The 67,233-nt window shown below is 35.7% G+C and overlaps 2 protein-coding genes and 2 pseudogenes across 3 annotated transcripts; 1 reads left to right on the top strand and 3 right to left on the bottom strand.

Moving 5' to 3' along the window:
• Positions 1–5,472: 5,472 nt before the first annotated feature.
• LOC122293992 (formin-like protein 1) lies at positions 5,473–11,838 on the top strand. The gene is made up of 4 exons (XM_043102462.1): positions 5,473–9,102; positions 9,284–9,483; positions 10,129–10,376; positions 10,745–11,838. Exons 1-4 carry the CDS (start codon positions 5,711–5,713, stop codon positions 11,537–11,539), a joined length of 4,635 nt encoding a protein of 1,544 aa, XP_042958396.1. The 5' UTR covers positions 5,473–5,710; the 3' UTR covers positions 11,540–11,838.
• A 23,740-nt stretch (positions 11,839–35,578) lies between these two features.
• LOC122293504 lies at positions 35,579–47,622 on the bottom strand (annotated as a pseudogene).
• Positions 47,623–48,702: 1,080 nt separating this feature from the next.
• Positions 48,703–51,900, bottom strand: LOC122294346 (probably inactive leucine-rich repeat receptor-like protein kinase At5g48380). 2 transcript variants are annotated; one of them, XM_043102991.1, is made up of 3 exons: positions 51,445–51,900; positions 50,303–51,277; positions 48,703–49,980 (listed from the first exon to the last, which is right to left on the bottom strand). In XM_043102991.1, the coding sequence occupies exons 2-3, from the start codon at positions 51,146–51,148 to the stop codon at positions 48,964–48,966; spliced, it is 1,863 nt and encodes a 620-aa protein (XP_042958925.1). In that variant the 5' UTR covers positions 51,149–51,277; positions 51,445–51,900; the 3' UTR covers positions 48,703–48,963. The 2 variants fall into 2 exon arrangements, with proteins under 2 accessions (XP_042958925.1, XP_042958924.1); XM_043102990.1 differs by having other exon boundaries at positions 51,553–51,900.
• Positions 51,901–65,539: 13,639 nt separating this feature from the next.
• LOC122293503 lies at positions 65,540–66,503 on the bottom strand (annotated as a pseudogene).
• Positions 66,504–67,233: the final 730 nt, after the last annotated feature.

Genomic DNA, 67,233 nt, shown 5'->3' with positions numbered 1-67,233 from the left:
GTCGTCGTCGTCTTCTTCTTCTTTTCTGATATCTGTCTTCTACTGTCCTCACATTGCCATATCTTTTGCTCAATTAAGCTTTTCATGTTTATGCTGTTCATTATCTTGACGTGATGTGATTTGATATGAAATATTATATTATAAAACTATTTTCTTTTATTATTTTCTTATTATAAAAGAACGGTTGTTTATAGATATATTTTTATATAAATTCTTTGTGTCGATAACCATGGGCAATTTTGATTTGGTGCTGAAAAAGTAGAAGACACCTACATAAAATGGTAATCACCATAATATGAAAATCATTTGAAGACAATGTACGTGAGGTCTCCAGTCGGATATAAATCAGTTTTAACATTATAAGTGAACTGTTCTTTTGATACAAGACAGACTAACTTTGGAAAAATCATTTCGTTAATTATTTCTAAAATGATTTGTGCAATTAGAGAATGCAAGTCCAGTATAAGTTCTTAGACAAAAAATATTTGATAATAAGGGTTTCTCTATTTTTTTAAAGAATTTGCACGAAACTTATATATCCAAAACCCACATTCGGCGTTACTGTAATTATTATAGTTTTAGAACTTGAAATTATAGTTGGGAACATTGAAAATGTTGGTGATAAATTATGTAAATGTTTTTTTCCCGGATGATGCTCTTTTTTTCTGTCTGTTTTTTCCCGTCACTTTGAGAAGAAAATCCATTTTCAGGTACTGGAATCAATCACAGAGTTTTTAAGGCCAAAAAGCTCTTTTTCTTTTCGATATTTATGAATAATTTTATTTAAAAAATTTTACTTTACATTTTATTTATACGATATAATAAATTATTTTATATATAATTATTTTTACTTATTTTTTATATATTTAATTAATATAATCGGTTAAAATAATTATTTTATATTAAAAAAGTGATATAATTAATCATATAAATAAAATATATAAAAAAAATTGTATATAAAATTTTGATAGTGATACCTTCCAATGATACTGTTCGTTCATATATCTTAAAGATTGGTTACTTTAAGGAGGAAGACGTACAAGAACAAAGATGCTATTACTGTAACAAGGCACGCCTTATCTTTTTAATTCATTTTCAAGTGTTTTACACTTTAAACCTAACCCAATCTTCAGAAAAGAAACTTCTCGAATGGTTACAAAAACAACGGCAGCTTGAAATCAAACTACCAGTCAATAGATTCATCATTGAAAGGCAAAGTAGAAAAGGGAAAAAGCTTAGTGATTCCAAAAATAATAATAAAAGGGCATAAAGAAAGGGGCATTGAGGTTTCATTTCTTGCTGGTATTATTCCTTGGTTTCCTTGTGCTGAATTTAAGAATTAATGCATGGGAAGGGAATGTTTTGGGTTAATTACCGACAACATTAATGTTTACATGTGGAGTCCAAAGCTGTCCATTTGTCCAGTTGTAAATAGATTACTTTAGTTAAAAGAAAGAAAAATACTTCAATCACAAATTGATGTATTTGGATGTATATGTCAGATTATAAAATTATTTTTATTATAAAATAGATATAATAAATCATATAAAATCACGTCAGTTTGTTGATTTATGTTTGTATAATCTTCTTGTGTATATAGCACTTACCGAGAAAATAAATACCACATATTATTCTCTTATCTCATTTTATTCACTTTATATAGAATGTGACACTTTTATTATTTTTAAATTATACTTTATTTAAAAAAAGAAATTAAAAAAGTTATAGACAATAGCAGTCCTTAGAATAGAATGTAAAACATTGGCAGGTGAGCTTTAACCAAGTTAGGCTTGCCATGAAGCATCCTTGCACCCGAGTAGTTGTCATCTTAACAAATGAGTCAGCGAAGGATATCATCCATCTTAATACAACATTTTTGTATCAGTCAAAGAGAACTGAGTCCAAATATATATATTTATATATATAAATGATATTTACAGTTTCAAAATATATAAATTTAATATACTCATTTTTTTAAAAATAAGTAGATTTAAGACTCACATAAAAAAATTAATTTTTAATAATAAACCTTTTTTTTTTTCAAAAAGATTACAAAAAGCTTGAAGCCATGGAACTGTATCTAGTATTAGTTATTGAAAAAGAATAATCTTCATAGTTATAATTCGAGCTTTTTAAAATCATTATAAAGGGTAAAAAAACTTCCCTCCTAAGTAATGACTTTGACGGTATTATGATGAATTTGTTCTAATGTCATTTGTAATAACCTAAGACATGCACAAGTCACACATGGGTATTATTTTTTTCTTCAAAATAAAGGGATGTGAGAGAGATTAGCGTAGCAACCCTTTCTTTGTGTGACCATAAGAGCTTCTCTCTACTATGGAACTTCTGATTTGAGCCATAGTTATTGTCTTAAAGGCAAGTCTATCATGACAACTTTCAAAGTATCTAGCTGATCCAAAGCACATCTTATAGCCCAAAGATCAGGTTTTATTATTAAAAGTAGTTTTAACTTATGTTCTAACTTAAACTTTTGATCTCAAAATCATGAAATACCAGTTTGTACCATCTAAGCTACCACTTTGGTAGTAGCTCGCATATGGGTATTTACTTCAAAACAACTAGTCAAACTTATAATTAGAGCTCTTCATAGTCATTATGTCAAAAAAAAAACTCTTCATTTTAAATAATATCTAATGGTATTCACCACTTTCTTATACTCATTGGAAACATCATGAATCAATTCAATCTGGTTGGAGTAAAAAATGGTCAATTTCTTGGGCTTAGCTCATTTTTCTAGTTGACAGTCCAATGAGTCAAGATTGAGTGCATAAACTAAGGTTAGAAGCAACATGTTCTGAAATTTTTAAATGATGTCGTTTCAAAATGCAGCCATTGCATGCCATCCTCCTCCGGGTGAAACTACCTTCCTACTCATTGAATTGTCTTACACAGGAATCATTGTCCTCCTCCTTCACTTCAGAATAATTTTATTTTCTTTGTATTGAAAAAAGGGTCATAGATCTACACGAGTAAAATAATACAAGAAACCAGGACCATCAATCTCTTATGCAGATCCATACATGAATAATAAATTACAGAAACAATCATTTTTTAGGTTATTGACCAATGTTTTTGCATGCCCATTATTAAAACCCAAGTGCATGTGCTGGTGCACTCCATCAAATCAACCATGCACTCCTGAGTTTGAATTCATATATATATATATATATATATATTTTGAGAAACATTTTGGCACAATTTTATAAAAATAAATTTATTAACTCACGATTATGTATTAAAATTATAAAATTATTTTTATTATAAAATAGATTTAATACTTTATATAAAATTTATTAATTTATAAATTTATTTTTATTAAATCTTTTTATAAATACAGCACTTATAATTCTTTATTATGCTAAATATTCTAATGTCATGTCATCTTAATGCATTTAGTCTATTGGTATATCTCTTTTGCTTTTTCAGTCACAAAGCAGTCACTAGCTGCTTTGGTTATATAAAATCAAATTATCTTATCTAATATAATCATTATAATTTTTTTAAATTTTTACATAAAATATAATAAATAGTTTAACTTTTTTAAATCTCAAAACATAGTTAATATTAAAAAATTATATTATAACGATATTTCATTCAACTTTTAACAAAAAATCTCATCTCATATTAACTGTATAATTATACGATGTGGAGATTATCATTTCTCATTTTCTAAATTTACATCTTCTTTCTTTTACAAGATAAATGAGACTCGATTTTATAATTCTTTTGCAACAATAAGTGAGTCGGCAACTATATTGTTTAATCAATTAGCCTATTAGAGAACTGTCCCAAGACGAAAAAAATATTGTTTAGAAATCCATACAAACCACCCCACTTCCAACTTCTTAACATAAATAAAGATTTTATTCCATCTCCCATTAAAATGCACTAAAAATTGGGATGTATGAGGATTATTTTAAAAGAATAGAGAAGGATTTTAAACAGTGGGTTAAATGATGTTTTTGAAAAATCTATTAAAAGAAAAAAAATAAGAAAAAGTTAGACTTTTCGTTAAGGAGATGTTTATATAATGAGATGAGATGAGATAATTTTATATGAAAATTGAATGAAATATTATTAAAATATTATTTTAATATTAAAAATAAATAAATTATTTATTATATTTTATATAAAAATTTAAAAAATTATAATAATAAAATGAAATAAAATGATTTTTCAATACAAATGACTTCCAAAACTTTACTATATGTATTAAACAGGATAAATTAAATTATAAATACTGTATAATTGACAAAATTTCAAAAAAATTAATGAGATATAAGTTTTAAATGTCTATAATTTTTTATGAGAAATGATATTTGTAATCGTGTGCAAGCGGTGTGCAGTTATTTTAAAAAAAATGAATTAATATGGGATCCACATAAAAAACTAACTTTTTAATAATAGATCTCACTCTTTTTTAAAGTAATTACATAGCATTTATAATTTTACGATTATATATAATATTATTTATTTTTTATTTATAAAAAATAAATTTTACAGTAAAAAGGTACGAAAAGATTCCATTTTTATTGATAAAATGTACTATTATACAGAAAACTTGCAGAAAATTTATGCATGGGAATCGCATTTAGGGCCTTTTCACTGCCATTACTCTTCAAACAGATACATCCAAAGTCCGATGAAGAGCCAGGAGGTATAACACGATGGCAGAACAGGGCCGTTTTCATTGACCCACATAAAGACAGTGACAGTGAGAAGGTGAATGTCTCTGAGTCTCTGGCGCAATCAACTGAATTCCCACTCCTATGACAGTATGACTACCATTTCTCTCAACTTCTTCAATCTGTTGTCACTTTCTCATAAAGTATTTAAATTAAAAATAAAATCAATTTAATTATATGATAACAAAAAAGGAATGGTGTTTTACTTTGGGGGGGAAAAATCAAAAAACTCTTCTGCTAAAAGTTGACGGCTGCCTCAAAAGTCTATCCCTTTTCTTTAACCAAAATGCTTCACACGGGGAACTAAATTGCTTGATGCATGGGATTGATAACTAAAAAATAAATAAATGAAATTAAAATATAAGAATTATATAAAAATATATTTATAAATTAATATATTACATCGTATTAAAATATTATTTTTATTATAAAATAAATTTATGAAATCACATAAAATTATATTAATTTATATATTTATTTTTAGATGCTCTCTTTATTAACGTGGCACTTCAGTCTTAACGTAAATTTAAATTTACAAATTAATATAATTTATAATAATAAAATTATTTTTATTATAAAATATATTTAATATTTCATATAAAATTATATAAAGTTGTAAATTTATTCAAATCTATGTTAAAATCTATCGCTTCTCATTTAATTTATTTTTCATGCACATGAATAATGCAAAAAACATAGATATTACCAGCAAAATCTGAGCTGGATCCACACTACCCATGATTTTACCCTTTACCTTTTCTCCTCTTTTCTTTAGATTCAACCTTTTCCCGGTTGCTTTCCTCATCTGCTTCCCACTCTCACACACACACACACACAAAATCACAGAGCACTGATCACACAAACACAATCACAGAGCACTGATGTGTCTTCTCTCTCTCTCTCTGTTTCTGCATTCTCTGTGTCAGTCTCTTCCTCTTTTCCTCCTCGGCTGAGCTGAGAGAGATTGAGAGAGAGATTGGGTGTAAAAAGCTTTGCCCACAATGCCCACCTTCTTTTTCTTCTTCCTTCTGCTCTTATTCTGGGCACCTCTGCAGTTATCCTGCACCAACTCCATTGTTGGCCGCAGAATTCTCCACGAGCCGTATTTGCCTCTCGGCTCTGTCCCGCCTTCTCAACCTCCTTCTCCATCTCCCCCATCTTCTCCCACTACCCCCAAGTACCCTTTTTCCACTTCCACCCCAAACCAGTCTCAGTTTTTCCCGTCCTATCCCCCGCCCCCTCCTCCTCCCTCCCCTGCCACCTTCGCTTCCTTCCCTGCCAACATCTCATCCCTCATTCTCCCTCAATCCCCCTCTTCCAAGCATACTTCTTCCAAGCTCGTTGCAGTCTCTGCCGCTGCTGCCGTTTCAGCGGTCGTATTCGTCGGGGCTGCGGTTTTCTTCCATTTCCGGCGCCGTGGTTTCGCCGAAGACAAGACTTTGAGGTCCGATAACAGTAGCAGGTTGTTCCCGGAGAATGCCGAAGAAGGTAATGGGACTATCACCGTCGCCGCCAGCAGTTCCGAGTTTCTGTACCTAGGCACGCTTGTCAACTCTCGGGGAATCGATGATAGCTGCGTTAACGCTAACGTCGGAAATGGTGATGGCGGCGACGGCGGCGATTTGGATACTCGGAATCTGAGTTCTCCGGAGCTCCACCCGCTTCCGCCACTTACTCGGCAGAATTCTATGGTTGTTGGCGGCAACGAGGAGACAGAGGAGGAAGAAGAGTTTTACTCGCCTAGAGTGTCGTTGAGTGTCACTGGATCAGGTTCCCGGTGCTTGTTTCTGGCCGAGGAGAAAAAATGCAGCGATTCCAGTTCCTGTTCGTATCCATCTTCGACTTCCGGTTCGCCTGCTCGGTCTCACTCGATTAGTCTCTCTCCGCCTGTCAGTTTGAGCCCCCGAAGATTGCAACCCAACTCTGCACAGCCACAAGCACCAGATGCATCTCCAAGACCATCGAACGACGCTAATTCTAGTAAAAATGTGGTATATTCATCTTCGGCATTCTCGACTCCAGAGAGAGCTGTTGACAGAAACCCAGATGCGTCTTTGGGAGCATGGAATCAACAGGTTAGGTCAACTACTTTTCCGTTGGACAATCACCAGGATGCGTCTCCAAGAAAATCAAATGTTTCGGATCAAATATCTCCGACTTCGAGGATACTTGATTTAGCTTTATCACCCAATGCTTCAGATCGGAATCTCCGGCAGTCTCCCACACCTTCACTTCCTTCTTCATCACAATCTCCGCCATCTTCGCCGAAGCGTAAGTTGGAGGGAAATTCACCGACAAGATCCTGTCTTGAGGAGTCCCCTGAGAGAACTCTCAGTGCTACATCTCAGCTGCATTGTATTCCGTCTCCTCTACCTTCGAGGATCCTTGATTTACCTTCATCACCCAATGATTCAGATCGAAGTAATATGCAGTCTCCAACAACTTCACTACCTTCTTTATCGCCATCTCCGCCATCTTCGCCGGAGCGTAATTTGGAGGGAAATAAACCAGCAAGATCCTGGCTTGAGAAGTCTCCAGAGAGAACTCATAGTGCTTCGTTGCAGCCGAATTGTATTCCGTCTCCTCCGCCTTCGAGGATCCTTGATTCAGCTTTATCAGCCAATGCTTTGGATCGAGATGACCAGCAGTCTTCCACACTTTTACTACCTTCTCCATCACCATCTCCGCCATCTTCGCCGGAGCCTAATTTGGAGGAAAATACAACAAAAAGGTCCTGGCTTGAGGAGTCTCCGGAGAGAACTCTCAGTGACTCATTGCAGCCGCATCTTATTCCGTCTCCTCCGCCTTCCAGTATCCTTGATTTAGCCTTATCACTCAATGCTTCAGATCGACATCACTGGCAGTCTCCCACAACTTCACTACCTTCTTCATCACCATCTCTGCCATCTTCGCCGGAGCGTAACTTGGAGGAAAATACACCGGCAAGATCCTGGCTTGAGAAGTCTCCAGAGCGAACTCTCAGCGATTCATTGCAGCAGAACCGTATTCCGTCTCCTCCGCCATCGAGGATCCTTGATTTAGCTTCATCACCCAATGCTTTGGATCGAGATCACCGGCAGTCTCCCACACCTTCACTACTTTCTTCATCACCATCTCCGCCATCTTCGCCGGAGCGTAACTTGGAGGAAGATAAGCCAACAAGATCCTGGCTTCAGAAGTCTCCAGAGCGGACTGTCAGTGACTCATTGCAGCAGAATCGTTTTCCGTCTCCTCCGCCTTCGAGGGTCCTTGATTTAGCTTCATCACCCATTGCTTTGGATCGAGATCACAGGCAGTCTCCCACACCTCCACTACTTTCTTCATCACCATCTCCGCCATCTTCGCCGGAGCGTAACTTGGAGGAAGATACGCCAACAAGATCCTGGCTCGAGAAGTCTCCAGAGCGGACTCTCAGTGACTCATTGCAGCAGAATCCTACTCCGTCTCCTCCGCCACCGAGGATCCTTGATTTAGCTTCATCACCCAATGCTTCGGACGAAGGTCACCGGCGGTCTCCCACACCTTCACTACCTTCTTCTTCACCATCTCCGCCATCTTCGCCCGAGCGTAATTTGGAGGAAAATACACCAAGAAGATCCTGTCTTGAGAAGCCTCCAGAGAGGACTCTCAGTGCTTCATCACAACCGCGTCGTATTTCGTCTCCTCCGCCTTCGAGGACCCTTGATTTAGCTTCATCACCCAATGCTTCGGATGGAGATCATCGGCAGTCTCCCACACCTGCACTACTTTCTTTATCACCATCTCCGCCATCTTCGCCGGAGCGTGACTTGGAGGATACGCCAAGAAGATCCTGTCTTGAGAAGTCTCCAGAGCGAACTCTCTGTGCTTCATCACAGCGGCACCGTAGTCCATCTCCTCTGCCTTTGAGGATCCTTGACTTATCTTCATCGCCCAGTGCTTCGGATCAAAATCACCGGCAGTCTCCCGCACCTTCACTACCTTCTTCATCACCATCTCCGCCATCTTCGCCGGAACGTAATTTGGAGGAAAATACACCGACAAGATCTTGTCTTGAGAAGTCTCCAGAGAGAACTAACAGTGCTTCATCACAGCCGCATTGTATTCCACCTCCTCCACCGCCACCGCCACCTCCGCTACCCATGCACGGACACTGGGAAACTCCAGATCCTTCAACACCCATTGCTCACTCCAAACCCATCTCTCAGCCGCCCGCACTCATACCGCCTTCGAGGCCTTTTGTATTGCAAAACCCAACACAGGTTTCTCCAATTGAGTTGCCACCCAGTTCTACATCCACAGAGAAGAGTGAGGAAACTCCCAAGCCCAAGTTGAAGCCGTTACATTGGGATAAAGTAAGAGCCAGCTCTGATCGTGAAATGGTGTGGGATCACCTCAGATCTAGCTCTTTTAAGTAAGATACTCATTTCTCACTCATTCACTCACTCTTTCTTATCTCGTACTAGCTCTTTTTTTTTATCAATTGCTTTCCTTTTACTCCTTTTTCATGTTATAATTGGCCTATAATTGTCCGGTTCTCTACTTGTTCAAATCGTATGCCTGGACTTAAGTATGTAGAATTGGGGTGGTTGCAGATTGAATGAGGAAATGATCGAGACATTGTTTGTCGTGAGCACACCGAACCCAAAGCCTAAAGAAACAACTCCACGCTCGGTTCTTCCTTCACCAAATCACGATAATAGAGTGCTTGATCCCAAAAAGTCGCAGAATATTGCAATTTCGTTAAGGGCCCTTAATGTTACCACAGAGGAAGTCTGTGATGCCCTTTTAGAAGGTATACGTTTTCCCCGTTAATTTTGATGTTGATTTCTTGTTTTCTCGGTTTTGAGAATGTTGTTGGTTTTGTTGGCATGACTTCACTTATGCAAACTTTATGATGCGGACATGTTAACTGTTTCGTACTAAACAGTGTAAACTTGTTTCTTTGTTGTCAAGAAGCCATCATTAAGTAAGGTGGATCTGTAACTTTTTAGACATTGATTTACTTCTGCTGGGGAAGTAACTTTGCTCGCATTATTCTATCGTGGAATTTCCAATTATGGGTACAATTTGCGATGTTTCAGTTGTTATTCTGAGTGGTGGTAGTTGATACTGGTAGGTGCTGGAAGTGATGTTGAAGTGGAATTTTTTTTTACCCTGAAGGTTGATACAGTTCAGAAGCTTAATTTCTATCGATTCTGAGTATAAAGAAACCCCATTAATCTTCCAAACTCAGACAATTGTCTTTGTTCCTCGAGTAGATAACTGAATACTGGTGGGGTGCTGCATCAATAATCTTCCTATGTCCAATTTGTCTTTCAATGTAGCAAATGGAGCGGTAGAGGTTCTTGTGTGTAAAGTTATGGATGAGAAGAGTTTTTGCTATTACTGAGACGCTGAACAAGCTGCTAAAATGATATATGTTTCTTTTCAAATGCAGGAAATGCAGAAACACTTGGTTCTGAAATACTGGAAAGTTTGCTGAAGATGGCTCCTACCAAAGAAGAAGAATGGAAACTGAAGGAGTACAAAGATGATGATTCAGCAATTAAGTTTGGCCCAGCTGAGAAATTTTTGAAGGCACTGCTTGATGTACCTTTTGCATTTAAAAGGGTGGTTGCAATGCTTTACATAGCTAATTTTGAGTCTGAGATTGAGTACCTCAAAAAATCTTTTGGAACTCTAGAGGTAAGTCATCTCTCTCTCTCTCTCTCTCTCTAAACATCACTCACGCACACAAGCCACGTGATCACTTTTTTTTGTTCTTGATTTTTTTTTGAGTACATGTTGTGTGCTACCTTCATGTGCTAAGAAGAAAAGAGACATCACGTGGTATCCTTTGGCCGGTCATGCTATTTGGCAGCCACATTGCATGGTGTTATGGATTCCCTCCCCCCTTCTCTCTCTTCCTCCTCCCAAATGAGTTACTCACCAATTGGATCACCTGGTGACCTAACTATACATAAAGAGATTCAGTCATCAAGAACTCTCTTGCTAACGTAGGAGGAAAATGCATTTTTCAATCCATCTAATTGGTTTGCCATTTTCATTTACAGGCTGCTTGTGAAGAACTGAGAAACTGCAGGATGTTTTTGAAGCTTCTAGATGCTGTGTTAAAGACTGGGAACCGCATGAACATTGGGACAAACCGTGGGGATGCCCATGCCTTCAAGCTCGACACACTTCTCAAGCTTGTTGATGTCAAGGGTTCAGATGGAAAAACCACTCTTTTGCATTTTGTTGTACAAGAGGTTATCAGAACAGAAGGTGCTCGACTCTCAGGTACCAACCAAACTCCAAACTCTACTTTGAGTGAAGATGCCAAGTGTAGGAAGCTTGGCCTACAAGTTGTCTCTGGTCTGAGTTCGGAGCTTACCAATGTGAAGAAAGCTGCTGCAATGGACTCTGATGTGCTTAGCAGTGAAGTCTCCAAGCTTTCTAGGGGGATTGGGAACATTGGCGAGGTTGTGCGATTAAACGAGACAACAGGATTGAATGAAAGCAGCCAGAAATTCTCAGAGTCGATGAACAAATTCATGCAAATGGCTGAGGAGGAGATTATAAGAATTCAAGCCCAAGAAAGTGTTGCTCTGTCTCTAGTGAAGGAGATTACAGAATACTTCCATGGGAACTCAGCCAAGGAAGAAGCTCATCCCTTCAGAATCTTCCTAGTCGTTAGAGACTTTCTTACCATTCTTGATCGGGTCTGCAAGGAAGTTGGCATGATAAACGAGCGAACAATAGTTAGTTCTGCCCATAAATTTCCAGTTCCAGTGAACCCAATGCTGCCACAAGTTATTCCTCCAAGGCGGCAGTACAACTCCTCGGATGATGAGACTGCATGTCCTTAGTTTTATGGCTCATATCAGGGCGACCTTAAAACTGCATCTAGCTACTCTTGAAAACAGGTTGTGCATAGGAAAGGTTGGAGCTCGTATGGTTCTAACTACTTGTAATTTAATTTATATATTTTTCTTTGAATCTGTATAAATCCATGTAAAAGAGCTTGATTTCGTCCTATAGATAATATACAGAGAATAGGTTTTTTTCTTCCCCTACGTAGAACAAGTGAATACGATAAATTTTTGGGATATGTATTGTAAGCGTTTGAACAATTATCAGTGGCAATACAAAATGCAGTTCAATATAAGGTCATTGACTCCAGCTTTAATTTTTGGTAGGGTGTACATCCGGTCCGGTTTGGAACTGGGAAATTCCGTAGTTATTCACCCGGATTGGATCCAGGTGGGTAATATTATTCTACCCATCCAAAACCAGTTATAGATTCGATTATTTAACCGATTATCTGTAACAGGGTGTTTTTAAAAAAAAAAAAAAAATTCATTTCAAACTATCTTTTTTGTACATGCAAAACCGCATCTAAAAAAATAGTTTTAAAAAAAAAAAATAGAGTTAAAACCGGATATCGGTTACAATCCGAGTATCAAATTCTAATTTTACTTGAGTGGATATCTATCCGGTTTTTTAAATTCGGATATTCAGATCCGTATTGGATGCAAAGTCCTAATTTTTGGAAGATATTTCTTTGAGTTCAGAATTAATTCTTCTTAATAAGGTTTAAGATGCTTGTGTTTTCCCAATCAACTGATATATATACATGATGTCTGGATTAAGATTCTTTTCATGGTAGAAAACTTGGATATGTAGGATCTTCGTATATGCCCATTACTTCACAAGTCCAGTTGAGAATTGAATCAGATAGCAGTCACCAGCTGAGAACAGCTGCTGCACCCGTTGTTCATAACACAAGTAATACCAAAAGAGAGATGCTTTTAACCGCAAAAGATTTCAAAGTAAACTGAGACATATCTTAATGTAATATGTTAGATTATAAAACTATATTTATTGTATAGTAAATATATAACGTATCATATAAAACTATATTATCCTATGAGTTTATTTTATAGAATCTGTTTCTAAGTGCAACGCTTCTCATAGTAGTCATCATTAAGAAAGACATAAAAGATATGATAAATATTAAATATTGTCACGTCGATATAGTGGGATATGATAAGATATTAATGTAGTTTTTAAAATTACTCAACTTAGGTATGTTTGGGTATTGAGATAATCTTAAATAATATGTAAATAGTAATAAAAATAATAATAAAATATTAAATAATAATAAATAGTAGTAATGAGTATTAGTCGAGGTGATAACTCGAGGTGTGCACAAGTTGATTTGGACACCTACGGATATATTAAAAAAAAAAAAGTCCTTAATGAGTAGGAACTTTGATGAAATATTTGCAGTTCTTCCGATAAGCACCTAGATCAATTAAATCGTACAAATATCTATATTCAGAGTTCTTTCGTTTTTTTTTTCTTTTTTCATTGTTAGCTGCACCAAAACACTACTGAAGTGTTGGACTTTAGTGGATCCTAGTTTGGTTTTGCAATGATTGAGACTCAAGAAAGTGTAATTGATTTTGTTTAACTTGGTCACTCTATCTGAAGTGTTAGATTTTGTTACATGTGGATGAGTTTTTAACTGTTATATTATGTTCACATATGCAACTTGAGGTGGATGGAGTCAGCTAGGTATCTTGTTCAGGACACAACCGTGGCTATAAATCAATGTACTTGGGGAAAATCTGATTGATGACTAAAACTACTAGCTACCGTATAAATTTGATGGGAAAGTTTGTAAAATATGTGGACTAATTTACAAGTATTGGCAACGCGTATGGCTGTTAGAAAGTACAGCGGAAAGTACCTCAAACTTAGATAGGTCTCAAGAACCAAATGAGGGGGGCTATACATAGCCCACCCTACACGGTTATCCTTGAAGGCCAGCCTTAAACTGCCAAATAAATGGCAGTAACGCATGGCCTTTAAGCCATGCGCTATGAGCAAGTAACACATGGCTTAAAGCCATGCGTTTACAAGCTGTGTAACGTTACTTGTGTTTGTAATGCACAAGATTGGGGGGGTTTGCCCACGTGGGTGCCCCCTCCATTCAACATCTCTCATTCGTACATAGTGGGCATGACCCTAGGTTTGCATTTCTCTAATGTTCTCAATCTTGTTTATACAAGCAGATAGACCGTGTGACCACCAAGCACATTTGTAGAAAGGTGGGAGTACATACACTAAATCTCTCCCAGAGAAGACTAGCAAAGTAACATCCTTAAAGTGTTTGGTCATATCCTAGACTCATTCGATCGCATCAGATCAAGCATTTTCAAAATCCTCTTGAGTTTAGAAAACTCAGAACAATGCTTGACTACCTCCAAATCATTTCAATATGTTCATAACCTTAGTCGCTACAGTATGTAGCGTCATAGTTTCATGTCAGCAAACAATATCGAAGATGCGATATCGAAGAATCTTTCCTTTGCACTCATATTATTCAACTTTAGTCGAATCGCTTTCCCAGCAATGCCTCTTTAGACTGTATTAATCATGGCCATAGACAACATGCCAAAGTAGCAAATATCACAACCTCCATCTCATGACATAGTCAAAAGTAAAGGACACTTAAAAAAAATGAGACTCACACAGTGAGAAAGAGGGGAACCATTTACTTACTTACTCATTTGGTCGAATAAGCATATGTAGTATGAAACATATGCTACAATGGATTTCTCTTTCTCAAAGAGCATATGTCTATATCAATACTGTATAGATCTTAGTCTAGTCGCTCCTTAAGCGTCTAATCCGAGTTCCTTCATTTTCTCGCCTCCAAGGCGTCAAAGAGGATATCACATCTAGCTAACCACAGGCTATATAGGTTGGCGGGTTGCCCATGCATAGTCCTCTCATTGGACCTCATCTTAGCTCCCACTAAAACGACATATATTTGTGTCAACTAACTTATCTATTTGGACAAGTATCTAAGAACACAATGTCTCGTCTTTACTTGCTTCTCAAGCGCTAGAGGCAATCGATCGTGTGAGTGAGCCGATCTAAGCCTGTTGACATATCTTATGTGTATATTAGAAAAACAATACGATAAAGACAATAACTAAATCATATTATATTAATATCCCAAAGGAAATGTTACATCTCAATGTCATTTGAAACACAAAATACATTTACAGTCTACGTAGTCCTAGATTCCTAACATGAGCCTCAAAGACATCTCTTGCTATGGGCTTCATTAAGGGATCAGCAACCATGCGACTTGTAGAGAGGTGTTTTAGAACCACTTCCTTTTGCGCTACCATATATCTGATATAGTGTATTTGATATCTATGTGTTTGGTTCTTCCATGATACTTAGAGTCCTTAGCATATGCGAGAGCAGTCATGCTATTGCAAAATATTGTCATTGGATTTGAAGTATTCGTGCCAATGTCTAAATACTTGAGGAAGCTCTGTAACCAAACAACTTCTTGAACTGCTACAAAACAAACTATGTATTTTGCCTCCATGGTGGATAAAGCTATACAGGGTTGTTTCTTGCTGCTTCATGTAATGGCGCCATTGTTGAGTAGAAAGGCATACCCAGTGGTTGATTTACGCTCATCTAGGTCACTGCCCCAATCGGCATTACTGTAACCTCTTACCTACAAATATGAACCTTGATAGCACATCACATAGTCTGCAGTTCCCTTGGGATATCGCATAATCCTCTTGACTACTTTCCAGTGAGCCAGTCTGGGGTTAGATTGGAATCTACTCACTAAGCCAACTGCATAGCATATATCAGGCCGAGTACACATCATTGCATACATTTGACTACCCACAATATTAGCATAAGGAACACGGTGCCATCTTTTCTTTTTCTCTTTGAGTCTTAGGACACAACTCTTTAGATAAGTTTTCGCTTTTTGCAACAGGGGTGTCAATGGGTTTACATCCATTCATTAGGAAACACTCGAGGACTTTCTTTATGTAAGTCTGTTGGGACAAACACAAAAGTCTTTTTGAGCGATCTCTGTAGATCTTAACTCCTAGAATGTATTCTACCTCACCCATATCTTTTATATCAAAATTGAAAGATAACCACTCTTTTGTGGCGACTATTAACCATTTATCATTTTCAGCTAGCAGTATGTCGTCAATATATAATGACAACATAATGAAACTCTTCTTGGAACTTTTGACATAGACACAATGGTCCTCTGTGATCATCGTAAATCCATTCGAAAGAATGGCTTGATGGAATTTGAGGTACCATTGCCTAGATGATTGTTTTAGGCCATATATAGATCGTTTGAGCTTGCACACTTTGATCTCTTGACCTTTAACCAAAAAGCCCATTGGTTGATCCATATAGATCTCTTCATCTAGTTTTCCATTGAAAAATGCTGTCTTAACATCCATTTGGTAGAGTTCCAAATCCATATTTGCTATTATAGCTAGAATCAGGCGAATTGAAGCAAATCTCACCACTGGTGAAAAAGTTTCCTCATAGTCTATACCCTCCTGTTGGGTATATCCTTTTACTACTAAGCGAGCTTTGTACTTATTTATCGATCCATCCGACTTGCGTTTGACTTTAATAACCCATTTGTTCCCAATAGTCTTACGCCCTGTCGGTAGATCAACTAGATTCCAGACCTGGTTAGTCTTCATAGACTCAATCTCATCATTAAGGGCTTTCATCTACTCATCTTTAGTAGAAGATGAGAGAGCCTCATGAACTGTCCTAGGCTCATCATCATCATGCGGAGCTACCATAAAAGCTTCTACACGGCTGAGGTTGTTGTGATTGATTGACAAGTGGTGTACTCCCACTCGGATTTAAGTCCTTTTTATTATTTGTAGGAGTTTAAAGAATTTCTTCTTCATTCTCAACTAAATTCCTTGGAGCACTTTCCTCTTATTCCACAATCTCATGAAGTTCTAAATTCCTATTAACCTCACCTCTACTTGAAAATTCATTTTCAATAAAGTCCATATCTCGTGATTCAATCTCAGTTACACTTCTATCAGTTTGTTCACCTATTAATACATACCCTTTAGAGTGTTCTGGGTACCTTATAAAGATACACATATTCCCTCTAGGGTCTAAGTTCCCATACTTATGAGAAAGATCATGAACAAAACTGTTGAACCCCATGGTTGCAAGTTACTAAAATTGGATTTCTCGCCGGTCCATAGTTCATATGGGGTGGAAGTTACTGATTTGGAGGGCACTCGGCTAAGAATATAGGCAGCAGTCAAAAGTGCATCCCCCTAAAAAGAAATTGGTAGGTTTGCTTGCGCCATCATTGATCTAACCATCTTAAGTAGTGTTCAATTTCTCCTTTCTGCCACACTATTTTGTTGCGTCGTACTCAGCATCGTTAACTGTCTTTTGATTCATTTTTCATCACAGAGCCTTTTAAATTGCTTAGAGAGATATTCTCGTCCTCGGTCAGTTCTTAGAATTTTTAAACTCTTGTCTAACTGATTCTCAATCATTCTTAGATATCGCCTAAAACATTCAAATGCTTCAAGCTTATGAGAGATTCAGTAGACATGACCGTAACGTGAAAAATCATCTATAAAAATGATGAAGTAGACACCTCCGTGTCTTGCCCTCATACTCATTGGACTACAGATGTCTGAGTAGACTAATTGTAGTGGAAAAGATGTCCTAGTGGCTTTTCCAAACGGTTTTCTTTTAGCTTTTCCCATTAGACAATATTCATATGTGGGTAAGATGACCCTAGCGAGATTGCCTATCAGGCCTTCTCTAACTAACAGAGTCATTCTATCTTGCCCTATATGGCCAAGCCTAACATGCCATATATATGAATCCAAATTATCAGCAGATGAAGAAAGAAAGGCAATAGATTCATTTATATTAGAATAAACCAAATCCAATATCATAAAACCTTCTTACAGAAAAGTATTGCCATAAAACACATGACCCAAATAAAAGGAAACATAATTGTTTTAAAAAACAATCCAAAAATCAAGTTCTAATAAAATAACAACTGAAAATAAGTTTCGTTGGATCCCGGGAGCGTATAGCACATTGTGGAGGAAAAGAGTGCAGCCACCCCGCAAGTCTAGCTTGTAGGTACCAAGTCCAAGTACCTCCACGCTAGTTCTATTCCCCACCTTGATATTACGGTTCCTAGTTGGAATCCGACGATAGTCCACAAATCCGACTCTATCTCGCGCTATGTACTTGGTAACTCCTGACTTAACAGTCCACAAAGGATAAGAGTGAGTAGCCATCACATGGCTAGTTACAAAAACAATGCGAGAAAAGTCAGAGTATACCTTCTTCGGCTCAGTGCATTCACGAGCGAAGTGACCAATCTTTTCGCAGTTGAAGTACTCTAATTTTGATTTGTTCTTCCCGCTCTTGCCCCTCTTGGTGAGTTGAGAAGTTTCTGACACCTTTTTAATTTGTCCAGCAGCTATCCCATTCTTGGACTTCTTGCGTTTAGGCTTTGATGCCTTGCGCGAACCAGCATTATCCACATAGGTCGTATGATTGGGCTTAACAGCTTCTAAGCGCTCAGTCTCCAATTCCAAGTGACGCGAGACATCATCAAAGTCTTTAATATTCTCGTTATGTGTTAGGTTCTGACTCATATTCTACCAAGAATTTGGTAGTGATCTTATCATTGCCTAGACTTGTTGTTCATCTGTCAGATTGTTTCCTGCCGACCTAAGTTCGTGGATCATAGTTGACATAGTCCTAAGATGCTGCTTCATCGTGTGGTTAAAGTGCATCTTATAGGAGTCGAAACTCATGGTTAATCCACGCAACCTAGTGGCTGAAGTTCCATCAAATTTCAATTTCAAAGCCTCCCACATGCTTTGGGCAGTATCATAGACCTCGAACTCACACATTAGATGATTGTGTATGCTGCTTAACATTATTATGTGTGCACACCGATTTTTCATAGCCCATCGAGTATAGGCTTGTTGATCTATTTTGTGTTGTTTTGAGTTTCCTTCCCCGGGCACAGTAAGCGTGTGAGATAAGGCTTCCAAGATCTCTTGCTTGTCTAAGACATATTGGATCTTGCAATGCCATATGTCATAGTTTTCCCCATCTAATTTCTCCCCTTTATTTAAGTCGGCAATAATACTCTTGGATGTTATTTCACTACAATACGCAAAGAAGAGATATTGCACACACACCTAAGAAATCTGCTGCATCCTTTCAAGCTAGAAAAAGAATAATTTAGACATTTCGTAAGATCGAAAAATCGCTAGGCTTCAGAATCATCTCTTACGCCACAATATCCAATTATTAAATTTCTAACCTAATTTCCATGCAAATTAAAAAACCAAATATGAGAGAATTTATCATCATAAATTTCAACCATACTCCCACTATCTTAAGTAGTCATCTAGCCCTAGTCACATGTAAAGACATAACCTACTAAAACCATAGTAACATTTTGGGCCAGTCTACAAGGACAGCTACCCAGACCATAGCAACATGTTGGGCCAGTCTACAAAGACAGCCAGACTACAGCAATCTGTTGGGTTAGTCTACAAAGATGGTTCATATAAGACCATTACAATCTATTTTTCTTGTTCCATCAGTGCATTTACAGTTCTTACTAGGGCCATTGTAGTCTTTTTGGTTATACAGTACATTTACAATTCTTACTAGGGTCACCATGGTCTTTTGGCTATACAGTGCATTTACAGTTGTTATTGAGATCACTACAATTCTTTCAGCCTATCATTCACACTGACAATTCTAACTAAGACTACTTAGTGAGATTTTCTATTTTTATCACTAAAAGAAATAAAGACTAATGTCTAAACATTCAAGTCTAACATTCATAGATGATAAAATAATCACATTTTCACATGTTCAATACACACATATATGTTATCACATTTAATCTAAAAATTAAATAAAAGATCACATGTAATATAACATTATGGAAAAAAAATATATATAACATGAATATAACCAAATATTCACATGTAATCACATTTAATCTAAAACATTAAATAAAAGATCACATGTAATACAACAATATATAAGCATATATTAAATCATGCCAAAAACATATATTAAACCGTGTGTGGGTGGTGAGAGCAGCACCGCTGCACAGCGGCTCAACTTAGACAGAAATGTTTTTTTAAAAAAAAAAAAAAAAAAAAAAAAAACCCTTATAGCACCACTTGTGCACGAACAACATAAAAAATAAAATGGCACATTTACAGTTTACGTGCATATGCAAATAAAAAATAAACTAGAAGCAACTATAAAAGCTCTGATACCAATGTTAGAAAGCACAATAGAAAATACTTCAAACTCAGATGGGTCTCAAGAACCAATGAGGGGGGCTATATATAGCCCACCCTACACGGCTGACCTTAAAGGCTAGCCTTAAACTACCAAATAAATGGCAGTAACGCATGGCTTAAAGCCATGCATTTACAAGTCGTGTAACACATTACTTGTGCTTGTAACGCACAAGATGGGGGGGTTTGCCCACGTGGGCACCCCTTCCATTTAACAGGTGAACTAATTCGTATTGAGTGTATGAGCAAAGAGTAGTGTTATTTTCATCAATGTATTGAGTGGGTGAGTCAATTATCATGTACTCGAAATTACCTACTGAATGGTATATGAAATGGTGCTATAGGTCGTATTTTGCTACTATGTGTCTCAGGATTGTGCTCATTGCCCATTATTCATGCACTCTGCTTGTTCTATTCGGATTACTCTGCATGTTCATGCACTCTGCTTGGTTCTTTTTGTAAATAAATAATTAGGATGTACAACTCAAGTGTAACCTCAATACCTTCTTTCATCGACTGGATTAACTTACAACTTCCACGTACACATTTAATAGTTCACAATACATTGCTTATATGTGAACTTCTACATACACAATTTTTAGCTACATTCATAATTCTATTACAACATCAAATGACTAACAAAACTAGAGAGACAAAACCTCACAGGGTTACAGCATACTAAAGGCATTATGTTAACTACATACACACGGACCTAGTCTAGACATTCTTGGAGCTTTTGCTCAACTACATCAACCATATATCAAGCTGCCTTGATCAGTGGGTATTCACTGTGCGTTGATACGAAGAATTGTGTGTTCATGCCGGATGTCTACTTGTTGCTTTTGAATATCAAGTTGGTCGTTGTGGACTCTCAACTCCCTATTTACAATCTCTTCCTCTCTTCCTTGAAGCTCTTCCACATTCCTTAACGATTGAATTTCTATCTTCACAAGTTCTCTTTCTGTTTCCTTACTGTTATCTGTCCATTTGAAATAGCTGCAGTGTGATAATTGATTGAGCTAAAATATTGTATATTTTAGTTATTTAAAACTAATGTATTTTAAATTCATCATGACATTATTATTGGTTTTAAATGGAAAAATGGTTAATAAGAATAAATACGAGTTGTGATTTAAATTGATTAATAGCATGAGTTTATGCTTAATTTTATAACTTGAGATTTAATTGGATAATGTTTATTCATATGCATATTTTATTTTATTTAGAAAGCTTGGTATGAGATAAATTTTGTGTGTGATCCATATGTTAAACTTTTTGAATAGATTGGAAGTCATTAACGCATGCATGACTCAAAACAATGAATTTTGGCTTGTAGGTCCTATACACATGGCATGGAAAGATATATTGAATTGTTGACCACCTCTAGATTGAAAAGTGTCGTATGTACTTCATCCCACCAACTCAACCCAAGTCACTCTCATCAATCATCCACCACCTCTTCCGTTCACACTCAAATAAATCCACCAACTCCTTTCCAACCCACATATAAAATACCTCTTTTGTCTTCCAAGTGGTTGCATATCACATGAATTTAATCCACTCACAAGGCAACAACCTCACATGGCAACAACTTGGCAAGCTAGAAGAAGGAGCTGAAACGTGATCCCATGGAAGAAATGAAAAGGAGCCGGTGCATGATTGAATAAAAAATTTGAAAAGAAGTGAAAGCAAGAAGAGAAGAGGCTGATTTTGAGCTAGCTGAAAACGTGGATGAGTTGGAGAGAAGAGGGAGATTGTGTTGTGCATGTGATTGAATAAAAAAGGGAATCAATGAGCTGAAAAATTGAAGGCTGCTGTCCACCGAATTGTCTCCACCGAATTTGACATTGAAGAGGTCATTGAAGGCTGTTGTCCACTGAATTTGACATTGAAGAAGTCATCAAAGGCTGCTGCCTTTCCACCGAATTGGACAAGGGCTGTTGGAGAAAGAAGACAACTGGAATGAAGTTGATTCATTCGGTTTTTCTTGCTTCTACACATGGAGGGACACTACGGAATTGTGGCTACACATTCTGCTTTGAATTTTAAAATACTATAGCAGCACATGGAGAGAGTTACAAGACACAAGAGCTGTTGGAGAAAGAAGACAGCTGGAAAATAAGTTGATTAGTTCGGTTTCAGCACATGGAGGGACATGGTGGAAGCATGGCATCATGGCTGTACATATTGCTTTGAATTTTAAAAGAACAAAGCATCACATGGAAAGCTCACAAGACAGCTGGATGGTTGAGACACACGGCTATAAAAAGACCTTAGAGAACAAAGGAAAAAAAGGAGGAGAAGAGGGCTGAAATGCTTTGGTGCATGTTCAGCAGTTTTGGGGGGCTGAAATGCTTTGGTGTTTTGGAGTTTTTTTTATTAAGTGTGCTAAGAATTGTTTTAGAATTTTATTTCATTAAGAGTAATACTTTAATTTCTTGCAAGTGTGCTAGTTGGTTTTATGCAACAAAAGAATTAATTTAGAAGTTTTAATTAAGTGTGCTAGTTGGTTTCATGCAACAAAAGAATTGTTTTAGAAGTTTTAATTAAGTGTGCTAGTTGGTTTCATGCAACAAAAGAATTGTTTTAGAAGTTTTAATTAAGTATGCTAGTTGGTTCCATGCAACAAAAGAATTGTTTTAGAAGTTCTCATTAAGTGTGTTACCTTAATTTATTGCAAGAAAGGTTTGGTTGTAAACTTTTATTTTTTATTTTTCTGAAACATCATACGTGGGAGTAGAGGAGTTGTTCTAGAGTTTTCATTAAAGGTTTGGAGATTAATTTTCAAGAGTGATACGTGAGAAATTGGTTCTTTTTGTTTTGGATTTCAATTGAATGGTGAAGGGGAGTTTTCGTCCAAACTTTTCGTTCTTTATTTTTATTTAACTTCAGTTTAAAGTTTATGGAATACTTTTAAGATTTTTTTTGGCTTAGAAGTTTGGGTAATTTATTTACTGTTTACTTATTTCGTGTTATTTATTTTTCTCACTTCTTTAAGTTTTTATTTAATAGTAATTGCAATTGCAATTGTTATGTATTAGTTTTGAGAATTTGTGATTTGAATACAAAGATGAATTCTAGAATCTTGGTTTTGGGCATTTTCAATTTTCAGTTTGTGCTTTATCAATTACTTTCTAATCTAGTTTAATCTTAGCTTAGTTTTATTAATTTCTTAGTTCAATTGCATATTAGATTGATTAAAGTTTAAATAGGATTTAAATAATTTCAGTTTCATTGTTTAATTGTTAGATTAATTAAGATTGTTCAATTTAGTTGACTCTTTGATTAATAATTTCAATTTGTTAGTCTTTTACATTTCATTTCGACACTCAAAAATCTAAAAATATGAATCTAGTCCATGACTAGTACCCTTTTTCATTCTTATTGCACTCTTCCATCCATTGCACATACCATCATTTTTATTTTTATCTTTGTGAATATTTCCACCATTTTAAACGAGTTTGATTTTTAAGTAACTTTCCCTAAGGAGACGATCTAGGAATTTATTCCTAATTATTACACGACATCCTCCTGCACTTGGGATAGCCTTTGTGCTACTCATTTTTTAGTGAGTAAAGTTTTTGGCGCCGTTGCCGGGGAAAGTATTTTAGTTTAAATTTAAACTCGTTATTTTTGTTATGCTTTTTAAATTGATGTTTCATGTCATGGGTGAAAGACACTTCAAATAAGTTGCTTAGAGTCACATCGAGTGTTGAGAGTAGTATACACAGTTTGGAGATAGATAACTCTTCTGTCTTTCCTATTAGTGAATCAGGTGAGGAAATTAAAATTGAACAAGAAAACATGGCTGCACCTGCACCACGCACTCTTAAGGATTATTTGCAACCCACTCGCACCACTACACCTTCATGCATAGTTTTACCTGAAAATGCACCTAATTTCTCTATTAAGCATGGCATGATGTCAGTGATACCTCAGTTCCATGGGATGGATTTTGAGAGTCCTTATCAGCACTTGACAGATTTTGAGTTGGCTTGTGCTACTTTTATCACTAGGGCTGTTACTGATGAATTCATTAGACTTCGTTTATTTCCTTTCTCTTTAAAGGATAAAGTGAAGATTTGGTTTAACTCTTTGAGACCTAATTCTATTTTTAGTTGGTTTGATATGCAGCATGAATTTTTACAAAAAAATTTTCCTTTCCAAAGAACTCAGTTTTTACAAGAGCAAATCAGCCAGTTCAATCAGAGACCTGATGAACCTTTCAGGCCAATTGGAAAAAATTTAAGGATTTGATGAACATCTGTCCACATCATGGTTTTGAATCTTGGAGGTTGGTGAGCTATTTTTACACTGGTCTCACTTCAGAATGCAAGCAGTTTGTTCAGACAATGTGCAATGGGGGGTTCTTTAGCAAGGAACCTGATGAAGCACTATCATTTTTTGATTACCTTGCTGAGAGTGCACAATAGTGGAACACTCGTACTGATCGAGTTCCATTAGCAGCACAGCCACTGAGGGCTATTTCTGGAGGGGGTAGATATGAGCTTAAGAGAGACACTGATGTTCAAGCCCGAATAACTGCATTGACTAGAAGACTGGAGGTCATGGAAATGGAAAAAGTGAAGGCTGTGAAAGTAGTAGAGGCATGTTCTATATGTGCTAATTCAATCCATAAGACCCAAGACTGCCCGATAATGCCAATATTTCAAGAAAGTGAGTCTGAGCAGATGCAATCAGCTACCTGGGTTAATAGAGCACAGAATTAGCTTTTCTCCAACACATATAATCCAGGGTGGAGGAATCACCCAAATTTCTCATGAAGAATGATCAGCCTGGTCGGTCCCCACCACCTCAGCAGCAACCATTTAATCAGGGTGCTCCTCAGCACCAGTATCAGCCATATCAGAGTTCTCAGAGCTATCCTTTTGTGGCTCCTCCTGGATTTCAGACTCATGTATCTGCTCAAAGTTCTCAGCATCAATCATCTGCAAAGAAGTCTCTAGATGATAGTATGGCACATATGGCCAATACACTTCAACAATTCATGCAAATTCAAGCTACCACAAACAATCAGAATACTCAGGCCATAAATGAGTTGCGTGGCACTGTTAATAAGATGAACACAACCTTGAGCACCCTAGAGAAAGGAAAATTTCCAGCACAGCCTCAGCCTAATCCTCAAGTATACAGACAACAACAACATCAAGTGCATAATGTCTCAGGAGACATTATTGAGACAACGAAAGCTGTTCTTACTTTGAGAAGTGGGAAGGAAGTTCCCCGACCTGAGATGACCATAGACACAGAGGTAGTTGCTCCTACACCTAAAGATGCAGCAGAGACGGATGAAGTTGAAAAAGAACCAGAAGTAGTGAGACCAGAACTGAAGAAGCCTGTGAGTGCAGATGTTGAGACTAGTAAGGGATACCAACATGTGGTTCCCTATCCTCAGAGATTGGCAGCTGGCCAAAAGAACAAGTATCACACGGAGATTCAAGAGATTTTCAAGCAAGTGAAGATCAATATTCCACTCTTGGATGCCATACAACAAGTGCCTTCATACGTAAAATTTTTGAAGGACTTGTGCACAGTGAAGAGGAAGCTGAATGTAAAGAAGAAAGCTTTCCTAACGGAGCAAGTTAGTGCATTGATATTGAGCGAGACTCCTCAGAAGTTTGGAGATCCCGGCTCTCCCAACATTTCTATTATGATTGGTGAATCACGCATTGGGAGAGCTTTACTTGATTTGGGGAGTAGTGTGAACTTACTACCGTTCTTGGCATATGAGCAGTTGGGATTGGGTGAGCTGAAAAAGACCTCCATCATGCTACAGTTGGCTGACAGATCAGTTAAGGTACTGAGGGGTATTGTAGAGGACGTGTTGGTCTAGGTGGACAAATTCTACTACCCAGTGGATTTTGTGGTTCTTGACATGCAGCAGCCGGTCTCCACTATTTACCAAGCTCCTATCATCCTAGGAAGACCATTTCTAGCTACATCAAATGCTTTGATCAATTGCAGAAGTGGAGTTTTGAAGCTTACCTTTGGGAACATGGCACTTGAGTTGAACGTTTTTAACACTTGCAAGATGCCAGCACATTTTGATGACACAAGTGATTTGAATGCTGTGGAGAGTTTGACACCAACAGATTTTATTTGCTCAACTTCTCCCTTCTCTGATGATGATTATATTTTTCAGAGACCTGAATTTTTATTTGATGAGAAGAAAATTGATCATATCAATGAAGATGACTTTGATTTTTTTGATTGTTTTGCAGATTCTTCTTTACCACTTGAAGTACAATTTGCGGGAGCAAAATGAAAACTCCAGTTTGAAACTCTACCACCACCAAACATGCTTAAATCTTCAGAGGAAGAAGTTCCTCAGTTGGAGCTGAAACCACTTCCTCAAGATTTAAAGTATGTGTTTCTTGGTCCTGAAGAAGGCACTTTTCCGGTGGTGATTTCCTCAAAGCTAAATTAGAAGGATGAAGCCCAATTGATTAAAGTATTAAGGAAGCATGGAGGCGCAATTGGTTGGACAATAGCTGACATCAAAGGCATTGATGCCGTTGTATGTACCCACAGAATCCATCTTGAAGACGATACTAGACCGATTCGTGATGCTCAACGTAGGCTCAATCCTACCATGAAGGAAGTTGTGAAAGAGGAAATGCTTAAGCTACTCGCAGTAGGTATCATTTACCCTATCTCAGACAGTAAGTGGGTAAGTCCAACTCAAGTGGTACCAAAAAAATCTGGTTTGACTGTCATAAAAAATGATAAAAATGAATTGATTCCAACTAGAATGGTTACTGGCTAGAGAATGTGCATTGATTATAGAAAACTTAATTCAGCTAGTAGGAAGGATCATTTTCCTTTACCATTCTTGGATCAAATTTTGGAAAGAGTAGCTGGTAATGCATATTATTGTTTCTTGGATGGCTACTCTGGTTATTATCAAATTGCTGTAGCGCCTGAGGATCAGGAGAAAACCACTTTCACCTGTCCTTTTGGCACTCTTGCTTTTATTAGAATGCCTTTTGGTTTGTGTAATGCTCCAGCTATTTTTCAGAGATGCATGATGAGTATTTTTTCTGACATGATTGATGATATTTATGAAATATTCATGGATGATTTCTCTATTTTTGAAAAATCTTTTGAGAGTTGTTTGCATAATTTGGCACGTATTCTCCAGAGATGTGAGGAAAAAAATCTTTTACTTAATTAGGAGAAATGCCAATTTATGGTTACTCAGGGCATTGTATTGGGGCATATTGTTTCTTCTGAGGGTATAAAGGTTGACAAGGCAAAGATTGAATTAATATCTAAACTTCCTATCCCTAGGACAGTTAGGGATATTTGTTCTTTTCTTGGTCATGCTGGCTTTTATAGGCGGTTTATTCAAGGGTTTAGTTCTATTGCAAAACCTTTGTGCACTCTTTTACAAAATGATATTGAATTTGTTTGGACTAATGAGTGCCAAAAAGCTTTTGATACCTTGAAAAAGTCGCTTACCACTACCCCTATTGTGCAACCCCCGCAGTGAGACATTCCCTTTGAGATTATGACAGATGCTAGTGATTATGCCTTAAGAGCTGTTTTGGGGCAGCGGGTGGATAACAGACCTTTTGTGATTTATTATGCCAGTAGAACCTTGAATGATGACCAGAAAATTATACCACTACTGAAAAATAATTACTTGCAGTAGTTTTTACACTTGATAAATTTCAGACTTACATTCTTGGTTCTCCTGTTACTATTTTCACTGACCACTCTGCTCTAAAATATTTGTCGGCTAAGAAAGATGCAAAACCACGCTTGATTCGCTGGATTCTATTATTTCAAGAGTTCAACATCAACATTAAGGATAAGAAAGGAGTTGAAAATGTGGTAGCTGACCACCTCTCTAGATTGTCATCATCTCCTTTTTCAAATGTCAGCCTTCCTCTTGATGATAGTTTTTCGGATGAGCAGCTGTTTGTGGTTGATAGAGCTCCCTGGTATGCTGACATAGTCAATTATCTGGTGACTGAGCGAATGCCTTCTGAATGGTCAACCCAAGGTAAGCGTCGGTTTCTATCTGAGGTAAAACATTTCTACTTTGATGACCCTTATCTTTTCAAATATTATTCGGACCAATTGATTTGGAGATGCATTCCTGATGATGAGTTTTATTCAGTATTGAGATTTTGTCATATGGGTGCATGTGGTGATCATTTTTCAGCAAATAAAATAGTGGCAAAAATTTTGCAAAGCGGTTCTTATTGGTCTTCCATGTTTAAGGACGCTTACAATTTTTGTAAAGCATGTGAGTTTTGTCAAAAGTTGGGAGCCATTAGCAAAAGAAACATGATGTCCCTTCCCCCATTCTTACTTTAGAAATCTTTGATTGTTGGGGAATAGACTTCATGGAACTTTTTCTGGTTTCCTTTAGAAACACATATATTTTATTGGCTGTGGACTATGTTTCAAAGTGGGTTGAGGCCATCGCTTATAAAACCAATGACCATCATGTTGTACTAAAATTTTTACAATCTTTGTTTGTTCAATTTGGCATGCCCAAGGTTATCATTAGTGACGGGGGTTCTCATTTTTGCAATAAACCATTTTCTACACTTGTGAAAAAATATGGTATCACACACAGAGTTTCTACCCCTTATCACCCTCAAACAAATGGGCAAACTGAATTGGCAAACAGAGAAATAAAAATCATTCTGGAGAAAACAGTAAATCCTAATAGGAAAGATTGGTCGATTAAGCTTCTTGATGCTTTGTGGGCCTATAGGACAGCTTTTAAAACTAATCTAGGAATGTCTCCTTATCGATTAATTTATGGTAAATCTTGTCATTTACCTGTTGATATTCAATATCGAGCTTTGTGGGCCATAAAGCATGTTAACTTGTCACTTGATGAAACTTTAGGGTTGAGAAAATTGCAAATCAATGAATTGGATGAAGCTTGCTTGAATGCTTATGACAACGCTTAGTTTGCAAAGGAACGCATGAAAATTCTGCGTGATCAGAAAATTCATCCAATGCAATTCACACTTGGCCAGAAAGTCCTCCTTTACAATTCTCGCTTGCATATTTTTCCTAGAAAGTTGAAATCCCGATGGCACGGTAGACATCGTAAAGACCGTTTCATCCTCATGGCGCGGTAGACATTGTCAATCCGAAGAATGGTAATAGCTTCACTGTCAACAGACAACGTCTAAAGTTATTTCTGAAGGTCTTTGATCCACATGAAGAGATCTTGTTTGTGCAAGACCCCAGGGAAGTGTTTTAAGTTGCTTTTCCTTCTTTACAGTTTTCTTTACTTGCATTTATTTTATTTGTTCTTTTGCTTTGGTTTTATATTTCATGTTGATTGTTTGTTTTGCTTGCTTAGTTATGTGCACTTTGTTTTCTTTCGTTTGATTCATTGAGGATTATGTCTCTCACTAGTTGGGGGGTAGCATGTGTGCACATGAAAAAAAAATATAAATATATATATATATATAAGATTTGTGAAATTTGAGCATCTTGGTGGAGTAGTTGAGCGGGATCATTTGTGAAGATTTATTTTCAAGCTTAAACATAGAGCATGATTTTTGATGCATCATATTTTGTTGATATGTGGCTTGAAACACCATGATGTTATGCTTATTGAGATGAAACTTAATAAAATTTTTGTAGAACGAAAGGTAAATTTTGAAGGACATTGTGTACATGCTTACGCTTGTAGTGTTCCTTATTTACCATTTATTGATTTAACACTGAAGAAGTAAACTGCAGGACTACTGAGCCATGCCAAAAAAGAAAAAGAAAAAAAAAAGAAATTGAAAAGATTAGAATGAAAAGAAAAGAAGAAAAGAAAAAAGAGAGAGAGTGTCCAACCTTTAGAAACAGTTACCCAAGACTTTAGGGGTTGAGTGTCCAACCTTTAAAAACAGAGCTGGCGTGAAAACTGCTAGTCCCTTGGGTTTTAAGGTAATTAGAATCAGCAATGATTAATCTTAAGGTTGAAAAATCATATGACAAATCATAACTAGTAATAAGGAACGCACAGCCAGTTTAGCTCCACACACACATTTGAGTTATGAGAAATTTGTTTCAATTCTATGTGAAAGATTGTTGAGATAGTCTTGATGGGTATAGCCCCTGGTGGTTGAGTGTTAACATGTCACTTCTGTGAGAATTCAGAATTATGTTTGATTGCTTTTCTTTGAATTTTGAGTTTTATGCAATGTTCATCTCAATTAATTTTCACTATTTTGCTCAAGGATTAGCAAAAAGCTAATTGGGGGGTGTGATTGAGCTGAAATATTGCATATTTTATCTATTTAAAACTAATGTATTTTAAATTCATCATGACATTATTATTGGTTTTAAATGGAAAAATGGTTAATAAGAATAAATACGAGTTGTGATTTAAATTGATTAATAGCATGAGTTTATGCTTAATTTTATAACTTGAGATTTAATTGGATAATGTTTATTCATATGCATATTTTATTTTATTTAGAAAGCATGGTATGAGATAAATTTTGTGTGTGATCAATATGTTAAACTTTTTGAATAGATTGGAAGTCATTAACGCATGCATGACTTAAAACAATGAATTTTGGCTTGTAGGTCCTATACACATGGCATGGAAAGATATATTGAATTGTTGACCACCTCTAGATTGAAGAGTGTCGTATGCACTTCATCCCACCAACTCAACCCAAGTCACTCTCATCAAATCATCCACCACCTCTTCCGTTCACACTCAAATAAATCCACCAACTCCTTTCCAACCCACGGAAAAATACCTCTTTTGTCTTTCAAGTGGTTGCGTATCAGATGAATTTCATCCACTCACTCGGCAACAACCTCACACGGCAACAACCTCACATGGCAACAACTTGGTAAGCTGGAAGAAGGAGCTGAAACGTGATCCCATGGAAGAAATGAAAAGGAGCCGGTGCATGATTGAATAAAAAATTTGAAAAGAAGTGAAAGCAAGAAGAGAAGAGGCTGATTTTGAGCTAGCTGAAAACGTGGATGAGTTGGAGAGAAGAGGGAGATTGTGTGCACGTGATTGAATAAAAAAGGGAATCAATGAGCTGAAAAATTGAAGGCTGCTGTCCACCGAATTGTCTCTACTGAATTTGACATTGAAAAAGTCATTGAAGGCTGCTGTCCACTAAATTTGACATTGAAGAAGTCATCAAAGGCTGCTACCTTTCCACTAAATTGGACAAGGGCTGTTGGAGCAAGAAGACAACTGGAATGAAGTTGATTCATTCGATTTTTCTTGCTTCTGCACATGGAGGGACACTACGGAATCATGGCTACATATTCTGCTTTGAATTTTAAAATACTATAGCAGCACATGGAGAGAGTTACAAGACACAAGAGCTGTTGGAGAAAGAAGACAGCTGGAAAATAAGTTGATTAGTTCGGTTTCAGCACATGGAGGGACATGGTGGAAGCATGGCATCATGGCTGTACATATTGCTTTGAATTTTAAAAGAACAAAACATCACATGGAAAGCTCACAAGACAGCTGGATGGTTGAGACACACGGCTATAAAAAGACCTTAGAGAACAAAGGAAAAAAAGGAGGAGAAGAGGGCTGAAATGCTTTGGTGCATGTTCGGCAGTTTTGGGGGGCTGAAATGCTTTGGTGTTTTGGAGTTTTTTTTATTAAGTGTGCTACGAATTGTTTTAGAATTTTATTAAGTGTAATACCTTAATTTCTTGCAAGTGTGCTAGTTGGTTTTATGCAACAAAAGAATTAATTTAGAAGTTTTAATTAAGTGTGCTAGTTGGTTTCATGCAACAAAAGAATTGTTTTAGAAGTTTTAATTAAGTATGCTAGTTGGTTCCATGCAACAAAAGAATTGTTTTAGAAGTTCTCATTAAGTGTGTTACCTTAATTTATTGCAAGAAAGGTTTGGTTGTAAGCTTTTGTTTTTTATTTTTCTGAAACATCATACATGGGAGTAGAGGAGTTGTTCTAGAGTTTTCATTAAAGGTTTGGAGATTAATTTTCAAGAGTGATACGTGAGAAGTTGGTTCTTTTTGTTTTGGATTTCAATTGAATGGTGAAAGGGAGTTTTCGTCCAAACTTTTCGTTCTCTATTTTTATTTAACTTAAGTTTAAAATTTATGGAATACTTTTAAGATTTTTTTTGGCTTAGAAGTTTGGGTAATTTATTTGCTGTTTACTTATTTCGTATTATTTATTTTTCTCACTTCTTTAAGTTTTCATTTAATAGTGATTACAATTGTTATGTATTAGTTTTGAGAATTTGTGATTTGAATACAAAGATGAATTCTAGAATCTTGGTTTTGGGCATTTTCAATTTTCAGTTTGTGTTTTATCAATTACTTTCTAATTTAGTTTAATCTTAGCTTAGTTTTATTAATTTCTTAGCTCAATTGCATATTAGATTGATTAAAGTTTAAATAGGATTTAAATAATTTCTGTTTCATTGTTTAATTGTTAAATTAATTAAGATTGTTTAATTTAGTTGACTCTTTGATTAATAATTTCAATTTGTTAGTCTTTTACATTTCATTTCGACACTCAAAAATCTAAAAATATGAATCTAGTCCATGACTAGTACCCTTTTTCATTCTTATTGCACTCTTTCATCCATTGCACATACCATCATTTTTATTTTTATCTTTGTGAATATTTCCACCATTTTAAACGAGTTTGATTTTTAAGTAATTTTCTCTGAGGAGACGATCTAGGAATTTATTCATAATTATTACACGACATCCTCCTGTAGTTGGGATAGCCTTTGTGCTACTCATTTTTGAGTGAGTCAATAATCCCTAATTATATACAAACAAACGACATCTATGTAAAATAAACAAACAAAATACATGTGTTTAAAATAAACAAACAAACCACGTGTATGTAACTCGAGACAGAGTCAACTATGTTTACCCAAACGTAAATGTTGTGGGGCAGGATTCAAAGGCCTCAATGCAGTCTAGGGGTGATCCCGATAGCTTGCTACCCATCGAAGTATGGGCTGAAATAGCAGACGCTATAAGATACTGAGTTTTTATTATGGGAAAAATAAAAGCAAGGAGATTAAAAGAAAGAGGTGGAAGCTCGTGTGCTAAAATGTGCTAATGTTTAGGATGAGAAATTATGTTAATCTCTGACTTAAAATACTTGGTTAGGCCGTCTTTATACGCAGAACCAATCATAAAACTCTCCTATTTCAACCCGCAGAATGGACAGCACTGTTATGAACTTATGCAGGAGGATTGACATGAAATTGTCATAGTGAAATTATCCAAACAGAGATTGAGAAGTGATATCGATACAACATGTATACAAAGACAAACACACTAAGAAAATACATGAACTAAACCAAATAACACAAGGAAAACTGAAAGAAAGAACCAATTTATGAATATATTGAGAAACATCTCTGTTCTGTCTGAGTACATGACCACCGATTAATCTCCTAGTTTATCTTCTTGAATTTGTGTTAAGTTCACAAATTGTAATACCTCTATCTAATTTTGTGCAGCACAAAGTAGATAAACCTTAATTACAACAAAACAAAAAATAAATAACAGATTGGTTCTGGAATCAACTAAAAAAAATAAAATATAAAATATAAAATATATAGAGACCTACCGATGGTGATTGAATTTCCTTACAGAGTGAGGACAACGGAAAACACGCCAAAGTCGCGACTGAGGGGGGAATGGGGAACTGCCTTCAACAATGAAACAAGGACTGAGTGGGGAATGGGGAAGAAGGAGAAGGGTGCAGGAATGGATGAAGGAGAAGAAGCAGTCGATGAGAATGGATGAAGATGAAGCAGAAGGAGAATGAGAAGTAGGAGTGTAAAAAGAAAAACCAGTGAAAATATACTATAATATATCATTATATTATATATTATAATATATCACTATAGTCTATAATACAATTATAATATATATTATAATATACTATATTATCACTATAGTATTATATATTATACTATATTATATTATAGTACATATTATCACTATAGTATTATATACTATATTAACACTGTAGTACATTAAAATTGAAAAACTGAACCAGATCGAAAACTAGTAAAATCAGAGTACCAGTTTAGAAGGGAAACCTGTGTGTAATCAGTTTTAAAAAATACAAAATCGATACATACTGGTTAAGTCCTAAGTTTTATCTAAAATTGGACCCGTTACACCCCTGATGAGAAGGAGCAGTCGACAAAAGGAGAAGGAGAAGGAATTGGTGTAGGGTAGAATGAAACGCACTGAGTTAGTGTTAAAAAAACAAAACGTGCCATTTCGGTCTCTTCTCACAAAGCCCTTCAAATTTCGTCTCCCACCTCACGAGTACGCACAGTTTCATTATCCACGTCAGCCATTGGTATGCAATTGTTATGCAACTCGACTTGAATCAAGACTTTACCTAATAATTTTACACTTTAAGATCAAGAGTTTAATATGATTACTCTAATAATTTTTGAGAGAGAGAGATAAAAAAAATCTATGAATATTAGTAAAATTGTTTGTGAATAGTTGTAAAATTCTTTGAGTTATAATGTTTTATAGGATTTTGAGAAAGAAGAGATAAAAAGTTGAATAAAAATATTATTAGAATATAATTTTTTTACTATTATTTTTATTTTGAGTTTTGAAAAAATTGAATTACTTTTTGTACTTTATTTGGAAGTTTGGGAAAGTTTTAATAATTAGGTTATCATTAGATGAAAATTTTGAAATTAAAAAGTATATTTTTTAATGTTGTTTAGATGCTGAGATGTGATGAAATGAGATGAAATATGATAAGATGAAACCATCTCAACATCCAAACAGGGGTATATGTTTGGGTGTTGAGGTAATTTTAGATTATTTGAGTTGATATGTTAATAGTAATATTTTGTGAGTCCTATTAAGGTGTTTTTGAATGTATAAAGTAATTTAAGATATTTTTAACTTTTTATGATAAGTTAAAAAAGTAGTGGATCTCATTAATAATTGAATTGAGACAGACTGAGATACTCTACACCCAAATATAACCTAATAGGTAGGAAAGAGAGAGAGAAGTTAAAATAACAACTCATATTATTTATATAGTGGAGCATGATCTTTTTTGGGGGGTGGGGCAAGAATTGATAAGCATGTTTGGAATTAATCTCAAAATGATTAGAATAAACAACTTTGACTCAAGAATGCTATAATATTGCTTCTCTCATCATCATTTAGAACAACTTAAATTTGATGGGTAATCTAGAAAATCTATTTAAAAATCTTATTTTAACACACCTAACATATCACCGATGTCAAAGCTTTCTATATCAACTATGCTAAAAATTATTAGTGTTTTGATATTTTTTTTTTCACCATAAGTAGTGTACTAATACACCAACTTTTGTGTATCAAAACTCTTTCAAAAAAATGATTTTACAATAAAAATAATTTTACAATATAACATATTATGTCAAGTTCTCTCAGTTTGTGAATTTATTTTCCGAAATTTCTACATAGGTAAAGCTAACATTTTTCAAAAAGTTTAGATAAAAATTACTCTAAGAAATACTGATACGACTAATGATCGAGATTGATTTCGAACCAATATAGATCGAGAGATATTAACATCATTTGCATGCATCAAGCTAGCTAGAATTATTATGTCACAAATGATAATGGATACAAGAATTTATTTATTTATTTATTTTAAATCAATACAAAAAATTACTACAACTTAGGAAAGAGAGTGAAAGATCAAGGCAATGGGACTTGCGAATGAAGAACCACTTTAGCCACAAATTCTTCAATGTTTTTATCTGAACTTCCACCTTGGTCAACACCTCTTTGGCAAATTTCCTCCATTTGAAGGCATTCTTCTTTATCTCTTTTCCTCTCTCTCCCTCCATTATTTCCCTTATGCAATGTTCTGCAACCTCTCTCCTGACTAATAATAAGGATAAAGTTCAATCTATCATAACTGATATTCAAACTACGTAACTTACCGAAGTTATCGTAGTTTGGTGGTTGACACGGTTCTCTGTTTTTCCTCTTCACGTTGTTCTGCAGCAGTTACGTTTTACACTTAAGTTTAAATTCTTGTAAATCTTATCCTTTGTAACAACTTTAATTATATATATGAATACAAATGCATACGTATCTGGTAAGCAATTCCAGATTTATTTCAATTCTTTCATGGTATCACAGCCTCCTATAGCTAACGCTTCCTTTGATCCTATGGCTGCTGCTACGGACTCCTCGTTGTCTTCCGCTGCATTTCACCTTCCAGCTCAAGTTATTTCCATCAAACTTGATGGAACTAACTTCCTTGCCTGGAGTGCTCAATTGCTTCCTCTGTTTCGGAGCTATGGACTCATGGGAATCATTGATGGTTCTGATTTATGTCCACCTCGTTTTTCCAGCGATGAACAAAAGGCCACAGGTATTCCTAACCCTGCTTATATGTCTTGGCAGTATAAGGACCAAACGGTACTTGGCTGGATTATTTCTTCTTTGTCTCCTGCGGTGGTCTCCACCATTTATGGACTTGAAACTTCTCGGCTTGCTTGGCAAGCTCTTGGCGCACGGTTTGCTGCGCCCTCGACGTCGCGTATTTCTCTTATCAAGAGAAAGCTGCAAACTTTACAGCAAGGCTCCTTGTCTTGCCAAAATTTTTTGGATGAAGTTAAGTCTCTTGCTGATGAATTATCTGCTGTTGGAAAACCAATTGATGATTCTGATTTAATTCTCTCTGTTCTCAATGGTCTCAATTCCTCTTTTCACTCCTTTGTGACAACATATATGCTTCTCGCCAAAGAGAAATCTATGTCTTTTTCTGATTTCCATGCAGAGTTACTCAACCATGATTTAATGCAAAAATTTCATAATCAGTCTCTCCACTCTGAGGCCGTTCCCTATGCTCTCTACTCGCATAAACATGGTTCTAAACCAAGTTCTCGGCACAACAGTACCAAATCTCGGTTCTCAAGCATATCTAAAGGCTCGAGTAATTCTACCCAGTTTCGACAGCCATTACCTCACCTGCCGTCCGTGTCTTCAACTGTCCATGCTCCGTCTGAGTCACGTTCACGATCCCCATGTCAAATCTGCAAACGCGAGGGACATTAGGCCTTGGATTGCTTTAATCGCATGAACTACTCCTTCCAGGGACGTCATCCTCCTACTGAATTAGCTGCTATGGTTGCTGAGGCTAATACAACTTATTTAAATCAGCATCAATGGTATGCGGACAGTGGTGCTAATATTCATGTTACCTCCAATATTGCTAATCTCGCGACTTCTCAACCTTATGAAGGTGATGACTCCATGGGCGTAGGTAACGGGACAGGTTTGCTCATATCTCGTACTGGCAATGCTTCCATTAAAACATCTTCCTCTACGCTTGCCTTGAAAAATATTGCTTATTGTCCTAAAGCTTCCGCTCATCTTCTCTCTATCAATAAATTTTGTAACGATAATAATGTTCTTTTTGAACTCACTGGTTCTGATTTTTCTGTGAAGGATATCTTGACGGGGGACACGCTACTGACGGGACCAAGTGATAATGGATTGTACCCGATCAACCTTCGTCAACTATCATCACCAAAATTGCATGCTCTCACAATGACGGTTGGCGTCAAGGCTTCTACCTCCATTTGGCATTGTCACTTGGGACATCCTTCCCCAACAATTCTTCGTCGTGTCATTTCTAATTTTTCTCTTCCAGTTAGTGATTCAATAAATACATCGTCCATTTGTGTGTCTTGTCAACTCGGAAAGTCAAAACAGTTGCCATTCTCTGATTCTTCAAGAGAATCAACTACTCCTTTGGAACTTATTCATTCTGATGTTTGGTCCACTTCCACTCCTTCTTTGAGTGGTTGTCGCTATTATATCATTTTCATTGATGATTTCACTCGTTTTTGTTGGATGTTTCCTATTTCAAATAAATCCGATGTTTACTCTACATTTGTTAAATTCAAGCTTTTAGTGGAAAAACAATTTAACTCCACCATTAAACAATTTCAAAGTGATAATGGTGGTGAATATTGTTCTACCATCTTTAAGAAATTTCTGAGTGATAATGGGATTTTTCATCGATTATCATGTCCTCATACGTCTCACCAAATGGCCTCGCCGAAAGGAAACATCGTCATATTATGGAAATGGGACTTACTCTTCTCGCTCAATCAGGATTATCTAAGAAATTTTGGGTTGATGCGTTTTTAACCGCTACTTATATAATTAATCGCTTACCTACCAAGGTTCTTGATTATTTATCACCTTATGAACGGCTTTTTCATCTCCCTCCCGACTTCACATATTTTCGAGCATTTGGCTGTCAATGTTTTCCATGCCTTCGTCCTTATACAAATGATAAATTATCATATCGTAGCACCCCTTGTATTTTCATTGGATATTGTTCTAATCATAAAGGCTTTCGGTGTTTTGACCCTTCCTCTAGACGTGTTTATATATCTCGCAATGTGATTTTTGACGAAGGCAAGTTTCCAGCTCATGTACAATCCAACATCACTGATCCTGCCAGCCGCATACACCCTTCAGGTAATTCTCCAAGTTTACTTTTCACCCCTCCCTCATTTTCTTTTACTTCTTCCCCTGTTTTGCCTAATATTCCAGTGACTTCTTCTCCAAATATCTCGCCTGATACTGCCTCACTCGATACCCATCTCCACTCTTCTCCCCCATCTCTCAATTCTGACCAAACTGAGACTCCGATTACCTTGCCCCCTTCCACTACAACTTTTTCTTCTCATCTCCCTGAACCACAAAACAATGCATCTCCTGAAACCCAAATTGATGGCTCACCTATTCCTGTGGCTCCCTCACATCGAGTTACTAGATCCCAAACCGGTCATCTTAAGCCCCGTAGCTTTCCTGATTTTAAGTTATATTCTACTCGTCATCCTCTTCAAGCATTACATGCAGGTGTAGTTATTTCTGAACCTCGTTCCTATGCTCACGCGGCGTCTCAACCCGAATGGCTTGCAGCAATGGAAAGTGAGTTTCAGGCCTTATTAAAGAATGAAACATGGTCACTGTGTTCTCGCCCATCTGGTACAAACGTGGTCCCTTGCAAATGGGTCTTTAAGCTCAAGCGGCGACCTGATGGCAGTATTGAACGTCACAAGGCTAGACTAGTTGCTGTTGGTTATCTTCAGAAAAGTGGTATTGATTTTCATGATACATTCAGCCCAGTCATCAAACCTTCCACTGTTCGTATGGTTCTTGCACTTGCCGTTTCTTTCAATTGGGAAATTCGGCAACTTGACGTCTCTAATGCTTTTCTCCATGGTATTTTAGAAGAAGAGGTCTATATGACTCAACCAAAAGGCTTTGAAGATCCGGTCCATCCTCAATTTGTTTGTAAGCTTCATAAATCTCTTTATGGGTTGAAACAAGCCCCTTGGGCTTGGTTTAGTCGACTTTCCACGGCTCTTTTGGCCCTTGGCTTTCAAAATTCACAAGTTGATCCTTCATTATTTACTTATCATCTTGGAGCAGTCCGTGTGTTTTTATTAGTATATGTGGATGATATTCTTGTTACCTCAAATGATCGGGACTTCATTACCTCTCTTATTTCTAAACTACAACTTGAGTTTGCTATGAAGGATCTTGGTCAGTTGACGTATTTCTTGGGTATTGAAGCCACACGCAATCCTTCAGGATTACATCTACGGCAAACACGGTACATCATTGATCTTTTGGACCGTGTGAAACTGCTTGGTATTCGCCCATATCGTGCACCCTGTGTCTCAAGGTCTAAACTGTCCAAATATGATGGAGAAGCTCTTCAGGATCCTTCTGAATATCGGCAAACGGTGGGGGCTTTACAGTATGTTACTCTCACACGCCCCGACATCTCGTACTCCGTGAATCAACTCTGTCAACACATGCAAGCTCCAACCACGGCTCATTGGACAGCAGCCAAACGTGTGCTGCGATACTTGAAGAATACGCTTGATTATGGTCTTTTCTACAAACCTGGTTCATTTGATATTAATGCCTATTGTGACTCTGATTGGGCCGGTGATCCTGATGATAGAAGATCAACATGTGGTTATGGTGTTTACGTTGGACCCAATCTCATCTCTTGGTCGGCAAAGAAACAACCTGTGGTGTCTAAATCGAGTACTGAAGCTGAATACCGGTGTTTAGCTCTCGTTACGGCTGAAGTTTATTGGTTACGCATGCTTTTGTGTGAGCTAAAGATTTCCCTTGATTCTGCTCCCGTTGCTTGGTGTGATAATATCAGTACTTTAGCTCTTGCCTCAAATCCAATTTTTCATGCCCGATCTAAACATATTGAAGTGGACTACCATTTTGTCCGTGAAAAGGTGGCCAATCGAGATATTATTCTTCAGCACGTTCCCAGTTCTCTCCAACCTGCAGATATCTTTACCAAGGGACACACAGCTGATCGGTTCTATTATCTTCGGGAAAAGCTCTCTGTTTTGGATCTCCCTGCTAGTTTACGGGGGAATAATAAGGATAAAGTTCAATCTATCATAACTGATATTCAAACTACGTAACTTACCGAAGTTATCGTAGTTTGGTGGTTGACATGGTTCTCTGTTTTTCCTCTTCACGTTGTTTTGCAGCAGTTACGTTTTACACTTAAGTTTAAATTCTTGTAAATCTTATCCTTTGTAACAACTTTAATTATATATATGAATACAAATGCATACGTATCTGGTAAGCAATTCCAGATTTATTTCAATTCTTTCAACTAACCCTTTCTCATCTACTGGAGCTTTCAATCTCATCTCCAAACATCTATAATAAACTTAGCATTCGTGCCTTGATCTGTCCATTGCGGCACTGCCACCATTGGAACACCAAAGCTCAGGGCCTCCAATGTAGAGTTCCACCCACAATGTGTCACAAAGCATCCCACTGCCTCGTGATTTAAGACCTCCAGCTAAGGACACCATTGAAGCACCAATCCTTTCTTCGACGTCTCCTCCACGAAGTTTTCTGGGAGCTTTGCTTCTTCTGAAGCCCTGACAACCCACAAGAAACTGCAGTTGCTCATCCTCAAACCCCAAGCTATTTCTTGCATTTGCTCGGCTTCAAGGACGGCCATACTCCCCCAAAAAACATAGACCACCGACCCTTTTGGACGATCGTTTAGCCACTTCATGCATGCATCGGTAGTTGGTTTGAAGATACTGAAACCATAGTCTTTGTCGTCTTCAAGACGTTTGTCCAAGAACATAGATGGTATTGTTGGTCCTACGATCTTCAATGGCCACATCTTTGCCATCCAATCCACCGCCTGCAAAGAAATTCAGGCAAAAGATCAATTGTTTTAAGCCAAAAAAGAGTAGGACTTGCTTAATTAATTAATTACCTCTTGTTCCAGCTTATAAAACGTGTTGCAAAGGACCCAATCAGCTTTGTTAACGTTGGAGAATTGTTTGACAAACATGTCAAAGAAAGCTGGGTAAGATTTCAAACCATAAATGAAGGAAACCATGTCCTCAGGTTCGAGTGGTGGCAAACCAGGAAGCAAAATCTCAGGCTCTGAAAGAGGGAGTTTCAGCAATCCTTCATGAACATGGTAAAATATGTTATCGACAATACAAGATATGGTGAAAAACACTGCACCGACTAACCCAAACTTCTTGGCTATGTCTAAAGCCCAAGGCAAGAAAGAATTCGAGCATAGGATTAATGTGGCCTTGGGTTGGATACGATAAGACTAAGCAATGAGCCGATCTGTGTGCACTCGTTTCATTCTCCATTTCCTCTTACGTACAACTCTCTCTGATCTTTCTCTCACAGTGTGTGTACGTTTCTGTTTATGTGCTTATAGATAGGGCACCAAGTGCACCATTTATAAAGTAAGGTTAGGTTTGGATTAAGAAAATAATATTTTATTTTATTTCATTTTATTTAATTATTATAATTTTTCAAATTTTCACATAAAATATTATATATAATTAAATTTTTTAAATTTAATAATAATAATATTAAAAAATAATATTCAAATTGGCTCATTTCGCAATAAGTTATCAGATGATACACATAATTATCAAAATTATAAAAAATTTTTGTATTTCATTTATGTACGAATATTACTCAAATATAAAATATTTTTAAATTTTTAATTTTTAATTTTTTTATTTAATCATTATCCAAATTGCTCAAAAACTAATACAGTTTTTACAAATTTTAAAACAAAACATAAAAATTAATATAACTTAACAACGTTTTTAAATTTTAAAATAAAAATAATATTAAAAAATCATATTTAAATAATTTTTTAATATTTTTATTCTTTTTTTTTTTCCCTTCTTTTCTCTCAAAATCTAAGACATATTAATTTAAATTATTTCACCTTCGTTCATATAATTATGAAATACTCCAGTATTCAAACGAGGACTAACTCCTGTTTCCAGCTAAGACTTCTCTCGTTTCATTTCAACGAGTAGTCCAGCAGACAAGACTAGCTAGAGTACTTGCGCCTGACGGAGTGAATGTGGTTTGTCTCGCCACCAGTAAAGTACTGAAATGAATAATGATAAGTTTATTTTATTATTCTTTTTATTCTTATAATTTTTTTAAATTTTTTTTTATATTTATTTAATTATTAAGAAAGTAATTATTAATAAATTAGTCGTATATTTTTTTAATAATTAAAAATATTTAAAAAATACTTAAAAATAATAAAAATTTTAAATACATTATAAAATAATAAATAAATAATAAAAAAATAATAAATCTATCATTATCTAACTAAAATATCAGTAATAAATCAGGGAAGTAGGGTCGGAGCTAGGTTGTGAATTTTAACCCTTACAAAAGAGTAATCTCTTTATAGAAATAAAAAGAGATCATAGGCATAATAAGTCACAGTAATAATCAACCAAGAGAAGTTCGACATATATAGTTAAATAAAAATTTTATGTGCATTCATTTTTACGTATTTTTTTATATATTTTATTAATATAATTAGTTATATATTAAAAAAATAATACAGTTAATTATATAAATTTAATGCATAAAAAATCTCATTGATAAAAATAAGAGAAGAGTGGAATCTTTCACTGAAAAGATGTAACACCGATTGCTGATAAAACAATAAAGAGAGAGCAACGAAACATTTTGGTCCCATGTAGCAGTCCTTGTGTTCATATATATATATATATATATATATATGCAGAAATCTCATGTAAACATAAATAATAAAATCAGCATATTCTTATATATTTAAACTTTTAAGAGTGCTGATAATTTTACATAATATAAAGTCTCTGGTACTACTATATAAGAAATTTTTTTTATCTCAATCTCATCTCATCTCACATTATCATTATAATTTTTTTAAATTCTTGTACAAAATAATATAAACTTAACTTTTTTAAATCTTACAATAAAAAATAATATTAAATAAATATATTCTAATAATATTTTATTTAATTTTTAACTTTTATTTTAACTAATCTCATCCCATCTCATTTTATTTATAACAACAAACAAGACATTAATACCCACTAATGATGGAGCAAAGTTGAAAGATCTATGAATAACTATATTTTATGTGGTCTCAGTCAACAATTGATCTTATATAGTATATATATTATATATGCAGCAGAAGTTGCAAGAGCAAGGATTTGATCACATCATGCATTGAACCCAAAGCTAGTAAATGTATGTTGAGAATGATTATTTTTGTTGAGACTAGGTTTAGATGGTCCGATAAGATTATATAAAAATTAAATAAAATATTGTAAAAATATTATTTTTATTTTAAAATTTAAAAAAATTAAATTTTTTATTATATGTATTTTATTTGAGAGTTTGAAAAAATTATAATGATAAAATAAAATGAATTGAGATGTTTTCTAAATCATCAGAAAACCTAGCCCTATTAACATTGAATTAATATGAAATACAGTTATTGAGTTTAGTGTGCAGTCCCGCATACTTATTTAAAAAAAAAAAAAATTAAATCTATCATTAAAAATATTATTTTTTTATATAACTTTTAAATTTATCTATTATTCTTTTAAGAAAATGTGCAGATCTTGCCCATTTTAAAAATGAATAAACCTCAAACCACGTGAAAAACGAAGCCGTGGTCCCGAATGTTTCTCCATAAACAATTTCTATTTTAAGTTCGGTTTCGCCGTCAAGATTTTTTATTTTAAATATAAAATTTTTATTTTATTATTATAATTTTTTCAAATCTTCATATAAAATATAATAAATAATTAAACTTTTTTTTAATTTTTTTAAATTTTAAAATAATAATAATATATTTTAATATTTTATCTTAAAATTTAAAATTCTCATATAAGAAATTTTAATAGCCAAGTAGAACTTAACTAGTAGACAAATCTTAAGGCATATGTTGCTCCACAAAACCAAGCAGTCAACATAAAATGGAGCTAACTGTTAGGTCTCCTACACTATGCAAAGCATGTATATGTTTAGATTCAGAAATGTGATAAAATAAAATAATTTTAAATAAAAAATAAAAATTAAATAAAATATTATTATTATTATTTTAAAATTTTAAAAAGTTAAATTGAGATTTAAAAAAAAATTGAATTATTTATTATGTTTTATATAAAAAAATTTTAAAAAAATTATAATAATAAAATAAGATAAGTTAAGATGACCTCTCCAAATCTTAGTGGCACAAAAACAATAATTAATCTATTTTACTATCATTTCATTTCCACTTTACACTACCAGTGGAACCTGACACTAACGTCCATACCATATAATGGGGAATGATCAACTGTACAGCTTTTCAGCTTTCAGGGGAGGGATGAGTTCTCTTTTAGTTGTATAAATCTTAAATATATAAATTTTACGTAAATCTTTATAAAAATAAAATAAACTTTATTTTTAAAAAATCATAAAAAATTTATTTTTTATTAATAAGATCCACCTTTTTATAAAAAAAACTTATATAAAACTTGTACCTAATATCATTCTTTTTTAAATGAAGTCAGCAAAATTTATACCATCTAAAATTATATATAGAATTATTCAAAATTAGATCATGAAATATCATTTATACAATTTAAAAATATGTAAGTTTCACATAATTTATTAAAAAAAAATGTGAACAAATTTAAGACTTAAATAAATAAAATAAAAAATTCTACATTTTAATATAAATCTCACTTCAAGGGAAGTGCATGGATTGCACACCCACTATAAACACGCTAGATTGATAAATCTTGTATATGCAATAAATGAACCACGTCATAAAATATACCATTTAATTTAAATATTATATCTTTATATATAAATATATATGTATCCATGTATATATTAAATACTTATAATATTCATGAGAATTTCAACACCGTTCTATTTTTACATTCTCGTAGCCCAAACAATATCATAAAACATATGCAACAGTGTTACAGAACATCTCACAATCCTGAGGCTGGTTTGGACAGAAGAAGTCTTTCATCTCATTGAATCTCATCTCAATATCTAAACACTATTAACATAAATACTTTTTTAATTTCAAATTTTCAATTTTCAAAACAAAAGTTAAATTAGAAAAATATATTCTAATAGTATTTCAACTTTATAATATTTTATTCAATATTTTTCTCTCATTTTCCAAATTCTCATAGAACATTTCGACTTAAATAATTTTAATACTATTCACAAACTATTTCACTATTATTCATGTCTTATCTAACTAAACAAATAAAGCCGTGCTCTTGAATGTTCTACGTCACCCCATATATATATATGTATATATATATATATGTGTGTGTGTGTATGCATTTATAGAAAGAGTGAATAGATGGATTAACATAAACTCAGTTTTTGGTGGACCCGAGATGGGAAGCTTGTCCAAGGTGGTTGAGCTGTGTTATCCTCTTCAGTCTCCCAACTGCAATGTCCTGGATGCCATCATCGAACCCCACTACAGCGCCCAAGTCGGAGGTCCGGACAGAGGCGGTAGGGACGGATTACCCTAAGAAGAAGGTCGTAAGGACGGAGTGAGATTGCGAAAATTTCAAAAGATGGTTGATTTGTTTCATATTGGACATATATAGATAAAGGGTGCAAATTTGAAAGTCCAAAGAGGAGGATGCTTGTAACTTTCCTTTACAGCAAAGTATGTTCGGGTGCATTCCCTTAAACTACAGTTTGCATAGTTACGGACCACATTGGTACACAAGAATTTAATGCCTTAAACTACAGTTTGCATAGTTACGGAGCATATTGGTACACAAGAATTTAATGCAAAGAAGCGAAATATGTTCAAAGTTCAAACTGGAAGGGAGGAGAAACAGGCACTGAATGACCAATTAACCAATAGAACTCGTGTTTCTCCAGGGAAAACTAGTGCAGAATATAGTTAGTGTAGAGTTCAATGTTAAATGCCAAGTTTTGATCTCTCTCTCTCTCTCTCTCTCTCAAAATGATGAAATTCAGGGGTGTGTGTGTGTGTGTGTGTGTGTGTGTGTGTGTGTGTGTGAGAGAGAGAGAGAGAGAGAGAGAGAGAGAGAGAGAGAGAGAGAGAGAGAGAGATTTTGGCAATTATAGTTCCAATGATGATGCCCCCTCAGCCCTGAATCGGATAAGAAATACAAAGCCACTGAATTAATAGAATGCAGTGTACTCTTCATATATCATACAATGAGGGGCCTGACTTGCGCTTACAAAAAAATCATACAATGATATTTCAGAGACAGGGAAACAAGCAGTAAAAGTTCATACATCCACAACGCAAGGCAATAAGTTCACTCTTGAAGTAGAAGGATAACATAATGTAAATAAGCTGAGACAACCAATTCAACATGACAGCAAGAACAGCTGAGTGGATTAAAGCAATTCAACATGGACAATGAAATTAATCTAAAGATTCACATAGCATGTTAGATATTGCAACAGATGAAAGTATTACAGAATGTTCTCCTCTCGATTCATTTTTAATTGGTGAGTGAGCAACTCAACTAATAATACTACTTTTCCCAGTTTCAATCGGGAAAATTCCCTGAAAATTTTGAATTGCTTCTAACTCTTATTGATATGATCATCACTATTCCCTGAAAACTCAAAACTCACAAAATCCTGGTTCTTTGCACCTAAAATCATATCAATCTTTAATTAATAATTAATTTTATTGAGTAGCAAAGAGCTATACATCAATCTAAATATTCCTTCAAAGTTTTTTCTACAAAATATTTATAGAAGGTTCTTCCAATTTTAGCTAAGGAAGCACCTTCTCTTCACCCTAAATTGATGCTTCCAAACCACTAATAGTCTAATACTCACATTACTGGACCACTGCGAGTCTCACTGTGTAAGGATTGTATGTGTAAAGTTAAGGGTTTTGAGAAAAGAATAAGGAATGAAGAAGAGGGAAAATATGGGTGGTCCACAATCATGTCCTACCCTCATACCATTTCATTATATATATATATATAAAAGATTAGCTAACACATGACATTTATACCCTTATGGGGGCATACTTAATACAATTATTCCCTCTAACAGTTTGAAACAAACAATTGCTGGAGGAAATAACATTCCCGTCCATAGTTGCAAAATAATCATAATTTTTTAGATAAATTACATGTTTTACTTTTGCTGCCTCGACTTTTACAAGTTATAAGGTTACGCTAGACCTCCATACAGGTAAGACAAAATTGACACATTTGGGAGAAAGAATCAGGTGATGCCGCAACAATGTCTAGGTGACCTACTAATTATACCACATCCTGGACAAAAAAATCCAAAATTCTGGATAACGGGCATTCAGGAAACCAAGGCTCAAAGTTTGCAACCATGATTTCAGGCTTGTTTGAGAAGTAAAATGATCTCATCTCATCTCAAAACTTCTTATAATTTCCTTCTCAAACACCACGCAAACAAAAACACTTTAAAATTTCAAATATCAACATTTTCATCTAATTATTACCTAATCATTACAATTTTTTCAAACTTCCAAACAAAACACAAAAAACAATAATACTTTTCAAATTTAAAACAAAAATTATATTCTAACAATATTTTAACTTTATAATATTTTTCTTCAACGTTTTCTATCTCATTTCCCAAAACCTAATAAAACATCTTAATTCAAACTATTTTACTACTATTCACAATCTCATTTCACTTCCCAAATGAGCCCTTCATTTTATGACAATATGAAGAAACACGATAATTTTAAAGAACCAAAACAATGACTAACAACAACTTGTAAGTCAAGACATTCAAGAAAAATAAACATTTCAAATAACAGATTTTCAAGCAAGCATAGAAGAACTATTATATTTTTCACAATACAGAGATCATATATCACCTCTTCAAAATGGCAACCTCATAGAATAAAACATAAATCAATACATTTTGGATGAATGGTTTGAAAAAAATGGTGAATGGTGAAAGATGGTGCACAACTAGAGTATCAAATAGATGATTGTGTGATATTACTTCATTGGTTCATTAAAACATCAATCCAATCAAAACTACAAGGACTTTTAAATTTTAATACGAGGAAGGTAAACTGTAATTAGCCCTATGCAAAAGGAGGATTATAATTTAAACTTCTTTTGACTCTAATTATGTTATCTTGGGTGACAGAAATAGCATGAGTGCATGCACATTCAGTGGCAAGAGTGCAGATACTCCATGGTGTCCCCCCTCCCCAACATCTCCCAACCACCACCACCACCAATGGGAATATATGCACACAAAACAAAGCCGCTAGATGCTACCATATACAACATACAATAATAATGCACCAATTCAAATAAAACTCAATAATTTAACAAAACTCCAAAGAGCATGTCAAACTAATATAATCTCTAATGAATGACAGGGAAATTACCATCAATACTGAAGAATCGGTAAACCAAAGAGAGATATGGTTAACAAATTATATACAATGCAGGACTATGGATCAGATAAAGTACAAATTTGAAGATTACAAAATGATGAAAGTATAGTAATTCCTCAATACAGATGGGAGAAAAGTAGTAACTAATACATTACAATTATATGTAACACCATGTTTCATTTAAACACCGTATAACAGATAATTAAGTAACGATTATGGAGACATTTATTAATATACCTCTGCCATAACTTATCATTTTTTCTTTCGATAAGTCAGCCAAAAGACCTTATCAATTCTTCTCCTTTACCTCACGAGCAACAATAAGTTCATCCATGTAATCAACATCATCAGTGTTGGAAGGCATCAGCATCTCATCCTCAATTGTGAAATTGTATCGTTCACCAATAGCTCTTAGAAGCTGGTACACTTCAAACATAGTAGGCCTCTCCTTGGGATTTGATGCTACACAACTACATGCAACTTTAAGAAACTGAAAAGTCTCACCATCCACACCGGTCCCAACCAACGATTTATCAATGGCATAATGGAGTTGGGAGTTGCTCGACAGCTGCGTAATCCATTCTACCAAATTTCCTTTGAAGTCTTCAGGAGCTTTAGCGACATGTGTAGGTCTCTCACCAGTCACCAACTCTAGAAGCACAGTGCCAAAGCTGTAAATATCACCCTTTGGAGTGGCCACCAGAGTTCGAGCATACTCAGGAGCAACATAACCCAAATCCCCAAACTCCCCATTCACAAAAGTACTCATATGTGTATCAATTGGGTTCATGAGCCTAGCAAGGCCAAAATCAGATATTTTGGGCTCAAAATCCACATCCAGTAAGATGCATTTGGAGCTTATGTTTCGGTGGATAATACGGGGATTGCAGTTATGATGGAGCCACGCTAATGCTCTAGCTGCCCCTATCCCAATCTTTAGCCTCAAAGGCCACTCCATAAGCTTGCCACCATCATCCACATGATGCAGTTGATCATAAAGGGTACCGTTTGGCATGTGCTTGTAAACCAAAAGCCTCTCCTTCTTAGCCAGACAAAAACCTAGAAGGGGAACCAAGTTATGGTGTTTTACACTCCCAAGGGTAGCCATTTCAGACATAAATTCTTTCTCAGAGTGTTGAGATTCCTGCAACCTCTTAACCGTAAGCAAAGTGCCATCATCAAGGACTGCTTTGTACATGGTTCCTGTTCTTCCTGACCCAATGATATTGTCTTTGTTAAAGTTGTTAGTAGCCTTCATGAGATCATTGAATTTCATTTTCGAAACTGATTTTTCAAACATGGATACCTGAAGCAAAATAGCTTTATTTTAAATATAATACAGCTTGAATGAGCAATCACAGAAATTCGGTAAAATATGCAAATGCACATGTGTGTGTGTGCGCGCACCGGCGTGCGTGGTCTGTCTTTATATTTAAAAATATGTATATATATATGTGTGTGTGGAGAGAGAGAGAGAGAGAGAGAGAGAGAGAGAGAGAGAGAGAGAGAGAGAGAGAGAGAGAGAGAGAGAGAGAGAGAGAAATCAAAGGTAAAAAAGAAAAAAAAAATGAAACTACTCCCTTCACAATAATTTATGGATCAAGAAAGGGTTCATTAAGTTAGCTTGCCTTGATGCCTTTAGTTCCCTTTAAACTCTTTGCCCATTTGTTTCCTTCAGGGTCATCTTCCTTCTTCTTCACAGACACTCTACGTAACAAGAAGAACATAACAATACTCACACCTAAGGCTGAAACAGTCACCCCACCAACTGCTGCTGCCACAATAAGTACAGTGCGAGACTTCTTTGGAGCTAGCTGGCAAGGATCCAAAGGTTTCCCACATAGTCCAGGATTATTTGCAAAACTATCTTTTTGAATTGAAGAATTGGCAAAGGTAGGGACTTGCCCTGTCAAAAGATTGTTCGCCACACTAAATTGCCTAATCCGAGAAAGCAGGCTAAATTGTAGAGGAATCTGACCAGTCAACCTGTTATGGTCGAGTTTAAGTGTATTCAAATAAGTACAATTCGAAAGGTTAACAGGGATCTCCCCCGATAAATTGTTAGATGAGAGATCAAGAGATGTCACAAACGGTAGAATGTTGTTGATATCTTGCGGAATACTTCCAGACAGTTCGTTGCTAGAAAGATCTAACCCCGTTAAGCTCGAGCAATTCTTAATGCTACGAGGAAACGGGCCCTTTAGCCCCATATCTGAAAGCCGAATATTTAAAACCCTGTTCTCATCAGGGTGCCAACAATCAATCCCCGTAAATTTACAGATGAAGCCCTCGGTATTGTTCTCAAAATTCCATGAAGATTTCAAGTAACTATAAGGATCCTGGAGTGATTCCTTCAATGTTTTTAAGCAGTAAATATCGGTCTCAGTACCGTAACCCAAACTACAACTAAGTAGCAGCCAGAGAGGAGCAACGATAATGGCAGCAAGAGGTCGGCAATTCAGAACCATTGTCATCAAGATTTCCGGCAAAAGGACGGGGGAGGTACAGATTAAAAAAGAGAAGACTAACAGATTACTTTTGAATGCATACCAAGTGCTCAAAATTCTGTAACTGCAAAACCGTAGCCCTCATAACATCATATCCTGAGACAAATTCAAGACAAATACGAGTAATTAAAAACCCAATCCAGCTCTCCACATATATTCTTTTCAAAGCATACCTAGCTAGAAATATGAACACCCGAAAAACCTGAAACATCCTTATTCACATGGCGAAACAAATTTGATAAGAAATCTAAAACTTGACTTACCCAATTTCGGTTGACTGGGATGCTCTATACTCGCAAAGTCCACACTAAAGAACGAAAAAACAACTAAGCAGCTACACGAAAGGAAATTTATGAGAGAATTAAACTAACCTGAGATTGATATGTCAGAAGAAGTAACTCGGAAAGAAGGAGGAGACTCGAAAAACGAGTCTTCCGCTTTTTTCTTGGCACATAAAAGAGGTTATGAAACAACGACGAAACATCCTCCTGTCCTCGAGGATAGGTTGGAATATTCAAAGCCTGTATAAGAGCGTAAAAGCACAAGGTAAGAGAAAAGAGGATCACACTTGAATTCAACGAAGCAAGTGTGAACTGGAATAGCTTTGGTGGAAAATATGGGGATTTTTTCACAGAAAGAGAGTCGAGAAAAGGAGATGGAGGTTCATCGGGTCAAAGACGGAAGGCCACTTTGTCAAAGCTCCGAGAAGACGTTTTCAGTGCTTGACTTGTCCGCTTGTTGGTAATAAGAAGCATGACAACTGGATCGAACGGCTGAAAGAAAATACAATAAATTATAAAATAATGCTACGCATACCCGTGTGGACTACGAATGTTAATGAAGAATGGAGATAACGCGTAATTATTTTTAAAAAAAATTATTATTAAAAAATTAAAATTTTTATGTAGATTTTATATTTATTATTATTATTAAAAAAAATTATAAAATGCTTATGTATTTTAATATTATAAATATCATTTCTCTTAATTATATCTTAAAATATAAAAATAGAAAATAGATAAAATTTGAAAAGTTACGTTATATATAATTATTTTTTTTTATATTTTTTATGCATTCTATTGATGTGATTGGTTAAAATAATTATTTTATATTAAAAAGTAGCACAATCAATCACATTAATAGAATGCATAATAACTATACAAAAATAACTACACATAAAATTTTTAAAATGTGAAAGGGTAGATTTTTACTACCAAACCAAAAGAATCTAAGGTCTCGTTTATTTTTAGAGATGAGATAAATTGAGATTAAAATTGAAAGTTGAATAAAATATTATTAAAATATATTATTTTTGTATAAGAATTTGAAAAGGTTGAATTGTTAGTTTTATTTTATGTGAAAATTTATGAATGTTGTAATAATTAGATCAAATGAGATGAAAATTTTTGTGAAAGTGAACGTCCTTCTGAAAATAAATCTAATTATTAAATAAGTAAATAAAATCATTTCACTCAAGTAATAATCCCAACTTATAATAGGAGTGATAATTTGTTTAGAAAAAAATGATATTACAATTTTATCGTGTGTAAATCTCGAATAATTCCTTATAAAAAGATCGACAAATAAATTTATATAAAAATAATTTTTTTAATAATAAATCCTACTTTATTATTAAGAAAGTATACAAAATTTACACATTTAAAATTATAGATAACATTACTTTTTATTTTAAATAAAGTTAAATGTAGGTTTTAAAGAGTGAAGGTCTTCCACGAGTCTTTGAAAAAGTGATTCCCGTGGAAAAAAAGGAAAGTAATTTATTAACTTATACAATGATGCTCGTATCAATCATTATTCATTTATGTTTATTTTTTTAAAAGTAGAATATATAATGAGTTTTTTAATATAAATATTGTGATATAAAGATTATTTAATCCAAATTATATATTTAATTTTTTGGGTTATTAATTAGCCAAATTAAGAATAATAGTTCGATAAAATTGAAAAGTTGTAGTTGTTCCTATTAATATTTATGTAAATATTTGATAGTATTTTATCATTTTCTAAAATGATTATTGTATTCATTTTTATAAAAATAATACACCAAAGAATGACGTCCACTGGAAAAGAAACAACACACACTACTGTCCATAGTATCCGAGATGACCGATTGAGAACATTAAAACAATTCAAGGGATTTTGAATTAATTATTAAAACTGAATTTCAATGAAATTAATCAGTTAGCAACTTGGCCCCTTCTCATGATAGAGACGTGTCGTCCCGATTGTGTGTCTCCGATAATATTTTTTTATTTTTTTATTTAATAATTAAGAAAATATTTTTTAGCGATGTTATAATTTTAAAGAAGAAAATTCAAAAATATAATAATAAATAAATGAAAAAAATCTCGGGACCTCTACATCATCGGTCTCTATTGACATCTATTTCACGTCAACACCAATACATTTAAGACATGCATATGCTAAAATATAATATTAGAAAAAAATATATATATATATATTTAGAAGTTAAAAGCTAAAAACTAACAAACAAATTTCCTATATATTTAAAATATATATATATATATATGCACATAAAATCATTTACACGCTCTAATTTTAAATGATGAATATTTTTATAAAATAAGATTGGATTATAAAAATAACATCAATTTAAAACATAATTGATAATTATATTAATAATTATAACAAAAATTATGCACTCTAAAAAGTATCGTAAGAGTCACGTTTGACTCATTCCTAACACAATGGTCAATGGTCGTGAGAAGAGAAATGCTTTAGGCTCGTTTGAGAAGTGAGATAAAAGAAAAATTTTGTAAATAGTTTGTTAACAGTTGTAAGATAATTTGAGCTGGATATTTTTTAAATTTTAAAAAATTAAATAGAAAAAATTGAATAAAAAATATTATGAAATTCAAATATTATAAGAATATAGTTTTATAATATTATTTTTAATTGAAGATTTGAAAAGTTAAAATTATTTTTTATTTTTTATTTAAAAGTTTGAAAGTACTGTAATGATTAGTTTGAAAATTTTATATTTAAATTTTGTTTAAAAATAAAATAAAATGAGATAAAATAAAATCATAAGAGGGAAATACCAACCTCAATATATATAATTCGTGTCACCATAACCCAAGTAGTGGTGACTTTCTTATTCATGCAACATGTCAGTTTGGTACAACTATATATGACTATAACAAAGTTTTAAGGTTCTCTTTAATTTTTGTATGAATTTAAGGATGTTAATTTAAATGAAAGAGAGATAGATACATGAAATGGGATTTGCAATATTTATTATATATTTAATGTTATTCAAAAAATTTATAAGGTAATGATAATTTATGTATAACCCATTCACGTGTCTATATCTCTTGTAAGGGAGGGGCTACTAGCCAGATAGGCGTAAGATGAAGTTTTATATCCACTAATAACAACATGACATGTAGAAGCTTCACAAAGATGAATAATAAAAGTGCATGTAATGTATCCGATTCACTGTACCCTTCTCCCCCCTCCGCCCAAATAATCTTGATTCACTATGCCCTTCAAAAAAGAAAAAAATCCGATCTCCCCCCTCATCCCTACCTCGTCGCTCGTCATCCCCCTTTCCAATCTGTTCGCCTCTCTCTCCACAGTTGATCTCACTAAGAATCTCTCTCTCTCTCCCCTTCGAACGTCTCACCATCTCTTTCAAAATATCCATCTGTAAGTTGCATTAATCGCAAATGGCACAGCAGTTACTGGTTTCTCACCACCACCACCACCAGGAATCCATATTCTTGGAGGAAGATTAGAAGAGCTTCAAAGAATAAAAAATGTCTCAACCTTGTGTGCGGAATTGTTGTGCAACATAAAAATGATTATTGACCCCTTACACCAACTAGCAAACAGACCTATGAACCCATTATGGAATTAGTGGTTAGAAGGACCCCAAGATTCATACTATTGAACGTGCCAAATTCTTTGAGTAAATGTTATGAAATGTGTAGATTGAACATATTCACTTTACAATTTGCAATCTATTTTGATAAATAGTGTACATGAATATATGTAGTTCTCGGGGGGAAAAAAAAAAACTACTATCGCGATTTGCTAGCTTGAATATAAGGACAAAGTTTTTTGCTTGGTTAGTGAAATGGCAAAAGAGGGGGATGGGTTCGATAAACTGATCCATCTGTAGTGGTTTTCAAAGATGAGATGAGATTGGTTCGACGAAGGTTTTCGACAGAGATGGGATGGGTTTTTGACGAAGAGAGAGGTTTTTTATGGAGACTATAGGTTTTCGACAAGAGAAGATAGAGAAGTGAGATTTTTAAGGGAGAAGAAAGAGAGGAAGCGATGGTGGAGACTATAGGTTTGAATAGAGCTGAGAGAAGAGGGAGATTTTTAGGGGAGAAGAAAGAGAGGAAGCAAGGGGTTTAAGAATGGGAAAAGGGAGGCTGGAGTCACCCTCATGGTAATCCTCATAAGATTATTACGTGTTGAAATTTTACTGAATAGTGTAAAAGGGTAAGGGAAAGACACCCAGCCTGTTTGAAGCTTTTCCCCCCTTGTAATACTTTAACTTAAAGAGCATTTGTTTCCCTATGATAATATACATAATGCTATAGTTATGCAACCTTAAATTAGAAGCAATATTACTATTTATCTAAAGTTTTGTCATTTTTGGTCATGCTTGTTGAAATAACATATTTTAAGTGATTTTAGATGTTAATTACTTTAAATGAAGATTATTAAAATTATTTCACATCGTTGAATATGGATACGACAAAATTCAAGTAAAAAACATTTTTCTCTAATTACTTGTAGAAAAATAAAAACAAAAAAATGTTTTCACTAATTTTTTGTTACCTAAGGAAATAATAAAAAATGATAACGGTTAAACAAATGATTAATAATTTGGAGTTACTGTTAATGAGTCAGTGATCCTCTTCAAAGGAATAAACTTGTCACAAGACAAGCGGAGAAAACGATGCCATTGCTACTAGATAGAATTATAAATGGCCCAATCAAATCAATCTCATACCCTTTTCTTTTAGAGAGGCACTTTGCAACAGCCCAGTTGCAAATGGGCGAAAAGCAACCCACCAATGGGCTTGCTCCACGTAAGGTAAAGAGGTCTAGATAAAGTGGAATGGAAAGCAGCTAATAAATCCCTCTAATAGCATAACTCATTACTGCACTCTTCCTTCCCCTTTGAATCTAGCAAAAGCTCACTGCACCAAAAATCCATCCTTTCCCTCCAATTTGATTTTTCCTCCGAAATTTTTTTGAGATCCTGCCATTGCTGCCACTAATGGTTTGATTTTATCTCTTTATTTATCTCTTTTGCTTAGTGAATTTCTCTTTCAAACTTTATCAAAGATTGAAAAAATGGGTTAGTTGTGCCTCCAAACTCACTTATCAATGCAAAAGCTAAAGGTGATACGTCCTTTTCTTTTGGTCTTCTCTTGTTGATTTGTTGAGATTAATGGAGTGGGGAAGACAAAGAGCAACTCAAAACCCATTGAGACATTTCTACAAACAGTTGCTATACTATGCTATGCATTTCTCACATTAGTTATTATATGCCTAAAAATTTCCATAACCCAAATTACAATCACACCCAGATTACACTCATAGCAAGAAATTCAATTTAACTCCAATACAAGACTAAGCATTTTGGTCACCGGGTTTTCTCTTTAAGTGAAAAACATCCCACCGTGTGAAATTTACTTGCCTTGGAACCGTGTGAAATTCACTTTGTTCTGGGGATTGCGCGCGCACTATCCAGGATGTGCTCCGTCATTGGTCTGTGTGAGCTCCGTCGTAGTAGTGTAAGAGATAAGTGGGGTGAGTCTGTGTGAGCTCTGTCGCATTCGCGAGGGGGGGGGGGAGGGGGAAGTTTGGGTAGGCAAAGTAAAAACATGATGCACGGGTGAGTTTGTGTAAGGGATAAAATCTGGTGTAGGCAAGTGTATAACACCCAACCAATATGCTGACATGGCAGGATGGGATTGGAGGGCCGGTAGTGGCTTGAGACCAGACGAGCTATCCACCAGGTTTTCTCTTTCTTTTGGCTACTCCTCTCTCTCTCTCTCTCTCTCTCTCTCTCTCTATATATATATATATATTTGACGCACACGAGCTCCTCTGGCTGCTCAATCTCATGATATGAGGCAAGTATTCTTTCCTATTGTTATTTCTTCTTCATTTTCGTACTCTATTTCTTCTAATCGGTGTTTGGATTTTACTTAAATTATTAGAGCTTGCTTTGTTTTGCTACTTAGGGTTTCTTGCACATGAACTTGTAGGGCTTGTTGTTCTCAAATCTTGGTTGTTTTTTTTTTTTTTTTTTTTTTTTAATTTTTTATTTTTATGGTTAAGTTTTTCTACTACATTTCTCACTAAGTTTAAGCATTGGATTGATAAGAGAATTTGGGCTAAATTACACTCTCGTATCACCCTGCTTGGGTCAGATCGGATGGCTTAGGAGGGGTTTGTGTTTTGGTTCTTCTTTGCATGTATATGACATTCATTTTGTTTCTGTATTGGAACATAATCATCATCAGCACACTGCCCCTGCTCATACGTCTAATGGTGCTGAGAGAGAATGTGGAGAAGGATGATGCGCGAATCTGTTATGGACATTTTTGTATTTTTTGACTGTACCCGAATTGTATAGTTTATTATTTACAATTGTATATTTCTTTGCTTTTGGTTAGTTTGTTTGTTATACAGACGCACTACATATATTGAGTGCCTCTCCCTCTGTAAATTCAATTTTTTGATAAATGAATTCTTCTTTGCATTCTCTCAAGGATCGTTACCTTTTGTCATCTTCTTGAATTTCATTTTCTTACATGGTATCAAAAGCAAAGGTTTTCATCTAAGATTTCTCAATGGAGGTGACGAATACAGATGCCAAAACGAATTCCGATAAGTCTTCCCCCACATCCATCGTTCTTGATTTCAGCAATGTCATCAACACATACTACTTAGACCATGGAGATAATCCCTCCATTCCTCTGGTACCAGACTTACTTACCATAGACAACTACACAGTCTGGTCCAGAGCCATGTGGCCAGCATTACGAGCAAAAAATAAACTTGGCTTCATCAATGGTACAATACCCAAAACCAAGGATCCGAGTGATCCACTTTTTGATGCTTGGGAACAGTACAACGACCTTGTAGTTTCATGGCTGCAAAATTCCGTTAGCCAAACACTCAAGTCCAGCATTGCTTTGGTTGATGAAGCCTCTGTCATCTGGGAAGAGCTGAAGGACCGATTTACGCAGTAAAACGGCCCACGCATTTTTCAGTTAAAGAAAGCCTTAGCTGGCCTACAACAAGAACAAGACTCTGTAAGTATTTACTTTAGAAAATTGAAATCTCTGTGGAATGAACTGGGTATTTATGACCCCATTCCTAGCTGTGATTGTGGGAAACTTAAGGTGTTATTTGATAGATACCAACGGGACTGCGTGATTCAATTCTTAATGGGTTTGAATGATTCATACTCTAACACCAGAGACCAAGTCATGATGCTAGACCCTTTAACACCCATAAACAAAGTTTTCTCTATGATTCAGCAATAAGAGGCACAACACCGTATGCTCTTCGGTGTACCCTCTGTTGACTTCATGGCTTTAGCCGTAAAGAAGGGTCACATAGTTTTTAAAGCAAACACCAAGCCATCAACTACATCCAAACGTGAAAGGTCTTTTTATACCCATTGCAAGATATAGGGACACATTAGAAAATTATTTTAAAGCTAGAAATACTGAACCTTTCATCTGTGGCCACTGTCACATTATTGGACACACTATAGAAAAATGTTTCAAGATTCACGGCTACCCCCCAGGACACAAACTGTACAATAAGAACAAACAACCTGTTTTCTCTGCTAACCTGTCTTGTGAAGAAGAAAAGGAGGATTCAGAGTAGAAAATGTCCTTTACAAAGAATCAATACCATCAGCTATTGTCCCTATTGCAGCAAAATGACTCTTCCACTACTAAGCACTTTGTCAACCACGTCCAAAACGGCTTTCATCTCCTCTCCAAATGATTCAAAAGCAACGAATATGTCTGGTATATCTTTTAGCCTCACTGCTTTAGCACAAACACAAGCACATCCTACTAATGTGCCTTGGATCTTTCTTCCTTACAATTACTGCTCAAGTCTCTTACATGGTCAAGCTCCCTAATAGGAGTGATGCACTTGTCACACACATAGACACAGTAAAAATCAGTGACACTTTGTTTCTTAAAAATGTCTTGTGCGTGCCATCTTTCTATTTCAATCTAATCTCTGCCAAACATCTTACCAATACACTTATGTTGCCTTATTTTCTTCTCACATTCTTGCTTTCTTCAGGACCTTTTGTCTCGGACAATGATTGGAGTGGGTGAATTGAAGAATGGCCTGTACCACCTACAAGCAACTGAGGTGTCTCCAATGGCCTTAGTTGATCATTTTTCATTTTCTTTACACAAAAATATTTCAGTTTCAACTGTTACCAACAACAATACCATTGTATCCAACCTATGGCATTATTGACTTAGTCACACACCTTTATCAAAGTTAATTTTAATTTTTGATCAATTTGTGATCCTGTTGTTTGATCTCAATTGTCTTCAATTAATAACAGTCCATGTTGTATTTGTCTTATGGCCAAGCAACACAAACTTCCCTTTCCAAACAACAGTCACAAAAGCTCACCAAACTTTCGAACTCATCCACTGTGACATTTGGGGACCCAATTCCATTGAAGCTCATGATGGATCCAAATACTTGTTGACTATAGTTGATGACTATTCTCGAAGCATTTGGATATATCTACTCAAAACAAAATCTGAAACCAGAGCGTGCATAGAAGCGTTCTATAATCTTGTCCAAACTCAATTTAATGCAAAAGTCAAGATCCTTAGAAGTGACAATGGTTTGGAATTTCAAATGAAAGAGTTCTTCAATCAAAAGGGATTTATACATCACAAAACATGTGTTGAAACCCCACAACAAAATAAGGTTGCTGAGCGAAAACATCAACATCTCCTAAACATAGCTCGAGCCCTCCAATTTTAGCCCAAAACTCCACCACAACATTGGCATGATTGCATACTTATAACAGCCTATATCATCAATCGTATACCCACTCCCACCTTATCAAATAAAACCCCATTTGAAATATTATTTAACTCACGCCCATCCTATAATCACATGAGAGTATTTGATTGTCTTGCTTTTGCATCTACTCTCTCCCAAGGCCGAAAGAAATTCGATTCTCGTGCTCGAAAGTGCGTCTTCCTTGTATATCCCTTGGGCACAAAGGGATACAAACTTCTTGATCTTGACACAAGAACCACATTCATTTCTAGAGATGTTATTTTCCACGAAACAATTTTCCCTTTCCACACCATACATGCCTCTGCACATCCTAATCCGACCCCCTTCATCACTTTGCCTGATCCTATCATTCCCAATCAACCAAGTCCCTTTTTCACTCCCACCCACACTTCATTCACTCCTACGCCCACAGCTACACCAACCTCATCATCACCAGTAGCTCATTCCCTACCCTTAAACTCAGAAAACACATCATCATCAGTAGCTCATTCCTTGGCCTCAAACTCAGAAAACACCCAGTTGACCTCCCTAATGACTGATGATTCACCATCACCTGTTTCTCAACACACCACCAGCCCTGCTCCCATTGTTGAACACCCACCTCTTCACAGGTCAACTCGAGCTCGAAGAGCACCACAGTAACTGCAGGAGTTCCACTGCCAGCAAGCTCTCTTCAATTCATTCACTCCAAAGTCGACCAAGGCTTCAGGAACTCACTCATGTATACCTTTTCCTCTCACTAATTCACTTTCTTACCATCGTTTCTCTCCACATTTTGCATCATTCTCTATCTTCTTCACAACTTGACCCACACACGTATCAACAAGCTGTCAAGGACCCTGGCTGGTGCAAGGTAATGAAAGAAGAACTGGCTGCTTTGGAACAAAACAAAACTTGAGTCGTGACTGACCTACCTCCCGGTAAAGTAGCCATCAATTGCAAATATGCCTACAAGACCAAATATCAGTCAGATGGAACTGTTGAAAGAAAGAAAGCCTGATTAGTTGCTAAAGGGTACACATAGCAAGAGGGAATCGATTATCATGAAACTTTTTCTCCAGTGGCAAAAATGGTCAATGTCCGAACCCTCTTGGCATTAGCAACTATTCGAGGATGGCACCTCCAACAATTATACATTAAAAATGCTTTTCTCAATGAAGAATTGCATGAGGAAGTCTACATGCATTTACCCCCGGGATATCACAAAGGCAAGTCTGGCCAAGTCTGTCGATTACTTTGTAGCCTTTATGGCCTTAAACAGGCCTTTCAACAATGGTATGAAAAATTTTCTACCTCACTTCTAGCCTTCACTTTCACACAATCAAGATCAGATTATAGTCTTTTTACTTAGCACGATGGCACTCATTTTTCTACACTACTAGTTTACGTCGATGATACAGTAGTTGCCAGCTCTTCACTCGAGTCTATTGCCAAAAAATCAAAGTCTTCCTGAACCAAAAATTCAAAATCAAAGATTTGGGAACTTTGTGGTACTTCCTCGATATTGAAGTTGCTAGATCTTCAAACGGCATCCACATATGCCAACGGAAATATCCACTTGATATTTTGGCAAATTCGGGTATTTTAGAAGTTAAACCTACCAAAGTTCCCATGGAACAAAACCACCAACTCAGCAAAGACACAGGACAACCACTACCATATCCTAGTTCTTACAGATGCCTTATAAGCAGACTCCTGTACCTCACAATCACACGGCCAGACATCAGCTACCCAATGCAAATTCTTAGTCAGTTCATGGCACAACCCTCTTCCCTACATCTTGCTGCATCTCATAAAATCCTCAAGTATTTGAAAGAAACTCCTGGTCAAGGCGTTCTTTTCTCATTCTCATCTAAACTCCAACTCAAAGGCTAATGTGATTTCAATTAGGCTGCATGTCCCGACACACGACGATCCATTATAGGTTATTGTATCTTGTTGGGCTCCTTCCTCATCTCATGGAAGTCTAAGAAACAAAATATGGTATCTCGATCATCAGTCGAGGCTGAATACTGATCTATGGCTTCTACTTGCTCAAAATTTACTTGGTTGTGTCAACTTCTCAAGAATATTCATGTACCACATCCTCAAAATGCTCTATTACTATGTGATAATCAGGCTGCCTTGCATATTGCAGCTAATCTAGTTTTTCACGAGCACACAAAGCACATCGAAGTAGATTGTCACTTGTTCCGTGACAAGATTCAAGATGGTAGTGTTGAAACAATTCATGTTCCTACTCAGTTGCATTAGGCGAACATCTTTACCAAATCCATTTCTTCCCAAGTCTTATCTACTCATCTCTCCAAGATAGAAATAGTTCATCTCTATTTTCCATCTAGCGGGGGGTATTGGAACATGATCATCATCAACACACTACCCCTACTCATACGCTCAATGGTGCTGATGAAATGCATGCAACAAGCTCACGTGTTTGTATAGGAGCTGAGAGAAAATGTGGAGAAGGATGATGCGCAAATCTGTTATGAGCATTTTTGTATTTTTTGGCTATACCAGAATTGTATAGTTTATTATTTACAATTGTATATTCCTCTGCTTTTAGTTAGTTAGTTTGTTACATAGACGCACTACATATATTGAGTGCCTCTCCCTCTATAAATTCAATTTTTGGATGAATGAACACTTCTTTGCATTCTCCCAAAGATCGTTGCCTTTTGTCATCCTCTTAAATTTCATTTTCTTACATTTTGTGCTTTGTTTTCTGCTCAATGTCTGGTTGGTTAAGTTGTCTCTAGTTGGTGCTAGAATGGACTGTGGGCCATCAACTTATTAAGCTGGTACCTGATTGGCTTTCCCCCTACTTGATGCTTAGGTGTCGTACACATACTCTTTGCCCTTTTTGGTTTAGTACTAGAGTTTCAAATGAATTAGGAGCAGGGAACCCACAAGCTGCTTGTGTAGCTCTCTTTGCCGTGTTGTTTCTTGCAGTCACAGAAACAAGTTAAAGCAATTGTTTTTAGTATTGACTTATAGAATGACTGGTCTATCTATATCATCGTGACAAGAAGACCTCAAATTCTTTGTAACGATGGAAGTTGTCTTGAATAATCAGCTAATGGCTAAACTGTATGAACCAAATGTAAAAATCTGCATTGTTAAATAGAAACTCTTTAATAATTTCCTATTCATACACGTACTCTTTCCTGATTTTATAATTAGAAGGAAAACTGTTGTCATGTTTTACAAAGAATAGAAGGGAAATAATAAAGAAATAATTCTAGTGTTTCAAGTTACTTTCTCACAACTTATTAATACAACTCAAAAATAGGCAAGAGGCTATATTTCATCTACATCCAAATATGCATTTGAGATATTGCATGAATATCCTGAAAACTTCAAATGTTGTGTTAATTGATCAAGCATCGAGTATATACTGCTCCAAATTTCATGACTCTTGTCGTCAACCAGAAATTCATGAACACAACCATCAATCTCGATGAGGCTAATTGCTCTACAATTTTTGATCCCACAGTCATCCATTAGTTTCCTTATCTTCTTCACTTCTTCCCATCTCACAACTTCACAGTATATGTTTGAGAGAAGCACGTAAAGCCCCGAATTATATGGCTCCATCACCAAAAGCTGCTTGAGAATTTGCCTCCCAACCTCTATATTACCATAGGTCCTACGAGCATCGAGAAAGGCACACCAAACCACAACATCAACAAGTGCATCAAAATAAATTCCATCAACAAGAGCATCAACAAGTGCATCAATTCAATTTAAATAATGTGGCCCAAATGCCATCTCTCAACTTCATAGTATATGATTGACACTCAGGATTTAAACATTGTTAATGCAAAAGAAACTATAAATGGTTAGGAAACAAATGAAAGAAGTCCAGAACTGCAAGGAAAGTTAAATCTTATTACTCCCCTCCTCTTATACACCTAGTCTCTCCTTTTTTCTTTTTGTTTTTCAAAAGAAGGACGGCACCTTCTAAAATTTATTCAAAATAAAACACCTCCTGAAGAGGCACGAAACAATACAAACTCCAAACATTATGTAAAGTAACGAGCAACAGCAAGACTGAAAGTAAAAACTCTAAGAGACATAAAATCAAATAGATAGGCTCTAAGGTAAGTGAGGCCGAGCTTCTCCATTCTAAGCATGCCTTTCAACTGCCATGGTATCTTATCAACATCAACAAAACTCAACAATTCTTGTGGCTCAACAATTAGCGTAAACTAAAGACTAAAGACTGAAACAATAGAAAATCCTCCCCCCCCCCCCCCCCCCCCCCCCCCCCCCCCCCCAAAAAAAAAACCTTGATTAAACTGGGATATAAATGATAAATGTTGTGTACAACCACCATAGCTCAACAATGAGGAACACACACTGGGCTAGGACACTCATTCTAATAGATTCAAGTTCTGCCAATTAACTATTTCTAACCTTTTAAAGGAATTTCAAGTATAGCTGGAAATGATAGAAGATCTATTGCAAAATTCTTTTTTAAACAAAAAGTAAGAGCTTCAGACAAAAGAACTAAATTGAATTTCAAAATAAAAACTGGAAGAAGAAGAATAAAATCTGAGATGACATACAGATATTAGGATTAGGATTAGGGTTTCCAAATTTCGAAATCCGGTGCAATGGGGGATTGAAGAAACACTACCAATGGGGGATTTTGATTCTGTTACTTTGGAAACCTGTGTTTGTCTTCGTGGGTAGATGCCAAAGATGAGAAGAAGACCCAAAATCGCCAAATTTGCTCTTTAGGGCATGCGACCACATACTACTATAAGCATGAGAAGAAGAAGATGAGAATAATCTAACCTGTGTTCGTCTTTGTGAGTAGATGAAGAAGATGAGGAGAAGACCCACCCTTGCTCTATTCACGGGTAGAAAGAAGACGGACCTTGCTCTGTTTATGGTTTCGTGTTCTGTCGTTTGAGTTAAAATTAAAACGCGCCGTTTCAATTTTTTCACGTGGAAGGACGAGTACGCAGGGGGTTTCCCACACTAGGTGCAAGTAAATTTATTCTTTCTTAAAACACCCGGAGAAACATTTCTGTCTCTCTCTCACGCGCACACCCCAACCGAGACAATGACTCCACATTTGAGACCACAAATCTTGTATTCAGAGCCATAAAATCAATGTCACCATTACTTTTGGGTGGTTATCTAAATGGACAAGGAGAAAACACCCCAAAGAATTCTACTGAAAGGATTTAGATGATGGAAGAAAATTGTCAATCCAATCAGTTCTATGTTTTGCTCCTGTTCCTTAGTTTTTGTATTGCTTGACCACCTCCAATATGGTTGCCTTGGTCATTGATGCCATTGTTAATATAACTGCTTTGTGGGAATTTTTAGATGCTTCTGCCTCTGCTATTTAGACAAAAAATAAATGTTAAATGGCCTAGGGGGTGGGTATGGGTGATGCTTGATGGGCGCATTTGTTTCCTTCAGGGTCATCTTCCTTCTTCTTCACAGACATTCTACATAACAAGCAGATAATAACAATACTCACACCTAAGGCTGAAAAAGTCACCCCACCAACTGCTGCTGCCTTAGTAAGTATAGTGCGAGACTTCTTTGGAGCTGGCTAGCAAGGATCCAAAGGTTTCCCACATAGTCCAAGATTATTTGCAAAACTATCTGCTAGAATTGAAGAATTGGCAAAGGTAGCGACTGGCCCTGTCAAAAGATTGTTCGCCACACTAAATTGCTTAATCCGAGAAAGCGGGCCAAATTATGGAGGAATCTGACCAGTCAACCTGTTATGGTCGAGTTTAAGTATATTCAAATAAGTACAATTCGAAAGGCTAACGGGGATCTCCCCCGATAAATTGTTAGATGAGAGATCAAGAGCTGTCACAAACGGTAGAATGTCGTAGATATCTAGCGGAATACTTCCAAACAGTTCATTGCCAGAAAGATCTAACCCTGTTAAGCTCGTGCAATTCTGAATGCTATGAGGAAACGGGCCCTTTAGCCCCATATCTGAAAGCCAAATATTTAAAACCATGTTCTCATCAGGGTGCCAACAATCAATGCCCGTAAATTTACAGATGAAGCCCTCGGTATTGTTCTCAAAATTCCATGAAGATTTCAAGTAATTATAAGGATCCTTGAGTGATTCCTTCAATGTTTTTAAGCAGTAAATATCGGTCTCAGTACCGTAACTCAAAATACAACCAAGTAGCAGCTAGAGAGGAGCAACGATAATGGCAGCAAGAAGTCGGCAATTCAGAACCATTGCCATCAAGATTTCTGGCAAAGGGACGAGGGAGGTACAGATTAAAAAATAGAAGACTACAGATTACTTTTGAATGCATACCAAGTGCTCAAAATTTTGTAACTGCAAAACCGTAGCCCTCATAACATCATATCCTGAGACAAATTCAAGACAAACAAGAGTAAGTAAAAACCCAATCCAGCTCTCCACATATATTCTTTTCAAAGCATACCTAGCTAGAAATTGTTGGGAACTGGTCGGAGGCAGAGATGAACCTAAATGAAATGAGAGACGAAATTTAACGTGGTTCGGCAATTGCCTACATCCACAGCTGCTGTGATTTCACTATGAAATAATCTTTACAAAGAAAAACTCTCTCTGTTTCTCTCTCTGCTCACCCTTTCTCTTCCTCTATTTTTTCTTCCGCACACTCACTACGTTCTGCACAATTAAGCTCTCCTATTTATAGGAGAGCAATCCGTAATTGGTGCAGCAATTTGCTGCATCAATTACGGAAGTGGGTTGATAATAAACTAGAAATTAATGGTGGGTGGGTTGCATAACCCACTAACCCACTAATTGTTGTCTCCACTCATTATTGTCTCCACTCATTGTTGTCTCCACTCATTGTTGTCTCCAATCATAACAATCTCCCACTTGGAGACAAATTAGTCTACATATCTTCATAGCAACCATCACAGCAACTTCAAGTCATGCCTTTAAGTATGGAGGCCAACTGAAGCTACACACA

This window comes from Carya illinoinensis, chromosome 14 (assembly GCF_018687715.1).
Source record: "Carya illinoinensis cultivar Pawnee chromosome 14, C.illinoinensisPawnee_v1, whole genome shotgun sequence".
Lineage (NCBI taxonomy): Eukaryota > Viridiplantae > Streptophyta > Magnoliopsida > Fagales > Juglandaceae > Carya > Carya illinoinensis.
This window is presented reverse-complemented; position numbering and strand designations above follow the sequence as displayed.

Coding starts and splice junctions, on each gene's coding strand:
- LOC122293992 (XM_043102462.1), top strand. CDS start 5,711: ATGCCCACCTTCTTTTTCTTCTTCCTTCTGCTCTTATTCTGGGCACCT. Junction 9,484..10,128: donor CTGTGATGCCCTTTTAGAAG/GTATACGTTTTC, acceptor TTTCAAATGCAG/GAAATGCAGAAACACTTGGT. Junction 10,377..10,744: donor AATCTTTTGGAACTCTAGAG/GTAAGTCATCTC, acceptor TTTCATTTACAG/GCTGCTTGTGAAGAACTGAG.
- LOC122294346 (XM_043102991.1), bottom strand. CDS start 51,148: ATGACAATGGTTCTGAATTGCCGACCTCTTGCTGCCATTATCGTTGCT. Junction 49,981..50,302: donor AGGGAACTAAAGGCATCAAG/GCAAGCTAACTT, acceptor ATTTTGCTTCAG/GTATCCATGTTTGAAAAATC.